This window comes from Oryctolagus cuniculus, chromosome 12 (assembly GCF_964237555.1).
Source record: "Oryctolagus cuniculus chromosome 12, mOryCun1.1, whole genome shotgun sequence".
In the NCBI taxonomy this organism is placed as follows: Eukaryota; Metazoa; Chordata; class Mammalia; order Lagomorpha; family Leporidae; genus Oryctolagus; species Oryctolagus cuniculus.
This window is the reverse complement of record NC_091443.1, coordinates 115430446-115502040: the sequence shown is the minus strand read 5'-3', so window position 1 is coordinate 115502040 and position 71595 is coordinate 115430446. Positions and strand designations below refer to the sequence as shown.

Genomic DNA, 71595 nt, shown 5'->3' with positions numbered 1-71595 from the left:
TGATTCAGAGAGTAGGAGTGAATACTATGTATAATGACAGTAGCTCCATCACTGGGCACTTTTATAATTTGAATACAGTATATCATGACTACTGGGGACTAAGAAAATATAACCAAATAAGAATACATAAATAAAATTAGTTTTATTGAGATGTTAAATCCATTATTTTACTGTTCTCCCTGCTTTTCACTTCAATGTTCCATTTCTAACGTGCCAAAGTATAAACACTATATTTGTTAATTTTTGGAATTATCTAGAACAAATGGTTGTTTTTTTAACTTTTATTTAATAAATATAAATTTCCAAAGTGCAGCTTATGGATTACAATGGCTTCCCCCCCCCAATAACTTCTCTCCCACCCACAACCCTCCCATCTCCTGTTCCCTATCTCATTCCATTTACATCAAGATTCATTTTCAATTCTCTTTATATACAGAAGATCAGTTTAGTATATATTAAGTAAAGATTTCAACAGTTTGCACCCACATAGAAAGAGAAGTGAAAAATACTGTTTAAGTACCAGTTATAGCATTAAATCACAATGTACAGCACATTAAGGACAGAGATCCTACATGAGGAGTAAGTGCACAGTGACTCCTGCTGTTGACTTAACAATTTGACACTCTTGTTTATGGTGTCAGTAATCACCCTAGGCTCTTGTCATGAGTTGCCAAGGCTATGGAGGCCTTTTGAGTTTGCTGGCTCTGATCTTATTTAGACAAGGTTGTTGTCAAAGTGGAAGATCTCTCCTCCCTTCAGAGAAAGGTACCTTCTTCTTTGATGACCTGTTCTTTCCACTGGGATATCACTTGCACGGATCTTTCATTTAGGTTTTTTTTTTTTCCAGAGTGACTTGGCTCTCCATACCTAAAATACTCTCATGGGCTCTTCAGCCAGATCCAAATGCCTTAAGGGCTGATTCTGAGGCCAGAGTGCTGTTTAGGACATCCACCATTCTATGAGTCTGCTGTGTATCCTGCTTCCCATGTTGGATCATTCTCTCCCTTTTTTATTCTATCAGTTAGTATTAACAGACACTACTCTTCTTTACTTGATCCCTTTGACTCTTAGTCCTATCATTATGATCAGTTGTGAACTGAAATTGATCACTTGGACTAGTGAGATGGCATTGGTACATGCCACCTTGATGGGATTGAATTGGAATCCCCTGGCACATTTTTAACTCTACCATTTGGAGCAAGTCAGCTTGAGCATGTCCCAAATTGTACATCTCCTCCCTCTCTCATTCCCACTCTTATATTTAACAGATCATTTTTCAGTTAAATTTCAATACCTTAAAATAATTGTGTGTGAATTACAGAGATCAATCAATAGATTTAAGTAGAACAAAAAAATACTAAAAGGGATAAATTATAAGTTGTTCCTCGACAGTCAGGAAAAGGGCTGATCAAGTCACTGTTTCTCAAAGTGTCCATTTCACTTCAACAGGCTTCCTTTTAGGTGCTCAGTTAGTTGTCACCGATCAGGGAGAACATATGATGTTTGTCCCTTTGGAACTGGCTTATTTCATTCAGCATGATGTGTTCCAGATTCCTCCATTTCGTTGCAAATGACCAGATTTCATTGTTTTGACTGCTGTATAGTATTCTATAGAGTACATGTCCCATAATTTCTTTATCTAGTCTACTGTTGATGGGCATTTGTGTTGGTTCCAGGTCTTAGCTATTGTGAATTGAGCTGCAATAAACATTAAGATGCAGACCGCTTTTTTGTTTCCCAATTTAATTTCCTTTGGGTAAATTCCCAGGAGTGGGATGGCTGAGTTGTATGGTAGGGTTATATTCAGGTTTCTGAGGAATCTCCAGACTGACTTCCATAGTGGCTTTCCCAGTTTGCATTCCCTGCAACAATGGGTTAGTGGCCCTTTTCCCCCACATCCTTGCCAGCATCTGTTGTTGGTAGATTTCTGAATGTTTGCCATTCTAATTGGGGTGAGGTGAAACCTCATTGTGGTTTTGATTTGCATTTCCCTGATTGCTAATGATCCTGAATATTTTTTCATGTGCCTGTTGGCCATTTGGATTTCCTCTTTTGAAAAATATCTATTGAGGTCCTTGGCTCATCTCTTAAGTGGGTTGTTTGTTTTGTTGTTGTGGAGTTTCTTGATCTCTTTGTAGATTCTGGTTATTAATCCTTTATCTGTTGCATAGTTTGCAAATATTTTTTCCCATTCTGTCGGTTGCCTCTTCACTTTCCTGACTGTTTCTTCATTTCCATATATAGCTAAGAAGTCCGATCTATGAATTGTTAACTCAACTTTCTATCAACTCAGAACACCCTGGAGCTGAAACACAACTTCAATTTGTTTTTGGCCCTATTTCTATGAGTTTTTTGACTATTTTTTTCATGCTATTAGGGAACAGTAAAAAAAATCTTTCACTACAAATATATCTCATAGTTAAGGGAGTTAGAATTCAAGTCAATAAGTACTTCTTAAATATAAGATTCAGTAATGTATTAAGTATAAACATAGTTATTCATAAAGCAATAGTTACATGTAACTGTATATCATGTGTAACTAGTTTAAAATCTCATTAATTATTCAAAACAGGGGCTGGCATTGTGGCATAGAATGTAAGGCTGATGCCTGCTATGCTGGCATCCCTCATGGGTGCTGGTTCAACTCCTGGCTGCTCCACTTCTGATCCAGTTGCTCTCTAATTGCCTGGGAAAGTAGCAGAGGATGGCTCAAGTGATTGGTCCCCTGCACTCATGTGGGAGACCCAGAAGCATCTGGTTCCTGGCTTCAGTCCAACCCAGCCCTGGCTGTTGCAGCCATCTGGGAGAGTGAACCAGAAGATGGAAGACTTTCTATCTCTCATTCTTTCTCTCTCTCTGTGTAACTCAGACTTTCAAATAAATAAATTTTAAAAAATCTTCACAACAATCCAGTGAGGTATAAATATTTGTCACCAATCAACAGGTGAATAAGATGAATTACAAAACCTCTAAGTGATAGTGGTAAACTTGAACCTAAAGCCATTCAACTCCAAAGACTGCCTCTTCAGACACTATACTACATTTTCATATTCATTTGACTTTATAATCTATATGTGATTTCAGGTATAAAGTTTTAAAAAGATTTATTTATTTGAAAAGCAGAGATACAAAGAAGAGATAAAAAGACAGATAGAGATCTTCCATCCCCAAATGGCTGCAATGGCTGGAGCTGTGCCAGGCCAAAGCCTGGAAACTAAAGCTTCTTCTGGTTCTCCCATATGGGTGTAGGGGCCCAAGTACTTGGGCCATCTTCCACTGCTTTCCCAGGCACATTAGCAGGGAGCCAGATGGAAAGTGGAGCAGCCTGGACTCAAAACAGATTCAATATGGGATGCCAACACTGCAGGCAGATTTTGCCACAGCAAACCCTGACCCCCAGGTATAATTTTTTAAATCATGATTTTTACAATAGCACTACGTTCACATGATTAAAAAGTCAATAGCGGGCGAAGAAGAATCCTAAACTGAGAACAATAAGCATACCCAGTACTTAGATCATGATTTCAAGCATTAAACAAAACTAAGATTCCTTAGAGAAAATGCATATTTGAAGGACTAAGGCAAGCAATGTTTAAAATAAGCCTGCAATATCTCATTATACCAGAAAATAAGAAAATAATCAAATGACAATGGGGAGATTCAGAGGAACAAAGAGGCTTCTACTGGCTAACCTTGGGAACAATAGGGCATTAAAATAATGTGAAATCACTAGGTTCATACTGATACAGTTTTTTTAAAAGGAGAGAAGGAAAAGTTTTTCCCATAGCATAACACCAACTAATTAACAAAGAAACATTAAAACTAGAAAACAACATTTGGCTTGTATCATTTCATAGATTTAGTCAAAAAGCATCAGTATATAATGGTACTTCAAAAGTTTGTCAAAAACAGAAATAAAAGACAAGTTTATTTTCTGTGCAAAAATTTTGAAGCTTATGATGTTATTCATGATGTACATTTTCCACAAATATTTTGCAGGACATTCATATATATTTACAGAGAGAGAGGGGAGGGAAGGATGAAAGGGATTAGAGACAGTGGGAGGATGCTAAAAAACAAATATGGCAAGATGTTAACTTGGGCCATCTACTGCTTTCCCAGGCCATAGCAGAGATCTGGATTGGAAGTGGAGCAGCCAGGACTTGAACCTGCACCCATATGGGATACCTGCACTGCAGGCGGCAGTTTTACCCCCTATGCCACAGTGGTAGCCCCAAAAATTGCCATTTGTGAAAACATATGGAACTGGAAATGATTATGTTAAGTGAAATAAGTCAGACACAGAAAGACAAATACAACGTTAGATCAATTTTAATATAATCTAGAGAAGGGGTATGGTATGGAGTTATAGAGGAAATAGATGGACCATGTGTTGATAATTATGGAAACTGTTACATAATATAATGAAAAGATTTTAAACAGTCAATTATACATTTTTAAAATAAAAAATCTTACCCTCACTCTTACCATTTTCATATTTCCTACAAACTCATCCCAACAGGTAACTGTTTTATTAGTTGCTTTCTAGTTTCTTTACAAAAACATATGGAAATACAAATATATATTTTTATTTCTCCACTCTTCTTCCAAAAGGTAACAAACCAAACACATTGATGTCACTTTGTTTCCCCCCTCCCCACTTTCATGTATTCTGGACATCTCTCCATACCATTTATACAGGTCTATTTTGTGTGTGTGTGTGTGTGAGAGAGAGAGAGAAAGAGAGAGAGAGAGAGAGAGAGAGAGAGAGAGAGAGAGAAAGCTCATAATTTATTCAACCAGTCCCTTACCACTGGAATTTTATTTTGAATCTTGTATTCCTCCAACAATACTACAATAAATACCTTGTATAATTCTATTATTTTTGACCTGTGCAGATTTTGCTCTAGGGCAGATTACCAGAGGGGATTTGATGAATCAAAGATATGCTTGGCAGATTTTACTAGATTTTTTACCCTTTCTCCCACTGATATATGAGAGTGCTTATTTCCTCACAGCCTTGACAACATAATATATTATTGAACTTTTGTGTGGGTTTTTATCCATCTGATAGATGAAATATTTTGTCTCAGTATTTTTTCATTTGCATTTTTTTCTATTCGTGGGCGATATAATTGCTATTTCCACTACCTTTCACACTAGAGGATCAGTATTATCTCCTAACTTATAAGTACCCACCTATGTCTTTGACTTACTTTCCTCCTTACCTCTCCAGAATTCTCTATCCCTTCAATACCTTTAATATCTCCCCTGCTCCATTTCCTTTCTTGCTAAGTTCAAGTATTTATCTTCATTTTTTGGGAAGATGTTACAATCCAACAACATGGTATAAAAGGCAAACCATGAAAAGCATGTTTTCATAATTTGGTTTTTTTTTGTTGTTATAATTTGAATATGAACACTGCCCACCCTTAGAATAGACCACCATCCTCACCTTCTTAGGAATTCCTTCAGCCACATTCAAGGCATACAGAAGCATACGTGGATACATTCCTTTCCGTAGATAGATTCAAGTGGCAACATACTGCTCAGTTAAGGTAATGCCAGCTGCTGTAGTAACTTAACCCAAAGTCTCAGTAGTTTCACACAATGAAAGTTTATTTATGCACTCGCATGGCCGTCTGATGGTCAATGGGCAGATTTCCCTGTGGACTTAAGGGGCACGAGTCTGCCATAGTCTAGCATCTCAGCATCACATTCACCAGGGTGGCTGCAGGAGGAATGGAAGGAAAAGATGAAACTGTAACTTAATGACCTGGCCCAAAGTCACCAGATCACTCAGCAAATATGCCCTTGGATATAACAGTCTTTTTAGATGTAAGAAAGGCTGGGAAATTTAGTAGCTGGCTGTGTACTTAAAATATGGAAGCATGACATAAATCTTTGGAGCTATTTGCCTCCTAAATGTATATTCTTTACACTGCTTTACTCCGTGGTGTGTTTTTTTTTATTTTATCTTTGAGATGTTTCCAATAATTCATATAGGGCTGATCCATTTTAAAACCTTCTTCAATGGGGCTGGTGTTGTGGCATAGCGGATTTAAGCTGCCACTTGCAACACCAGCATACCACATGACTGTCAGTTTGAATCCTAGTTGCTCTGCTTCCAATCCAGCTCCCTGCTAATGTGCCTGAGAAGACAGCAGAGGATGGTCCAAGTGCTTGGGCACCTGCACCCACGTGAGAGACTTGTATGAAGTTCCTGGGTTCTGGCTTCAGTCTGGCCCAGCACTGGCCATTGTGGCTATTTGGGGAGTGAACCACCAGATGGAAGATCTCTCTCTCTCTCTCTCTCTCTCTCTCTCTAACTCTACCTTTCAAATCAATAAAATAAATCTGTAAAAAATGCTTTTTAACAGCTGCATAATACAGGCATTTCTAGCTGAACTAGACTTTCACCTACTCTACAAGATTGCAATACATACAGATAATTTTGCTAGAGACAGTTCTGAAGTACTTCATTTTCTGATGGTCCAAGTCCTTGGCCCCTGCAATCATGTGGGAGACCCAGAAGTTCCTGGCTCCGGCTGTTGCAGCCATCTGGGAAATGAACCAGCAGATGGAAGACTCTCTCTCTCTGCCCCTCCTTCCACTGTGTAACTCTGACTTTCAGATAAGTAAATAAATCTGTAAAATGTTTTTATCTTTCATTGAAAAGATGTTCTATTTATTATCCCTGGTAGGCAATAACTCAGGATGAATGTAGAATTTCTTATGTATATGTTAATACTCTGAATGTACACTATATAGTGCTAAGCACTTTGTCAGTGGACATTACAGAAATAAAGCTGCCTACCGTTGATTTTATATCAGGCTTTTATTAACACATACTTTAAGGGGCTGGCGCTATGGCGCAGTAGATTAATCCTCTGCCTGTGGCACCGGCATCCCACATGGGCTCTGGTTGTAGTCCTGGCTGCTCCTCTTCTGATCGAGCTCTCTGCTATGGCCTGGGAAAGCAGTAGAAGATGGCCCAAGTGCTTGGGCCCCTGCACCCATGTGGGAGACATGGAAGAAGCTCCTGGCTCCTGGCTTCGGATCAGTGCAGCTCCAGCCAATGCGGCCACTGGGGAGTGAACCAATGGAAGGAAGACCTTTCTCTCTGTCTCTCCTTCTCACTGTCTGTAACTCTACCTCTCAAATAAATAAAATCTTAAAAACAAAACAAAACATGTTTTAAAATATTTCTGGGTCATGCATTTTGCATTGTAATTAAAACACCATTTGGATGCCTGTATCTCAGATCCGAGTTCCTTGAGTTCAAGTCCCAGTTTCATTTTTAATACAGTATCCTGCTGACATACATCCTCACAGGCAGCAGATAGTGAATGAAGTACTTGGGTTCCTGCCACCAACATGGCAGAACCAGATTGGGCTCAGACTCCTGGCTTTGGCCTCAGCCAGCTCACAGGCATTTCAAGATTGTAGCAGATGAATGATGTATCTCTCTGTCACTGTTTCTCTGTGTATCTTTGTGTTTCCAATACATAACTAAATAACAGTGTTTAAAATATATTATATTAGGAATTAAAATTTTCTATATGTGCCCAGAAATTAAGTTCTAATTAGAAAGGGAAAAATTTAAGATGTATTTCTTTTTTTCCTTTTTTTTATTTAATAAATGTGAATTTACAAAGTGCAACTTTTGTATTGTTGTGCCCCCCCAACCTCCCTCCCTCCCGCGGCCCTCCCCTCTCCTACTCCCTCTCCCATCCCATCCTTCATCGAGTTTCATTTTCAATTACCTTCATATACTGAAGATCAACTTAGTATACACTAAGCAAGGATTTCAACAGGCTGCACTCACACAACCACACAAGGTATAGGGCATTGTTCGACTAGTAGTGTTGTTTTTAAATTTCATAGTAAAACACATTAAGGACAGAGATCCTACATGGGGAGCCTGTACCCAGTGACTCCCGTTGTTGATTTAACAATTGACACTCTTATTTATGACATCAGCAATTACCCGAGACTCCTGCCATGAGCTGTCCAGGCTATGGAAGCCCCTTGAGTTCACCAACTCTGAACTTGTTTAGTCAAGGCCATATCACAGTGGAGGTTCCTTCCTCCCTTCAGAGAAAGGCGCCTCCCTCCTTGATGGCCCGTTCCTTCTGCTGGGGTCTTGTTCACCAGGAACTTTCATTTAGATTGCTTTTTGCCACCATGTCATGGCTTTCCATGGCTGTGAGACTCTCATGGACCTTTTAGCCAGATCCAAATGTCCCAAGGGTTGATTCTGAGGCAGGAGTGCTGTTTTGGGCATTTGCCATTCTATGAGTCTGCTGTGTGTCCTGCTTCCCCCGCAGGATCATTCTCTCCCTTTTAATTCTGTCCTTCATTATTTGCTTACACTGGTCTTATTTGTGAAATCTCTTTGACACTTACCCTATCTTTTTGATTGGTTGTGTATTTATACTTATCACTTTACCAAGTGCACTGGCATTGGTACCTGCCTCCTTGGTAAGATTGAGCTGAAATCCCCTGGCACATTTCTAGTTCTATCATTGGAGGTAAGTCCGAGTGAGCATGTGCCGACCTATATATCTCCTCCCTCTCTTATTCCCACTCCTATGTTTAACAGAGATCACTTTTCTGTTAATTTTTAACACCTAAGAATGATTGTGCATTGATTATGGAGTTCAACCAGTGGTCTTATGTAGAACAAACAGAGCAACAACAACAACAACAACAAAAATACTAAAAGGAATAAAATAGTAAGTTGTTCCTCAACAGTCTAGACAAGGGCTGATCATGTCATTGTCTCTCATAGTGTCCATTTCACTTCAATGGGTATCATTTTAGATGCTCGTTTAGTTGCCATCGATCAGGGAGGACATATGATATTTGTCCCTTTTGGACTGGCTTATTTCACTCAGTATGATGTTTTCCAGCTTCCTCCATTTTGTTGTAAATGCCCGGATTTCATTGTTTTTTACTGCTATATAGTGTTCCATAGAGTACATATCCCATAGTTTCTTTATCCAGTCATCCGTTGATGGACATTTAGGTTGATTCCATGTCTTAGCTATTGTGAATTGAGCTGCAACAAATATTGAAGTGCAAATGGCTCTTTTTTTCTCCCCTTTAATTTCATCTGGGTATATTCCAAGGAGTGGGATGGCTGGGTCCTGTGGTAATGCTATATTTAGGTTTCTGAGGACTCTCCAAACTGTCTTCCATAGTGGCTTTACCAGTTTACATTCCCACCAACAGTGGATTAGTGTCCCTTTTTCCCTGCATCCTCACCAGCATCTGTTGTTGATTGATTTATGTAAGCCAATCTAACTGGAGTGAGGTGAAACCTCATTGTGGTTTTGATCTGCATTTCCCTGATGGCTAGGGATCCTGAGCATTTTTCATGTGTCTGTTGGCCATTTGGATTTCCTCTTTTGAAAAATGTCTGTTAAGGCCGGCGCCGTGGCTCACTAGGCTAATCCTCTGCCTTGCAGCATCGGCACACTGGGTTCTAGTCCCGGTCAGGGCACCGGATTCTGTCCCGGTTGCCCCTCTTCCAGGCCAGCTCTCTGCTGTGGCCAGGGAGTGCAGTGAAGGATGGCCCAAGTGCTTGGGCTCTGCACCCCATGGGAGACCAGGATAAGCACCTGGCTCCTGCCATCAGATCAGTGCGGTGCGCTGGCCACAGTGTGCCGGCCATGGTGGCCATTGGAGGGTGAACCAACGGCAAAAGGAAGACCTTTCTCTCTGTCTCTCTCTCTCTCTCACTGTCCACTCTGCCTGTCCAAAAAAAAAAAAAAAAAAAAAAAAAAAAGAAAAGAAAAAAAAAGAAAAATGTCTGTTAAGGTCCTTGGCCCATTTTTTTATTGGGTTGTTTGTTTTGATTCTGTGGTATTTTTTGATCATTTTATAGATTCTAGTTGTTAATCCTTTATCTGTTGTGTAGTTTGCGAATAACATCTCCCATTCTGTTGGTTGCCTCTTCAATTTCCTGACAGTTTCCTTTGCTGTAAGGAAACTCTTCAATTTGAGGTAATCCCATTTATTTATTTTATCTTTGATTACCCGTGCCTCTGGGGTCTTCTCCAGGAATTCTTCACCTGTTCCAATATCTTGCAGGGTTTCCCCTATGCTCTCAATTAGTTTCATGGTGTCGTGGCGCATCTCTAGTTCTTTGATCCATGTTGAGTGGATTTTTGAGTAAGGTGTAAGGTAGGGGTCTTGCTTCATACTTCAACATGTGGACATCCAGTTTTCCCAGCACCATTTGTTGAAGAGGCTGTCCTTGTTCCAGGGGTTGGTTTTAGCTCCTTTGTCGAATATGAGTTGGTTATAGATATTTGGATTGATCTCTGGTGTTTCTATTCTGTTCCATTGGTCTATCCATCTGTTTTTGTACCAGTACCAGGCTGTTTTGATTATAACTGCCCTGCAATATGTCTTGAAGTCTGGAATTGTGATGCCTCTGGCCTTGTTTTTATTGTAAAGGATTGCTTTAGCTATTCTGGGTCTCCTGTTTCTCCATATGAATTTCAGCATCATTTTTTCTAGGTCTTTGAAGAATGACTTTGGTATTTTGATTGGTATTTTATTGAACTTGTAAATTGCTTTTGGGAGAATGGACATTTTGATGATATTGATTCTTCCAATCCATGAGCATGGCAGGTTTTTCCATTTTTTGTGTCAGCTTCTATTTCTTTTTTAGTGTTTTGTAATTTTCATCATAGAGGTCTTTGACATCCTTGGTTAAATTTATTCCAAGGTACTTTATTGTTTTTGTGGCTATCGTGAATGGGATTGATCTTAGAATTTCTTGCTTGGCCCTGGCATTATCTGTGTATACAAAGGCTGTTGATTTCTGAGTGTTGACTTTGTATGCTGCTACTTTACCAAACTCTTCTATGAGTTCCAATAGTCTCTTATAGGAGTTTATCGGGTCCCCTATATATAGTATCATGTCATCTGCAAATAGGGATAGTTTCACTTCCTCCTTCCCCATTTGTATCCCTTTAATTTCTTTTTCTTGCCTGATGGCCCTGGCTAACACTTCTAGGACTATATTGAATAGCAATGGTGAGAGTGGGCATCCCTGTCTGGTGCCAGTTTTCAATGGAAATGCCTCCAACTTTTCCCCATTCAATATGATGCTGGCCATTGGTTTATCATAGACTGCCTTCATTGTGTTGAGGAATGTTCCTTCTAACCCTAATTTGCTTAGGGTTTTCATCATGAAAGGGTGTTGTATTTTGTCAAATGCTTTCTCTGCATCTATTGAGATAATCATATGATTTTTGTTTCTCAATTTATTAATGTGATGTATTACATTGATTGACTTTCAAATATTGAACCATCCCTGCATACCAGGGATAAATCCCACTTGGTCTGGGTGAATGATCTTTTTGATGTGCAGTTGGATTCAGTTTGCCAGAATTTTGTTGAGTATTTTTGCATCTATGTTCATCAGGGAGATAGGTCTGTAGTTTTCTTTCTCTGTTGTGTCTTTTCCGAGCTTACGAATTAAGGTGATATTGGCTTCGTAGAAAGAATTTGGGAGGATTCCCTCCCTTCCAATTGTTTTGAATAACTTGAGAAGAATGGGGGTTAGTTGTTCTCTAAATGTCTGGTAAAATTTGGCATGAAGCCATCCAGTCCTGGGCTCTTCTTTTTTGGTAGTGCATTTATTACTGATTCAATTTCTTCCATGGTTATGGGTCTGTTTAGATTTTCTATATCTTCACGGCTCAGTTTAGGAAGGTTGTATGTGTCCAGGAATCTATTCATTTCTTCCAGGTTCCCCAATTTGTTAGCACACATCTCTTTGTAGTGGTTTCTGATGATTTTTTTTATTTCTGTTGTGTCTGTTGTTGCATTTCCATTACTATCTTTGATTTTACAGATTTGGGTCTTCTCTCTCCTTTTTTTGGTTAGTTGGGCCAATGGTGTGTCGATTTTGTTTATTTTTTCAAAGAACCAGCTCCTGGTTTTGTTGATCTTTTGTATTGTTTTTTTTTTTTTTTGGTTTCGATTCTGTTTATTTCTTCTCTAATCTTTAGTATTTCTTTTACCCTGCTGGATTTGGGCTTGATTTGCTGTTGTTTTTCTAAATCCTTGAGGTGCATGGAGATTTCATTTGTTTGGTTCCTTTCCAGCTTCTTGATGTAGGCACCAATTACTATAAACTTTCCTCTTAGCACTGTTTTTTCTGTGTCCCACAGGTTTTGATAGGTTGTGTTATCATTTTCATTTGTTTCTAGAAATCTTTTGATTTCTCTTTTAATTTCTTCGATGACCCACTGTTCATTTAGGATCATGTTGTCCATTCTCCATATGTTTGCATATGGTGTAGAAATTCTTGGGTTGTTGATTTCAAGTTTCACTGCACTATGGTCTGAGAAGCTGCATGGTATAGTTTCAATTTTTTTGAATTTGTTGAGGCTCCCTTTATGTCCTAGCATATGGTCAATCCTAGAGAACATTCCATGTACTGGGGAGAAATATGTGAACTCTGTGGGTGTGGGGTGGAAGGTTCTGAAGATATCTATTAGGTCTATTTGGTCCATAGCGTCAATTAACTCTGTTGTTTCCTTGTTGAATTTCTGACTGGTTGATCTGCCCATTGGTGAGAGTGGGGTGTTGAAGTCCCCTGTTACTATTGTATTTGAATCTATATCTCCCTTTAAATCCTTTAGTAATTCTTTCAGGTAGCCAGGCACCCTGTAATTAGGTGCGTATACATTTATAATAGTAATGTCTTCTTGTTGGGTAGATCCTTTAATCATTATATAGTGCCCTTCTCTGTCTCTTTTAATAGTTTTTATGTGAAAGTCTATTTTATCTGATATTAGGCTGGCCACACCAGCTCTTTTTTGATTTCTGTTAGCTTGGAGTCTCTTTTTCCATCCTTTCACTTTCAGTCTGCGTGCATCTTTGCTGATAAGGTGTGTCTCCTGAAGGCAGCGTATAGATGGATTCTCTTTCTTGATCCAAACAGTTAGTCTCTGTCTCTTGGTAGTAGAATTAAGACCATTCACATTCAGTGTGATTATTGTTAAGTACTGTCTTTTCTCATTCATGTTTCCTTAAACAAGCTGTTTATGTATTTTGAACTTTGTTTGTAGGTTACTCTACATTCACTTTTTTTGTAGTGAAGTTTTTGTTTTTGTATTTCTGTGTGCAGCACATCTTTGAGCAAGTGTTGTAGGGTTGGAAGCATGGATACAAATTCTTTCAGTTTCTGTTTGTCTTGGAAGATCTTTATTTCCCTTTCATTCATAAATGATAGCTTTGCAGGGTAGAGTATTCTAGGTTGGCATTGTTTGTCTTTTAAAACTTGAAATATATCATGCCATTATCTCCTTGCCTGTAGTGTTTGCAATGAGAAGTCTGGGGTGAGTCTGATTAACTTACCCCTGTATGTGATTTGTCATTTTTCTCTGGCACATTTTAGGATTTGTTCTTTGTGTGTCACTGAGCTGAGTGTTGCCACAATGTGTCGTGGTGAATTTCTCTTCTGGTCTACCCTGTACGGAGTCCTGGCTACCTGTTGAATTTGCCTGTTGTTATCCAGCTGCCTTCGTTTGAAGTTTTCTAGTCTTTCTTTCTTTCTTTCTTTCTTTCTTTCTTTCTTTCTTTCTTTCTTTCTTGACAGGCAGAGTGGACAGTGAGAGAGAGAGACAGAGAGAAAGGTCTTCCTTTTGCCGTTGGTTCACCCTCCAATGGCCACCACAGCCGGCACGCTGTGGCCGGCGCACCATGCTGATCCGATGGCAGGAGCTAGGTGCTTCTCCTGGTCTCCTATGGGATGCAGGGCCCAAGCACTTGGGCCATCCTCCACTGCACTCCCTGGCCACAGCAGAGAGCTGGCCTGGAAGAGGGGCAACTGGGACAGAATCTGATGCCCCAACCAGGACTAGAACCCAGTGTGCCGGTGCTGCAAGGTGGAGGATTAGCCTAGTGAGCTGCGGTGCTGGCTCCTGATATTATTTCATTGAAAACACCTTCCAATCCAATCTCTCTTTCCACCCCCTCAGGGACTCCTATTATCCAAACATTACACCATTTGATTGAATCTTGTAGGTCTCTGACCATATTTTTTAATTTTTTAATTTCTTCTTCCTGTGTTTGACTGACTGTATTATTTCTGGAAGTTTGTCTTTGCATTCTGATATTCGGTCTTCTATTTCATCTGTTCGATTTCTGAGGGATTCCATGGTGTTTTTTATATGGTCAATTGAGTTTTTCATTTCCAGTATTTCATTCTGGCTTCTCTTTAGGATCTCTAATCCTCGGGCTTGTTTTTCGTTCAGCTCTCGACACTGTTTCTCATTATTTCTAAGTAATCTGATTATTAATTTTCGGAATTCTTTTTCTGACATGCTTTCAATTTCTTCTTCTTCAGCCTCTGTTATGGTTCGTTTAGCCTACTCCATTGGCGAGTTTATATGTTCTTCCATATTCTTATTGTGGGTTTTTTTTTTTTTTGGCATTCCATTTTTTGGCAGCCCTCCCTCACTGCCCGCCCCTGCATGAGGAGTGTCGTGTGGCTCCACTCCACCTTTGGGCTTCACCTCCGAAGGTTAATGTGGAGGCAGAGGCAGCTCTCCTTTAAGCCCGAATGTAAACAAACAAGATGGCTGCTTCCTGCCCACTGCAGCTCCGATTTGGGGGAGGGTAGAGGCAGAAAGGGTTCCTAGCTTGTTTAGTCCCTCAATTAGTCCCCCTGAACCACACACTCTTTCCACAGGCGCTACTCACTCTGTTCGTTTTCTATTTCCTCCCCCACTCAGTCGTGCGTGTCTCAGTGTCCGTCCCAGGGTGGGTTGGGGGAGAGGCAGCGGCTGCTGTTGCAGAGGTGCTGGGTGAGTGCCCTGTCTCACCTCGGCTTCCAGCGCTGGTGCATACACACTCCTGCTGGTGTCCTGTGCTTCAGGTGTCTGTGTCCTCCTCGCAGGTCCACCCTGTCTCCCAAGTTTCGGAAGAGCTTCCCTTTCCCTGAAACTACAAATTCTCACCCCTCTTTGAACCTTCCCTTCCTGGACCATCGGTGTGCTCCCTCCCCATTCCGCCATCTTCAACCCGGTACTATGAGAGAGATGTATTTCCAAACTACATTTGTGCCGTGAAACAACAAAACTAGAAAATCATAATCTTTGTTTCAACTGTGTAAAATATAGCATAATACAAATGGTCCAGATGGTAATAGAATAATTAATTAACAGTTTGTCACCTGTTACAAACCACAACTGAAGTCTCTATGTGTGTGTATACTAGATGGGATTCCTGGTTCCTGGCTTTGGAGTGGCCCAGAACCTGCCATTGTGGTCATCTCAGGAGTGAAACAAATGGATGATCTCTTTCTCTGTCTCTTCCTCTGCCTTTCTCTGTTACTTTGCCTTTCAGATAATTAAATAAATCTTTAAAAATAAATCCATGAGCATATTAATATATTTTAAAATATGTATCATTAAAAATTTCACTTAATAAATACTTCTCAGGCTAAATGATACAAAACAAAATGAAATTCTACCTAAAAAAAGATTCTGTAATCCAACTGGAAAAAATTGTATCAATTATGGTACTGGGAATGAGCTAAGGTGCAGATTATTTTAAGTGCTGGTGATTCCCTACAGTTTTATATCTTCACTAGAATACACAGGAGATATGTTAGCAATGTGTGGTTTAACTTTCCCCTGTAGGAAGGGGAAAATATCAAAATAATTTGTAATAACAGGCCCACTTTTTTATAGCTAACAGATACTTGGTACATACTAATTAGTAGTTATATCATAGCTAAGAATAGAACCTTCTGACATGAAATCATCGAGCATTCTCAATTCACATTCTTCTATAGTTTCTGTCTTAATCAGTTCTCAAGCCCAAATCATTGACTGTAAGTTGATCATTGTGAGCTTCATATTTTACATTTCTATTTATCCAAATAGTAAACCAAGATATCATGAATAAAAGTTGTATAATTAAGATAGGAAGGAATAATTTAAAAACCAATGTCCATGACTTTAGTATAAAATAAAATGGAACCTTTGTATAAGTCATTTAATTTACTGTGTCTATAATTAAAGTACTTTGAATAAAATTAAATAATACTAGCACATCAGCAGATAACTTAAAGCTAAAGCTATTATAATAGATCAAGGAAGTTATTAGAATGGTATTTTCAAAGTCAGGACAATTCCTTTATTATTGCAAGATAATTACCATATGCCTTCAATCTTCCTTTAAATCTCAATTATCTCCTGTACCAACCTCTGTGAATAAGAATTATCCCAAACTTTTACCTGAAGTTTAAAAAATAATCTTGAAATTTAGATGATTCTAAGAAGGAAGAAAATATTTCTATTGTTTCATGAATTTCTAATAGTTCCAATATATCAAAAAGATATGCTAGGGCAGAGAAAAAATGCATTATTACCTGTCTCTTAAGTTAGACATGTTCTATCCTTTACGGGTGAACAATTATGGAATAAAATGTTAAGGGATATGTACAAAATGCAATGCAAGAGCTGACCAGATCAGAAACCTTGCAGTTTAATGTCAATTTTGCTAGATAAGGGAAAAAAATTCAGTCATTCCAGGTTATCTTACTCCAACTAAAAATACTGTGGAGGCTGGTGCCATGGCTCACTAGGCTAATCCTCCGCCTGTGGCACCGGTACTCCAGGTGCTAGTCCTGGTTGGGGTGCCAGTTCTGTCCTGGTGGCTCCTCTTGTAGTCCAGCTCTCTGCTGTGGCCTGGAAAGGCAGTGGAGGATGGCCCAAGTGCTTGGGCCCTGCTCCCACATGGGAGACCAGGAAGAAGCACCTGGCTCCTGGCTTCAGTTTGGCTCATTTGGTAGCAGCCATTTGGGGGCTGAACCAATGGAAGGAAGACCTTTCTCTCTGTCTCTCTCTCACTGTCTAACTCTGCCTGTCAAAAAAAAAATACTGTGGTGGAAAGAGACTATATAGATTTTAAAATTATTTTTGATCAAATCATTTTGCATTGCCAATTTTTATCTAGTGTACAACTGGATTTTCATATAACGTATTTCAGTAATTGCTCTATAAATAAATTTTATTTAATATTTGTATATAGTGAGGCTGACACTATGCCATAATGGCTTAAAGTGCCACCTGACATGTTGGCATCCCATATAGCTGCCTGTTTGTGTTCTATCTGTTCCAATTCCAATCCAACTCCCTACTAACGTGCCTGGAAATGATGCCCCAAGTGCTTCAGCCCCTTCCTCCCATATAGGAGACCCAGGACAAACTCATGGCTCCTTGCTTCAGCCTGCCTGAACCCTGACCATTGTAGTAATTTGGGGATTGAACCACTGAATGGGAGATCTCTCTTCTGTCTGTCTCTGTCTCTCCTCTCTCTGCAAGTCTGCTTTTCCAATCAACATTTTTTTAAAAGGTGTATATAGTGTCACAATATTTTACATCATTTATTCTTGTGTAGCTTCTTTCATAGGCAGATGCCAATAGTTCCATAAGAGTCCACAGAAATGACTAACACAAAATATGCCAACAAACTGGAAAATCTGGAAGAAATGGATAGCTGTCTGGAAACATACCATCTACCCAAACTGAGACATAAAGACATAGAAAAGCTAAGCAGACCAAAAACCAAGATGAAGACTGAATCAGTAATAAAAACCCTCCCAACAAGAAAAGCCCAGCACCAAATGACTTCACTGTTCAATTCTACCAGACTTCTAAAGAATTAATTGTATTCTGCTCAAACTATTCAAAACAACTGAAAGGGAGGGAATCCTCCCCAACTCCTATGAGGCCAGAATCATCTTAATTTCAAGTAACTCAACAACAAAACAAAGAAACCAGTTAATAAATGTGCAAAGGACTTGAATAGGCTTTTTTTTTAAAGATAAAATTCAAATGGCCAACAAATACATGAAAAAATGCTCAGAATCACTAGCCATCATGGAAACGTGAATTAAAAACCAGAATGAAGTTTCCCCTCATCCCAGCTAGAATAGCAACCACATAGAAATCAACAAAACATAAATGCTGGTTAGGATGTTGGGAAAATGTTCCCTAATATACAATTTTTGGGAACATAAACTAGTATGGACATTGTGGAAGACACTATGGAGATTCCTCAGAATCTGAAAATAGATCTACTATATGACTAGCAATCCCACTTATGGGAATTTATCCAAATGAAATGAAATCAGCATATGGAAAAATTTATGTGTACCCAAAAGTTTATTTCGGCTCAATTCACAATAGCTTAGTTATGGAATCAACCAATGCTGGATAAACAAAGTATTGTATATATACATAATGGAATACTAATCAGCAATAAAAAAGGAATGAAATCTTACTTTTATGAAAGATTTGGAACAGGTTTTTAACACTTTTATTTTTAAAGATTTATTTATTTGCTCTTTTTTTAAAGATTTATTTTATTTACTTGAAAGACAGAGTCACAGAGAAAAATAGAGACAGAGGTTGTACATCTGCTGGTTCACTCTCCAGATGGCCACAATGGCTAGAGCTGTGCCGATCCAAAGCCAGGAGCCAGGAGCTTCTTCCAGATCTCCCATGTGGGTACAGGGGCCCAAGCACTTGGGCCATCTTCTATTGCTTTCCCAGGCAATAGCACAGAGCTGGATTGGAAGAGGAGCAGCCAGGACTACAATGGGCACCTATATGGGATGCTGGCACTTCAGGCCAGGACTTTAACCCACTGTGCTACAGTGCCGGCCCCAGGATTTATTTATTTATGAGACAGAAAGAGCTACAGAGAGAAAGAAGAGACACACAGAGATCTTCCATCTATTGTTTCACTTCCCAGATGGCTACATATCTGAGACTGGGACAGGCTGAAGCTAGCATCCAAAAGATTCTTATGGGTCTCCCACAGGGGTAGCAGGGGCCCAGAGACATGGACCATTTTCCATTATTTTGGAAATATATTTTAAAAATAATTACATAATATTTATTTTAAATAAGTTCACACAATGCCTAGATATAAAATGCATTGTATTCTTCTGTCAGATTATAACTTCCTCACACACACAAACAGCACCTTGCTTATAGCATGGGATTAAGGTAATCACAAGATCTCTGGCATGATTTGCCCACCTTCAGTCTCCAACCTTCAATGCCACTGCAGAGAACTCTTTCTTAAAAGGTAAATCTTATCCAGTCACATACTTCTTTACAATTCCATCAATAGCATTTAGATTAAAATACAAATTCCTGAGTTTGGCATACTAGATCCTCTAATATCTTACTCTTTCTAATCTATCTCCTATTTTCATAGAACTATGTGGCTTGAGCTATGCTGAACCGTATGTACATGGATTGTGTACTTCATTCTGCTGTCCTGAGGTGTGGGACTATATGGCCCACTTTGCACAGTGTGTCCATCTTTTTCTTAGTGAATTGCACTTCATTCTTAAAGACCAGTCTAGACATTACTTTCTTCTAAGAAGCCTTTCCTGACCGGAGACTAGTTAGGGTGACTCTTTTGTACTCTAAGAGCAAAAAGATGTTTGAGTACTTATCATAAGATACCATCAGTTTTGAAGCCTCCAAGAGGATTATTTTCTTGCTCAGTGGCCTCAGCAGATGGCATATGGCAGTAATTAAGGCATGTTAAATAAATCATATAAAGAATCGAGATATCAAGGATTAGAACTGCAAATACACAATAAAACACTTTCAACTAAACCTTACATGGTAGACTATGAAAAATATCTGAAAGGAAATAAGCTACAGAACTATCTAAATGTTTATGTAAATTATCTTTAAGTTTTTGTTTTTTATTCTTAAGCATAGTTTCCGTAGGTAAAAACAAACATAAGGTGATTTTTTTGAAAATTAATTAAAGATGAAACAAGAGAATAACTACAAATTTTAGTAAATAGAATACAGCGCTTTGATAAAACAGAGGCCATAGAAATTAATGTACAATGCAATCATATTTATGCACATAACATGAAGCAAATTACTTAAATTCACTACTTCTCAGTTAGATGCTATTCTTCTAATCCTAACTTCTATGAAAGTAGCAAACAAGTAGGAAACTAGTTAGAATAGTAAAATATTACAAATATCTACACACATACTATTATGAACTATGATCTTGAGCAAGAAATATTGCTGCCAATTTTGAAAGCATTTCAGATAATGCTTAATTTCCAGAATTAAGTACTATTAAATAGAAAGAGAAAATAAAACATCTATAAGGAGCACAACTATGTGATTCTACCTGAAAATGATCTCATTATAGTTGGATATCTATAAATTTCAAATGGTGAAAATACTAGAAAGGGGATTATAAAAAAGAACACCTCTGGATCTCCAGAGCACTTTTCAATGAGGTGCAGAGTTGAGTAGACATAGTAAATAAGGTTAATGCCCAAATTTCACTTTAATAGGTTATTTTCCAAGCAGAAAGGGATTCTGTAAACAGTTAAAAGTGAACACACACACACACACACACAAACCTGTTTATAAATTCTATGTAGGGTTGTCATATGGCTAACCCACTGTAGGGGACTATGTAGAACCTGAGATCCGTTGTTGGAGGATGTCCAAACATCAGTCAGTATAGGTCACATCATCTATTTAAACCAATTCTCTGGAGATAAATGTGTTGAAAATAGTGTCTCATCTTTGATAGTGCAGTCCTCTATGAGGACTTTCTTTGTCTATCTCTCCTGAGAACAAATCTCTAAATCTTCTGTTAGAATGAAGAATCAGCAATCATGTTGTTGAATAAGGTTGTTGAAAGGAATAAGAGTTTATGCTCCTTAAATCCAAGCACTCACCACAGCCCTCACAAATTTGGATCAAACATTCTAAATTAATTATAGAATTCTGTTTAGCTGTTCCTCCCAACATCCAAAACTATTAATACCTCCTGACTTCTGTTTGTTTCTTTCCTCTTCTCTCTGCTCCAGCACAATATGGCTTCTTAAATGTCCTAATGCTAATCTCTACAGGTATAGGGCAGGTAGCTAGAGGAAATGCACTTATTTATCCCAATTCATTTAACCTAAGGGTATAGTATTTTTATTTTTATGTTTTACAATTGTTATAACTTAAAATATTAATTATATATTTAGTAGTGTTCTACCAAAGCTAATGACATTAAATACAGACTTCTGTTAGAAATTTCCCATTTCTTCTTCCAGCATCAGTAAAATGGTGTCAGGCTTCAAAGATGGAGGCTGGGTAAAGAAGAGGAAAGAAAACAGAACAAAGAAAGAAAACAGAGTCTTTGAATAATTTGTTCCATATTTATTTATTCTTTCAAAAATATACCTACATCTTATGCTTCCAAATATGTATATTTGGCACGACTTGTTATGATATAATGATTTTTCTATCCATTGCTGGAATCTTTATAATTAAATATGCCATTTAAGAAAACTTGCAAAAAGTATTTTTCTTTTCTTTAGGTTTAAAGATTTATTTATTTGAAAGGCAGAGTTACAGAAGGAGAAGAAGGAGAAGGAAAAGAGAGAGAGAGCATGCTCCCATCTGCTGATTCACTTCCTAGATGACTGTAACACCCAAGGCTGGGCCAGGCTTAAGCTAAGAGCCAGGAACTTCTGGGTGCCACATGGGTGGCAGGGTCTCATGAACTTGGGTCATCTTCTGCTACTTTCTAGATGCATTGTCAGGGATCTGGATCAGAAGTGGGGCAGCTGAGGCACAAACCAGCATCCATATAGGATGATGGCATTGCAGGTGGTGACTTAACTAGCTATACCAAATGCCAGATCCTCAATTTTATTTTTAAAAAATAGTTAAATATCCCATTGGTTCTAATGTATGGTAATATTAAGTAGGAACAGCAAAGAATACCTAATGATTTCCAGAATTTACAAGGCTGAGAAAATTTTGATTGATGTAATTAAAAGTTTTTCTATGAGACTTCCAAGAAAACATGAGAAAAACTCCATTTTATTACACACTAATTTTTCCATATTAGGTATGACACTTTCCTGAATTTGATAAATAATGAAATACTTTCTCTGAGATTTTGAGTACGGAAATTAAAACAAATATTATTTCATCATTAAATGTCTTCAATTTAAAAAAGCTGTAATAGTATATAATTATTATCACTTAGTTTGCCAAATAATTAAATCAAAGTGATAAAAGTGTAAATATCTTCAATATTGAATATAACTTATGTATGAGCTCTGAAAGAAATCCTATTTTTTTCAATTTAAAAATATCCTAATATACTATAATTCATTGGGAAATTATTCTGTTGAGTATTCTTACCTAATACTGCCTTAAATGGTAATCCTATGGTCACTGTAAAAAACAAACCATTATCATTATTGATAGAACACAGAAAAAGCCTTTAAAATATCATCACTTAAAACATTATAAGAGCTAAAATATGATATAACATCTTATCTTAAAACCCAATTGAATTAATACGATTCAAAATTTTCAAATATTCAGATATTTCATACTGCCAAGTAAATAACCAAATTAATTGGCATGTTTATGTGGTGCTGGCATCACAGGCAGTGGTTGAACATGTTGAGCCACAATGTCAGCTCCAAACTGCAAATAATTTTCTTTATATTGAACCCTGGAAATGATTAAGAATCTGTTAGTTCTCACTCTGTCTCTCCTTCTCTCTGTCAGCCTCCTTTCAACTAAATAAATCTCTAAGGAAAATGAGATCAGTGCTGTGGTACTGGTGTGGTGAGCTACTACCTCTAAGTCTCAGCTACTCCACTTCTATTCCAGCTCCCTGCTAATGTGCCTGGGGAAGCAGTGGAAAATGACTTAAATACTTTTGCTCCTATCACCCCATGGGTGACCCAGATCATTGAGTTTCTGGCTCCTGCTTTCAGTCTGGCTCAACCTAACTGTTGCAGCCATTTGAGGATGGATGGATGATGGATGATCAGTTTTTCTCTCTCCCTTCCTCCCTTCCCATCATTCTGCTATTCAAATAGATAGAATAACTTTTTATTTTTAATTTTATTAGAGAGAGAGAGAGAGAGAGAGAGAGAGACTCCATCTACTGGTTCATTACCCAAATAGATTCAATGGACAGAGCTGGGCCTGTCTGAAGCTAGGAGCCAGCAGCTTCTTCTGTGCACAGGGGACCAAGTACATTATTTATAGAAATAAACTAGGCAATAAGCTTTAAAATGCAAACTGACATTAAGAAGTCTAATATGAAATTTATATGTTCATGAAAATACTCTAAATTTTCTTACCATTAACTTTATACTCAATAAAATATTTTGACCTCATATTAAAAATAAATGTATAAATGTTATTATTTTTTGTTTTGTTTTGTTTTCTTTTTTAACTTTTATTTGATGAATATAAATTTCCAAAGTACAGAATATGGATGACAATGGCTTCCCCCCCATAACGTCCCTCCAAACCGCAACCCTCCCCTTATCCAATCCCTCTCCCCTTCCATTCACATCAAGATTCATTTTCGATTCTCTTTATATACAGAAGATCAGTTTAGCATACATTAAGTAAAGATTTCAACAGTTTGCTCCCACACAGAAACATAAAGTGAAAAATACTGTTTGAGTACTAGTTATAGCATTAAATCTCAATGTACAGCACACTAAGGACAAAGATCCTACATGAGGAGTAAGTGCACAGTGACTCCTGTTGTTGACTTAACAAATTGACACTCTTGTTTATGGCATCAGTAATCACCCTAGGCTCTTGTCATGAGCTGCCAAGGCTATGGAAGCCCCCTGAGTTCACTGACTCTGATCATATTTAGACAAGGCCATGGTCAAAGTGGAAGTTCTCTCCTCCCTTCAGAGAAAGGTACCTCCTTCTTTGAAGGCCTGTTATTTCCACTGGGATCTCACTCACGGAGATCTTTCATTTAGGTTTTTTTTTCCCCCAGAGTGTCTTAGCTTTCCATGCCTGAAATACTCTCATAGGCATTTCAGCCGGATCCGCATGCCTTAAGGGCTGATTCTGAGGCCAGAGTGCTGTTAGGACATTTGCCATTCTATGGGTCTGCTGTGTATCTCACTTCCCATGTTGGACCATTCTCTCCCTTTTTGATTCTATCAGCTAGTATTTGCAGACACTATTCTTGTTTATGTGATCCCTTTGGTTCTTAGTCCTATCATTATGATCAATTGTGAACAGAAATTGATCAGTGGGACTAGTGAGATGGCATTGGTACATGCCACCTCGATGGGATTGAATTCGAATCCCCTGGTATGTTTCTAACTCTACTGTTTGAGGTAAGTCAGCTTGAGCATGTCCCGAATTGCACATCTCTTTCCTCTCTTATTCCCACTCTTATATTTAACAGCGATCACTTTTCAGTTAAGTTTCAGCACTTAAGAAGAATTGTGTATTGCTGTATTATAAGATCCCTCTAATTCTAAATGCCTGTGACTCTTAAATCATTAGCATTTATTGACTTCTTTTCACCTAAGAAAGCATCATAATTTACACTTACTTGACTTTTATGTATCAATATATGCTTTTGCAAGAGTCATATAATGTATGTAGGGTATATACCTTGCTTCCAGTAAAGTTGCCATGCTCAGTCCTGTAAGCTGTGAACAAGACAGTTTCAGTTCTTCAGCATTACACACAACTGTAAATTCCAGCAGCGTAACAGAAGTATTATCAGTATATACAAAGGAAGATAGAGATTTACAAAATTTTTAGAAAGGCATTAGTATAGTAAATAAATATATTTCTTTCTAAAGTTATAACATTTGAATATTTAGAGCAGGAAAACTAAACAAGTCCTTGCCAATAATAACCTATATTGGGGCCTATATAGAACTCATTTTCCATCTTATGATACTAAAAGAATTGGGGTTATAAGGAAAAAATGAAGTCACACATGCAGAAATTTTAACCAAAACAGAATATAGATAGTGTATTTGTGTCATCTATAATCAAACACATAAGAACATACTATATTCCAGTAAATGATTTCTGAATATTTTTAAGTTTTATTGATGAGGGAATTTCCTTTTCATTGTACAGCAGTTATTCCCCTTTCCATAAAAGTGAAAATGATATTTCTCTTTCTTTTAAGATTTATTCTATTTATTTGAAAGACAGGGACACAGAGAGAGGTAGAGACAGAGAGAGAGGTCTTCCATCCGTTGGCTCACTCCCCAGATGACCACAATGGCCAGAGCTGTGCCAATCCAAAGCCAGGAGACAGGAGCCTCCTACGGGTCTCCCATGTGGGTACAGGGGCCTAAGGACTTGGACCATCCTCCACTGCCATCTCAGGCCACAGCAGAGAGCTGGATCAGAAGAAGAGAAGCTGGGACTAGAACCTATGCCTATATGGGATGTCGGCGCTCCAGGCCAGGGTGTCAACCCATTGAGCCACAGCGCCAACCCTCCAAAATGATGTTTCTTTAAATTAAAAGAAATGGATGAAGTAATTCTGTAAAATATGTGAATTTTAATTGACCCATCAGAATTTATTGATATACAGACACACAGAAAATAAGTGCTTTTACATCTTATCATACAGATCATGATAGTACAGCACCTGATATACTGTGCAGAAGATTCTACAGTTACTTACAGTCCCAGTAACTTTACATATGGAATAATCTGCTTGTTTAGAGAATTTCCCAGAATCTTTTACCTACACAGCATTTAACATTAGCTTCTTGAACCCCTCCACTTTTCGTCTTACTTACTCTGAGTCCCAATCAATACAGGAAAATGGCTGTGGAATCACTCTTTTGCTGAGTAATGGGAAGATGAAGAAATTAATGAGGAAAGAGAATTGTACAGCAAAGACCAAGACAAACCACAGGAGGTCAGGAAAGTCATCTGACCAAGTGAACTACATGCTCTGTCTTTTAATGCTTTTCTTTTCTTGCTTAAAAAGAGATCAGGGCTATTGCTATCTTTGATAACTAAGGAGAAGATAACCACAATGCTCAAGAAAAGTGAGTCAATAAGACACCAGAGCTAAGAAAAAATCCCAGAAAATAAAAAATAGAAAAAATCACCATGCACTCCCTTCACAGTTCCTGAAATAACAATGAAATAGAGCAAATATAAAATTAGAATATAAGGCCGGCACTGCGGCTCAATAGGCTAATTCTCCACCTGTGGTGCCAGCACACGGGGATCTAGTCCCGGTCCAGGAGCTGGATTTCTGTCCTGCTTGCACCTCTTCCAGTCCAGTTCTCTGCTGTGGCCCGGGAGTGCAGTGGAGGATCACCCAAGCCCTTGGGCCCTGCACCTGCATGGGAGACCAGGAGAAGCACCTGGCTCCTGGCTTCGGATCAGTGTGGTGCGCCGGCCGCAGTGCGCTGGCTGCGGCGGCTGTTGGAGGGTGAACCAACGGCAAAAAGGAAGTCCTTTCTGTCTGTCTCTCTCTCTCTCACAATGTCCACTCTGCCTGTAAAACAAACAAAAACAAACAAAAAATTAGAATATAAAAAAACCTCATGGCAGTGTAAGGAATTTTAACCTTTTTTTTTCCGTTTTTAAAATATAACATTTATTGCTTTAGATGGTTTGATACAGAACAGCTTTCTTTTCATTCTGAATCTGGAAGTTCTATACAACTGAATACAAAGAGGAACAAAAAGTACCAAAACCAAACTTGTGATTCTCTGTTCATGTGGCATAAACCAGTTTTGTACATAACGTGTAGCAGCAGTTTTTTAAGTTCCCTTTAGAAAAATATGAATTCTACACATTTATTATTGTTTCCTGTTTAATGCATGGGCTGAAATCAATAGGATCAACTTCCTTCTTGAAGAGAGAGGGGAGAGGAAAGAGACGAACGTCTGACGAATCTTTCTGAACGGGCAACCGAGCTGCGTGCGAGACCACCCTGGGGGCTTCGCTCTCACAGCCAGACGCTTCCTCCTGTAGTGATTGACTCTCAGCATCGTGTCCATTAATCAGAGAGAAAAAACAAAAAACAAACAAACAAAAAAAAAACAAAAAAAAACTTGCACCTCAAAAAACTTTTCAGAAGATCCATATATATACACACACATATATATATATATATATTTTTTTTGTAAAAGCCTTGAGAGAAGGAGAGAGAGAATAATCAAACAAAATGTATGGAAACAAATTAGCTGGACATGCAAAGCAAGCTACGATTCACCCAGAGTTTAAACAAATCACAAACTTCACAGTTTAATACTCGGGGAGGGGACGAGAACAACGAACAAGTAATACATCTCTCAACCTCACTAATAAAATGTGGCAAGACCTTACTACGGGGGCGGGGGCACAGATCAAGGCTAAATAAAGCTTTAACTCCATAGCGATTACTGCGGCGGCAGCCCCGGCCCCGCGGCTTGCTGGGAGCGATTCCTGCTACATCTCACCGCAGCCTGGTTAGTCACGGCTCCTCCCCACAGCACTGCGGGTCTGGCGTGGAGAGTCGGAGAGAGAGACAGAACACAAGGAACCCCAAATAACAACGAAAAGAAAAACTGTAGTAACAATAGAGAGAGACCACAAGGGCTGCGGGAACTGGTTTCACATAAACAGACCAAGGGGCCAGCGGCTGTCACCTGCACTTGCCTCCACGGAAAATGGAAGCCCGTTCGGGAACTGGCTCGTGCCTCCACGTTACAGGTCAAAGCCAGCTCTGCCTCCCTTGTTAGCCTTCTGCACGCCCCGACTATGCTTTCCATCCTCTAAGTGTCTCCACCTCCCTCAGGGCCCCTGCCACCAGACCAACCCGTGAGCAAGGGGGAGAGGGACACGCGTGCTTTCACGTGCATGGACACAAGCACAGGAGGGGCGCCTGGAACCAGGAGGGGCTGGAGGGGGCGGGCGGGAGGCAGCATATATATATAACATAAGTGATTAAAAATATCTAAACAGAGAAGACAGTTAATTTTTTTAGAAATCAGAAGAGAGAAACACTATTTAAAAATTACTGTGGCAACACACAAAAGGGATGGAAAATTGTTACCTCAACTAGCATAGTGACACTGAGAGTATAAAAGGGGGAAATACGACCTACAGAGAAAAGGTGGGTCAGTTTTATTTATTTATTTTTTATTTTTTTGACAGGCAGAGTGGACAGTGAGAGAGAGAGACAGAGAGAAACGTCTTCCTTTGCCGTTGGTCCACCCTCCAATGGCTGCCGAAGCCAGCGCGCTGCAGCTGGCGCACCGTGCTGATCCGAAGGCAGGAGCCAGGAGCTTATCCTGGTCTCCCATGGGGTGCAGGGCCCAAGCACTTGGGCCATCCTCCACTGCACTCCTGGGCCACAGCAGAGAGCTGGCCTGGAAGAGGGGCAACTGGGACAGAATCCGGCGCCCCGACTGGGACTAGAACCCAGTGTGCCGGCACCGCAAGGTGGCGGATTAGCCTATTGAGCCATGGCGCCTGCCAAGGGTCAGTTTTAACAGTTGAAAAAAAGAGATCATAAAGAACAGGAATGAAATTAACTGAAACGATGAGTAGAGAAAAGTTTGGGAGAAAAAAGCATGGTTTGTTGAGATATATTAATGAAAGAATTACACATAAGCTCCAGCAAACAATAGGACATGGATAATTAAAACCAGAGTTATATCCAAACTCAGAGCAAGCAAAAACATTCCACTTTCATACGTTCATGCTTAAAATCCCCATAAATGCTACATCATTATCATTCAAGGTTTCATGACATTTCAATACAAATTAACATATTTGCAGTCTAAGATGTGTACTTCTCCTATATTTCTGACATTAGGATGTGCTAGCAAATGGTGGCATGCCATCATTGAAAGGCTTTTGATTTTTTGTATTTGAAACAATAATGGTATATTTTACTATGATGACATCATGAAATCAATAAAACTGCTATCCCTGAAGCATACTAATCTTTTAGTTTAAAAATATTTGCACTTTTCAGTTAATGCCAATTCTGATATTTCTTTTAACCAAGACAAAGGAAGATGATCAGCTACCACAAGAACATGACAAACAAAATCTACCTTTTGAAATCCTAAATAGAATGAAAGCAAGCATCATCATATTATTTTATAACATTAAACCCAGTAAAAAAAGGTCAGAATAATGACAACATAACAGAGATTTATGATTATATTCTAAATGCTGGAATGGCATCTTTGATAAGTAGTAATTACATGAAAATATTTCTACCTCTTAGGCAAAAAACTGAAAAAAAAAACACTGAAATGCTGTGGTTCACACTGAAACTATCAAATCATTTTAGTCTGGAAGGCTACTACAGTGACTGATTTGCTTACAATTTCCCATTGTTAGAGGAACACATTTCAAACTAGAATGAAAAGTCAAATATCAGCATACATACATACATGCAGACACACACACACACACACACACACACAATGTATATTTGGGGGAAGGCTTCAGGCTTTCTGAAAATTCATTATCTAATAGTGCTTTAAAAATTCTTAGATTTTTTTAATTTAAAACCAACATTCCTGGTTTTAAGCGGTGTTAATAGCCTAAAAATATGTTCCTGATCCAAGCTCAAAATAATAACAGAAATAGATAGGAAAATAATACAAACAATAAAAAGCAGAAAAAGGGTAATAGTTTAAGATGAAATAAAAAATGTAGTACAGGAAAGATGGTGGAATAGGAAGGGAGCACACTGATAGTCCGGGTAGAGACAGTTTAATAAAAGTGGAGATACTGCAGATTCAAGGAAGAGTAGGGGAAGAAACAGCAGAAGAAACTCTTCCGGAACGTGTGATTCACAGTGGACCTGCATGGAGAGCGTGGGAGCCCACAGTTCGGGACACCAGTGGCAGACTCAACAGACCAGCGCTGGAATGCGAGGTGAGCCGAACCTCAATAACCCGAGACACTGGCAGGCAAGCCGGGAGAGGAGACTAGAGGGAACGACCCCTGGGGGGGAAAAGTTCACCAGGCTAACTGGAAGAGAGAGAGAGAGAAAAAAAAAAAGGTGACTGGTACGGACACAGGTTTCTCTCTCTCTGCTCACCTCTCAAGGGCGAGTAAGACAAAGAGCAGGCGCCATCTTGGACTTACGTCATAAGCAGAGCGACCTCAGGTCTGCATCGGCCCTGAGCCTAGCAGAAAAACCTGACTCTGGGTGGGGCGAATTAACAGGAGATTAGGACCTAGTAAATTTGTGGTGCTACTGAACTGAGACTATGAAAAAAGAGACGGTGGGGGAGAGAACTCACAGAATTCACGTGAGTACTCTCCAGAGATGCTACAATTCCGTAACTTTGGCAACCCAGTGGGAGACTGAAGGAGAATCTGAGCCCACCCTGAGGGCAGAACAGATTCCCTGTGTGGTCCTCGGGAAAGAGCTTCCAATCTCTGGCTCCTGTGGGTATATCATTAGCCTGCTAACTACCTCCAACTTTGTTCAGCTGTGCGGAATTACTTCCCTTTTGAATCAAAAAAAGAAAGAGAGAGAGAGAGAGATATACTATGCCTAACCTGGGAGTATCACCTTTGGCACACCAAACAGAGCTCTCAGGCCACAAACATCTCAAGCCTCTAAGGCTCCATCAAAAAGAGACAGTCCACTTAATCTAGAGTCTTAGTATAACAAGAAAAAGCACCACAGTGAAGAAACCAAATATCTCCAATATGCCAAATAACAAACGCAAAAACCGAGGTAATAAAAACAAGGAAGTCACCATGACGCCCCCAAATGAAAAAGACACCCCAATTCAAGATTATGAAGATGATGAGATAGAAGAAATGCAAGAAGCAGATCTCAAAAAATTGATAAGAACATTAAGAAGTTCTCAAAAACAAATTCTTGAACTACAGAAATCCTTAATGGACAAGATAGAAAATCTCTCTCATGAAAATGAAATATTAAGGAGGAATCAAAATGAAATGAAACAACTAGTACAACAGGAAACTGTGATAGTGACTGAAGTGAAGAATTCAATAGATCAAATGAAAAACACAATGAGAGCCTTACAAACAGAATGGGTGAAGCAGAAGAGAGAATATCGGACTTAGAAGAGAGAACAGGAAAGGATACAGTCAGACCAAGGAAAAGAAGAGGAAATTAGGAATCTAAAACATATTGTCGGGAATCTTCAGGATACTATTAAAAAAACCAACATTCGGGTTCTAGGAGTTCCTGAAGGCATGGAGAGGGAGAAAGGATTAGAAGGCCTTTTTAGTGAGATATTAGCAGAAAATTTCCCAGGTTTGGAGAAGGACAGAGAAATCCTGGTAGAGTATGCTCACAGAACCCCTAATAAACATGACCAAAAGAGATCCTCACCATGACACATTGTAATTAAACTCTCCACAGTGAAACATAAAGAAAAGATCCTAAAATGTGCAAGAGAGAAACATCAGATTACTCTCAGAGGATCTCCAATCAGACTCACAGCAGACTTCTCATCAGAAACACTACAGGCTAGGAGGGAATGGCAAGACATAGCACAGGTGCTAAGAGAGAAAAATTGCCAGCCCAGAATATTATATCCTGCTAAGCTCTCATTTGTGAATGAAGGTGAAATAAAGACCTTTCATAGCAAATGGAAATTGAAAGAGTTTGCCGCCACTCATCCAGCCCTGCAAAAGATACTTAAAGATGTGCTACACTCAGAAACACAGAAACACGGCCATCAATATGAAAGAAGCTAAAGGAAGAAAAACCACCAGTAAAAGAGAATGGGAAGCTCAAAGCATCTACTAGAAAATATCTCCGGGAAAATGGCAGGGCAAAGTCACTATGTATCAATAATCACATTAAACATTAATGGTCTTAACTCTTCAGTTAAAAAACACCAATTGGCTGATAGGCTCAAGGAACACAACCCAACTATTTGTTGCCTACAAGAAACACATCTCTCTAACAAAGATGCATGCAGACTGAAAGTGAAAGGTTGGAAAAAGATATTCCATGCCAACAGAAACCAAAAAAAAGCAGGTGTAGCCATATTAATATCAGACAAAATAAACTTTAATACAAAAACTGTTAAGAGAGACAAAGAGGGACACTATATAATGATTAAGGGTTCAATTCAACAGGAAAATGTAACTATTATAAATGCATATGGACCTAATTACAGGACTCCGGTCTATTTAAAAGATATGTTAAGGGACTTAAAGGGAGAGTTAGATTCCAACACAATAGTACTGGGGGACTTCAATACTCCACTCTCAGAAATAGATCATCCGGACAGAAGATCAACAAGGAAACAGCAGATTTAATTGACACTATTGCCCAAATGGATCTAACAGATATCTACAGAACTTTCAATCCTACATCTAAAGATTTTACATTCTTCTCAGCAGTGCATGGAACCTTCTCTAGGATTGATCACATACGAGGCCATAAAGCAAGTCTCAGCAAATTTAAAAGAATTAGATTCATGCCATGCAGCTTCTCAGACCATAAAGGAATGAAGCTGGAAATTAGCAACTCAGAAAACCCCAGGGAGTATGCAAACACATGGAGACTGAACAACATGCTCCTGAATGAACACTGGGTCATTCAAGAAATCAAAAGAGAAATCAAAAACCTTCTGGAAGTAAATGAGGATAACAACACAACATATCAAAACTTATGGGATACAGCAAAAGCAGTATTGAGAGGCAAGTTTATAGCAATAGGTGCCTATATCAAGAAATTGGAAAGGTACCAAATAAATGAGCTTTCAGCGCATCTCAAGGACCTAGAAAAACTGCAGCAAACCAAACCCAAATCTAGTAGAAGAAGAGAAATAATTAAAATCAGAGAAGAAATTAACATGATTGAATCCAAAAAAAAACATTACAAAAAATCAGCCAAACGAGGAGCTGGTTTTTTGAAAAAATAAACAAAATTGACACCCCATTGGCCCAACTAACTAAAAAAAGAAAAGACCCAAATCAATAAAATCAGAGATGAAAAAGGAAACGTAACAACAGACACCACAGAAATAAAAAGAATCATCAGAAATTACTACAAGGACTTGTATGCCAGCAAACAGGGAAACCTATCAGAAATGGATAGATTCCTGGACACATGCAATCTACCAAAATTGAACCATGAAGACATAGAAAACCTAAATAGACCCGTAACTGAAACAGAAATTGAAACAGTAATAAAGTCCCTCCCAACAAAGAAAAGCCCAGGACCAGATGGATTCACTGCTGAATTCTACCAGACATTTAAAGAAGAACTAATCCCATTTCTGCTCAAACTATTCAGAACAATCAAAAAAGAGGGAATCCTCCCAAATTCTTTCTATGAAGCCAGCATCACCTTAATCCCTAAGCCAGAGAAAGATGCAGCACTGAAAGAAAATTATAGACCAATATCCCTGATGAACATAGACGCAAAAATCCTCAATAAAATTCTCGCCAATAGAATACAACAACACATCAGGAAAATCATCCACCCAGACCAAGTGGGATTATTTATCTCTGGTATGCAGGGATGGTTCAACATTTCAAATCAATCAATGTGATTCACCACATTAACAGACTGCAGAAGAAAAACCATATGATTATCTCAATAGATGCAGAGAAAGCATTCGATAAAATTCAACACCCTTTCATAATGAAAACTCTAAGCAAATTGGTATAGAAGGAACATTCCTCAATATAATCAAAGCAATTTATGAAAAACCCACGGCCAGCATCCTATTGAATGGGGAAGAGTTGGAAGCATTTCCACTGAGATCTGGCACCAGACAGGGATGCCCACTCTCACCATTGCTATTTAACATAGTTGTGGAAGTTTTAGCCAGAGCCATCAGACAAGAAAAAGAAATTAAAGGAATACAAATTGAGAAGGAAGAAGTCAAACTATCCCTCTTTGCAGATGATATGATTCTTTACTTAGAGGATCCAAAGAACTCTACCAAGAGACTATGGGAACTCATAGAGGAGTTTGGCAAAGTGGCAGGATATAAAATCAATGCACAAAAATCAACAGCCTTTGTATACACAAGCAATGCCATGGCTGAGAAAGAACTGCTAAGATCAATCCCATTCACAATAGCTACAAAAACAATCAAATACCTTGGAATAAACTTAACCAAGGACGTTAAAGATCTCTACGATGAGAATTACAAAATCTTAAAGAAAGAAATAGAAGAGGATACCAAGAAATGGAAAAATATTCCATGCTCATGGATTGGAAGAATCAACATCATCAAAATGTCCATTCTCCCAAAAGCAATTTATAGATTCAATGCAATTCCAGTCAGGATACCAAAGACCTTCTTCTCAGATCTAGAAAAAATGATGCTGAAATTCATATGGAGGCACAAGAGACCTCGAATTGCTAAAGCAATCTTGTACAACAAAAACAAAGCCAGACGCATCACAATACCAGATTCAGGACATACTAAAGGGCAGTTGTAATCAAAACAGCATGGTTCTGGCACAGAAACAGATGGATAGACCAATGGAACAGAATAGAAACACCAGCAACCAACCCAAACTTCTACAACAAACTTACATTTGATCAAGGATCTAAAACCAATTCCTGGAGCAAGGACAGTCTATTCAATAAATGGTGCTGGGAAAATTGGATTTCCACGTGCAGAAGCATGAAGCAAGACCCCTACCTTTCACCTTACACAAAAATCCACTCAACATGGATTAAAGACCTAAATCTATGACCTGACACCATCAAGTTATTAGAGAACATTGGAGAAACCCTTCAAGATATTGGCACAGGCAAAGAGTTTCTAGAAAAGACCCGGGAGGCACAGGCAATCAAAGCCAAAATCAACTATTGGGATTGCATCAAATTGAGAAGTTTCTGTACTGCAAAAGAAACAGTCAGGAGAGTGAAGAGACAACCGACAGAATGGGAAAAAATATTTGCAAACTATGCAACAGATAAAGGGTTAATAACCAGAATCTACAAAGAGATCAAGAAACTCCACAACAACAAAACAAACAACCCACTTAAGGGATGGGCTAAGGACCTCAATAGACATTTTTCAAAAGAGGAAATCCAAATGGCCAACAGGCACATGAAAAAATGTTCAAGATCACTAGCAATCAGGGAAATGCAAATCAAAACCACAATGAGGTTTCACCTCACCCCGGTTAGAATGGCTCACATGCAGAAATCTACCAACAACAGATGCTGGCGAGGATGTGGGGAAAAAGGGACACTAACCCACTGTTGGTGGGAATGCAAACTGTCAAGCCACTATGGAAGTCAGTCTGGAGATTCCTCAGAAACCTGAAGATAACCCTACCGTTCGACCCAGCCATCCCACTCCTGGGAATTTACCCAAAGGAATTTAAATTGGCAAACAAAAAAGCGGTCTGCAGCCTAATGTTTATTGCAGCACAATTCACAATAGCCAAGACCTGGAACCAACCTAAATGCCCATCAACGGTAGACTGGATAAAGAAATTATGGGATATGTACTCTTTAGAATACTATACCGCAGTAAGAAACAACGAAATCCAGTCATTTGCAACAAATTGGAGGAATCTGGAACACATCATGCTGAGTGAAATAAGCCAGTCCCAAAGGGACAAATACCATATGTTCTCCCTGATCGGTGACAACTGACTGAACACCAAAAAGGAAACCTGTTGAAGTGAAATGGACACTATGAGAAACAGTGACTTGATCAGCATAGCCCTGACTGTTAATGAACAACTTAATACATTATCCCTCTCAGTATTTTTTGTCTGTTCTACTTAATATGACTGGTTTAATTCTGTAATTAATACACAGTTATTCTTATGTGTTGAAATTTAACTGAAATGTGATCCCTGTTAAACAGAAGAGTGGGAATAAGAGAGGGAAGAGATGTACAATTTGGGACATGCTCAAGCTGACTTGCCCCAAATGGTAGAGTTAGAAACATACCAGGGGACTCCAATTCAATCCCATCAAGGTGGCATGTGCCAATGCCATCTCACTATTCCAAGTGATCAATTTCATTTCACAATTGATCATAATGAAAGGACTAAGAGTTAAAGGGATCACATAAACAAGTCTAGTACCTGCTAATACTAACCAATAGAATAAATAAAGGGGAGAGTGATCCAACATGAGAAGCGAGATACACAGCAGACTCATAGAATGGCAGATGTCCTAAACAGCACTCTGGCCTCAGAATCAGCCCTAAAGGCATTCCGATCTGGCTGAAAAGTCCATGAGAGTATTTCAGGCATGGAAAGCCAAGACACTCTGGCAAAAAAAAAAAAAAACCTAAATGAAAGATCTCTGTGAGTGAGATCCCAGTGGAAAGAACAGGTCTTCAAAGAAGGAGGTACCTTTCTCTGAAGGGAGGAGAGAACCTCCACTTTGACTATGACCTTGTCTAAACAAGATAAGAGTCGGAGAACTCAAAGGGCTTCCATAGCTTTGGAAACTCATGACTGGAGCATAGGGAGATTACTGATGCCATAAACAGGAGTGTCAATTTGTAAAGTCAACAACAGGAGTCACTGTGCACTTACTCCTCATATAGGATCTCTGTCCTTAATGTGCTGTACACTGAGATTTAATGCTATAACGAGTACTCAAACAGTATATTTCACTTTGTGTTTCTATGGGGGTGCAAACTGTTGAAATCTTTACTTAATGTATACTAAACTGATCTTCTGTAAAATAAAAAAAAAGAAAAGAAATTAGGAATTCCCAACTTGTCTCTCACTGGGATTAAACATGACAATAGGTCTGATCTGATTTCATCATCATTTAAAAAATCATCTATTATTTTTCACTTTATGTTTCTGTGTGGGAGCAAACTGTTGAAATCTTTACTTAATGTATGCTAAACTGATCTGTATATAAAGAGAATCGAAAATGAATCTTGATGTGAATGGAAGGGGAGAGGGAGTGGGAAAGGGGAGGGTTGTGGGTGGGAGGGACGTTATGCGGGGGAAGCCATGGTAATCCATAAGCTGTACTTTGGAAATTTATATTCATTAAATAAAAAATAATAAAAAAACCCTTCCCCACCCAAAAAAAAGCAAAGAAGACACAAATAGGAAACAATTTTAAAGGACACAGACAGACTAGAAAATGCATACCCATACGAGAAATGAAACAAGGAAGGACTAATCTATGTAATATCTTCAAGTGTTATTTAAAAAAATATACAGTAGTACATAATTCCTATCAGTTTGTTTGACAAAGATTTTAAACGAAGTTTGAGAAAACATTGTATTTTCATCAAAATATATACAGGCATTTCTTTTTGGTGATTTTAGCTCCCACATATGAAGGAGAACCTGTGGTATCAGTCTTTCTGTGTATGTCCAGCATGTTTTTATTTTTGTTTTTGCTTTTTTGCTCAAGTTTACTTTGCTATTTTGGGTATTTTAATACATATTTTTGGATTGTTTTTCTACTTCTATAAAGAATGTCATTGGTATATTGACAGAGATTGCACGGAATGCATACTTAAGATGCTATAGATTCTTAATGACAATAAATCTTACAATCCATGAGCAAGAAATATCTTCACATTTTTATGTCCTTGATGATTTCTTTCATCAATATTTTATAAATTTTATTGTAGAGATCTTTCATTTCTTTGGTTAAATTTATTCCTAAATATTGGATTGTGTTTGTGATATTGTGAATGGGATTTCAAACCTGATGTCTCTTTCAGTGAGATCATTGTTGGTACATAAAAATCCTACTGTTTTGGTTTGCTCCCTTTGTAACTGTGATTTCACTGAACTGATTTATAAATTCTAACAGCTTTTTGCTGTAGTGCTTGGTTTTCATCCAGGTACAACATCATGAAATTTGCAAATGTTAATTTTAAAAGTTTATTTATTTGAAAGGCAATTACAGAGAGGGCAAGGCATAGAAAGAGAAATATTCCATCTATTTGTTCACTCCCCAAATGGCTGCAACAACCAGGCCTGGGTCAGTCTGAAGCCAGGAGCTAGAGATTTATCCAAGTCTCCCACATGGGTGCAGGGGCCCAAGCACTTGGTCCGTCCTCTGCTGCTTTCCCAGGTGCATCAGTAGAGAGGTGGATCATGAGTGGAGTATCCAAGAATCCAACTGGTGACCATATGGGATGCTCATGCTGCAGGCGGTGGCTTTACCCACGATGCCACAGAGCTGGCCCCAAATATGGCGATTTTGAATTACTACTTTCCAATTTTAATTACCTTATTTATTTTCCCTCCAAAATGTTCTTGCTAGTACTTCCAACAATATACTGAATAAGACTGGTGAAAAATGGACATTTTTCTCTTATTCCATATTTGAAAAGAAGTGATTTCTGCTTTATATTTTTCAGTATAAAAGTAGCTGTTGGTCTGTCTCATAAAGGCTTTATAATTTTGAGATGTGTTCTTTTTATTCTAATTTGTAGAGGTTTTTTTTATTATAGAGATATTCGATTTTATCAACTGCTTTCTGTGTCTGTTAAAATGCTCACATGATTTTTCCCTCATTCTGTTGATGTGATTTATAAGGTTTTTTATTTCCAAATGTTGAATCACCCTTGCATCTTTAGATGAAATCAAACTTACTGTTATGTATAATCACTGGTGTAGCTTTGGATTTGGTTTACTAATGTTTTGTTGAAAACTTCTGCATTTATGTTCATTAAGCATACTGGTCTGTAGTTTTATTTTTTGTGCTGTGTCTTTGGTATTGGTATTGGTAATGCCAGCTTTCTGAAAAGTATTTTATAGTTTTCTTTTTAAAAAATATTTATTTACTTGAAAGGAAGTTACACAGAGGTAGGGGAGGGGTAAGAGAAATAGCAAAAGCAAGAGTGAGCAAGAAAGAGTCTTTCATCCATTGGTTTACTTCCCAAATGACTGCAATGGCCAGGGCTGAGCCAATCCTAAGACAGGAGCCAGGAGCTTCTTCTGGGTTTTCCTCATGGGTGCAGGGGTCCAAGGACTTGGGTCATCTTTTACTGCTTTCCAAAGCCATTAGCAGAGAGCTGGATCTGAAGTGGAGCTGCCAGGCTTCAAATTTTCAAAGTAGCACCCACGTGGGATGCTGGCATTCAGGCCAGGGCTTTACCTGCTTCTGCCACAGTGCTGGCCCCTTACAGTTTTGTATACTCTAAAATATTTTGCAATAATTTGAAGAGTATTTGAGTTATTCCTTTTTAAATGTTTTATAGAATTTAGGGTTTTCTTTGTTGGGAAACTTTTATTAATTACTACTTCAGTAGTATTTCTTCCTATGGCCTATTTATATTTTCTATATCTTCCTTGTTTAATCTTAATATGTTACACATATTCAGGAATTTACTTGAGGCTTTTAATTTGTTAACACACAGTTCATAGCAGCTTTTTATGACCCATCATATTCTGTAGTATCAACTGTAACATCTACTTTTCTTCTCAAATTTTATTTATTGAGGTTTTTTTCTTCTTTCTTTTGTTACTCTGGATAAAGGCTTTTCTATTTTGTTTATCTTCTTAAAGAACCAGCTATTTGTTTTATATCTCTAATATTCTTTTAGTTTCAATTTCATTTATGACTGTTCTTATATTTATTTTTTCTTGTGCCCTGCTAATTTTTGCCTATGGCTTGTTTTTCTTTTTCTGTGTTTTGTTTTAAAGATTTATATATTTTTTTGAAAGTCAGAGTTTTTTGGTTTTTTTTTTTGAAAGTCAGAGAGAAGAGGCAGAGAGAGAGGTCTTCCATTCACTGGTTCACTCCCCAATTGGCCATAACGACCAGTGCTGTGCCGATCTGACGCCAGGAGCTTCTTCCAGGTCTCCCACACAGGTGCAGGTTCCCAAGGACTTGGGCCATATTCCACTGCTTTCCCAGGCCATAGCAAAGAGCTGGATAGAGGCCGGCACCATGGCTCACTTGGCTCATCCTCCACCTGTGGCGCTGGCACCTCAGGTTCTAGTCCTGGTTGGGGCACCGGGTACTAGTCCCAGTTGCTCCTCTTCTAGTCCATCTCTCTGCTGTGGCCCGGGAGGGTAATGGAGAATGACCCAAGTGCTTGGGTCCCTGCACCCACATGGGAGACTGGGAGGAAGCATCTGGCTCCTGGCTTCAGATTGGCACAGTGCCAGTTGTGGCAGCCAATAGGGGAGTGAACCAACAGAAGGAAGACCCTTCTGTCTCTCTCTTTCACTGTCTATAACTGTCTCTATCTCTCTCTCTCTCTCTTACTGTCTAACTCTGCCTGTCCAAAAAGAAAAAAAAAAAAAAAAGAAGAAGAAGAGCTGGATAGAAAGTGGAGCAGCCGGGTCTCCAACCGGTGCCCATATGGGATGCCAGCACTTCAGGCCAGGGTGTTAAACCACTGCACCACAGTGCTGGCCACTTTTTCTGGGTTTTTGAGATGCAGCATTAGACCATTTATTTAAGATCTTTCAAATTTAAATGTAAGCACTTGTCATTATAAAATTTCCTCTTAATACTGCTTTTGCTGTGTTCTATGCTTTGATATGTTGTGTTTTCATATTCATTTGTTTTAAGAAATTTTCTGACCTCTTTTTAATTTTTTAAAATGATGCATTGGTCATCATGTTGTTTAATTTTCATGTACCTGTGAACTTTCCAGTGCCCTTTTTTATTATTATTGATGTCTAGTTAGATTGATTTCAGTCTGAGAAGGTAGGCGCATGGTATGATTTCAATCTTTTGAAGTTTTTGAGACTTGATTTCTTCATTAGTAATCAGTGTCAGCATTGTCTACATGTGCCACAGGTTTCCGTTCTTCAGCCTTTTGTGGATGTTACAGTATGACTTTGAAGTGGCATGAGCTTCCATAGGTTCTTAGTCCCTAGAGTTGTCAGCCATACTGGGGTTTGTGATGTCCGTATCCACATTTCTGGTCATGCTACCCTTTTCTACCAGGCAAATATGAATATTTCTGGAGTTTGTGGCAGCAAAATTTATGGCCTTTTTACTATACTATGTGGATAAGACATTCCCCAGATCCTGATATGTTAGCCTGACTAATACCCAGAAATTTAGCATCATGAGTTCAAGTCCCAAGCTGGGAAATGTTAAGGAGACATTCCCTGAGTCCTACAGGGTGAATACAGTTTATGCTGAGGGTTGTGTATCAGCAGGTCTCGGTCTGGAGCACTGGAATGCTTATAGGCTCCATTCCCTAGGGTCTAGGTGTATTTACATGACTCTCTGAAATACAGTACACAGAGTGACAGCCCTGGAGATACGGGATACAGTGGGGTCCTTATCCAGGTCTCTCAGGTTGACTGCCAATTATTCCAGGGTTGAATTCCAGCCTGAAGCATACAAAGATAGGATTGTATCACTCCCACAGATGAGTGTTATTCCAGGGTTTATAACACAAGCAGCAGCAATCCTAGAGCTTCAGATATTGGAGAGAACTTTCCTTTGTGCCTACAAGGCATGCAAAAATGATGCACTGTCCTGCCTTCCAGCACCATGTGCTTAGAGTTTCAGAAGAGGCCTCTTTAGTTCTGGTACTCTGGAATTCTGTATGAGATGCTACTGGTTCTCACGGCCATATGAGGCCGTGAGAATTTCTCTATATTGTACAGAGCAAGCAAGTAGAGCTCCAGAGCTCCTGCAGTTGCAGAATTCACAAGGGCTGTCTCTACCATGGAAAATGCCCATGCTGTTTCTGGGGAATTCTGGTAGCAAAGGGGCTGCTTGCTTCATCCAAGGCAGGTGGAGTACAGTAGCTTCTTAAAAGTAGCTTGGGTCTGGCACTTTAGGGACAGACGAAGGCAATGTGGGTTTTGTCTTGGAAGCAAGGAAGTTGCTCAAAACTCAATCATCCCCCACAAATCTGCTTTCACTTGTAGGAAGCCTCCAAAGGAGACACTGTATTGAATATTTTCCCATTTTGTATTAAAATTAGTATCTTGGCTGGGAAAGAAGGTTTTAAAACATAGTCTTATGTTTATATAATGAGGTAAATAAATTTTTTACTAACCACTTTTTACACAAACTTAAAGTTATCATTAAATTCTAGAATTAATTCCAAAGACTGAAATGACTACCTCCAATGAGATAGCTACAGCCTTATAGCTAATGTGTGCTCTTCCCCTCCCCCTTTTTGTTCAACAAACAGACCCACCAATCATCATTTCACTAGCTGAAAGGCACTAAATAATTTTCTTCATAGTACCACAGGGACCTAATATCTCCAAGTCAAACAGATAATTGGTTCTTGATTTTGACACCAAGAAATGAATCAGTAAGTTATCAGAGGATGACTTCATAATTGCAGAAGGGTTTTAACTTGCTTGCCTTTTTGGGAAATGAAATTATATTTTCCAATAGACATATCTATCACAGTACCTGACAGAGATGATCAATACATCATCATAAATAAAACCAGCAAGCATACCATAGTGATTATTTGCACTTTTAATGCATTTGTTAATCTTTATTGAATAGATTTATTGTCATACAATGAAGATAACTGGGTAAAAGCTCTGTCAATCATATGGAAAAACATAAAGGTCACTTTTTATAAGTAAAACTTTCAAGTTTGCACTTAAAAAGCAAACTAAACAAAAAGCACACTGGCAAGGTGGTTTTCACAGAATGACACACTATATTCAAAACTGAGAAAATGAAACAATATTGATGCCCCATTCTTAAAAATTAGTCAGATTTTTCCCAAAAAAATAAGGTAGACACTCCTAGTGCTGAGTTCTGCTGAAACTTTAAAATATATATTAAAATAAAAATACCAAAAGTAGACAGCTCCACATAAAATGAGAACACATTTCCCTAACAAAATTCAGAAAGAGTCCTGATTTCCCCACCACTGAAATCCTGTAAGTTTCATTGGGCTAATGATGCTCACTGCCCTACTCTGTTATTAGTGGTCAACAAATGTAGATTCTGAATCTACTTTTTTTCTATCCAATTAAAGAACTACATTGGTGATGAGGCAGAAAATGAACAAATTAAATGCAAATACTTTAATTTTCAGAAATTTTGATTTTTTTCATTATTTTACCTCTCCCCAAATTGAAAGAAATATTTTTGAAATGTTTCTAATAAATTAGTATAGAAAAATTATGTTTGGTACATTAACAGAAGCTATCCATTTTCTCAAAGTATAGGAATTTCAATTATTTTATTATTTAGTTTGTGGTCATTTGTATTATCACAATTGCCATAAAAATGATAACTTCAAAATTAAGCCTACAACTAGAGATAAATAACTATATTTCTATGAATTGTCCATGAGGCAGATGTTATCCAAACATCTCTTATAGATTTCCATTATTCATTATTCCTGAAAAATCACTTCAGAGACAAAACAATTATTTGTTTCAAATTTGTGACAACATCTTAATACTTCTGATAACTATAATCAATAGCAGGTAGTAAGACTTGTTTTCCGATGTGTTATATTAATGTATTTAAGTAATTAATAATGTATTTTAAGATAATTCTATTAATGTGTAAGTTTAGTGAAGAAATCTTAATAACACCAGAGATTGCTTAAAAGTGAAAAAATATTATAATTTGAATGAAAATGGCTGATATTGAAGGTTCCCTTCCAAAAGAGAAATTCTATAAATCAATAAACTTAAAATTTGCTTTTATTACTAGGCATTTATCTTCATAAAAATATAACATTTAATTTATATCTAATAGTATAGTTCATTTGTATATTATAAGTACTACAGGATTTTTCTTAGCTTATTCTTAAAAAAAAAAAAAAAAACTACAAGATAACACTTTGGCTCTCCTGAACTGAAAATAATGAAAATGTTGTTCACTATGAACTGCTTAAAAAAAGTACATAGGCTGGCGCCATGACTTACTTGGCTGATCCTCTGCCTGCAGTGCCAGTACCCTGGGTTCTAGTCCCGGTTGGGGCCCCAAGTTCTATTCCCAGTTGCTCCTCTTCCAGTCCAGCTCTCTGCTGCTGCCCAGGAAGGCAGGAGGATGGCCCAAGTGCTTGGGCCCTGCACCCGCATGGGAGACCAGGAGGAAGCACCTGGCTCCTGGCTTTGGATCAGCGCAGCATGCCAGCCATAGCAGCCATTTGGGGGGTGAACCAATGGATGGAAGACCTTTCTCTCTGTCTCTCGAGGTCTAACTCTGCCTGTCAAAAACAAATATAAACATACGACCTTGGGAACATTTTTTGAGGCACAAAATCCCTGACATGGCAACAGAAGTACATAAGGACATTCAACACACACGGGTCCTTTCTAGCATGTCACATGACAACTTGTAAGATTTTCTTGGTAATACTCAGGCAATATGCATGTTCGTGATTCAGAAAATCAGATGAGGTTGCAAGCAATGAAAATAATAGGTGATCCTAGTAGGAAGAAAAGCTTGAAGTCCTTTCCTTCTTTCCTTGAAAGCCCTAAGAAAGGGTGCCTTCTTCCACATGAGGGGCAGAAGCACTAAATCTCAAAACTAGGTGGTGGGAGGAGACCTGGAAATTTAGGGACCTCCTGCAAGCCTGCATGCTCTCTATTAAACATGGTTTATCCCCTCTGAAACTCATGGGCACAGTTAATCCAGTGATGAGAAATTCAGCAGTGAGAACAGGTGAGGCCCTGCAGGAAGTGATCAGGATAAATCCATTCATGTGTTCATGGATTAACGCCTTATCCCTAGGGGACCGCAACATAGACCACTTTGGATTGGCCCCCTCTGCACCCCTTCTGTCTGTCCGCTGGTCTCTGTGCCACCCCAGGACTCTACCAGCAAGAAGATCATCACCGGATGCTGCCCCTAGACCCTGCACCAAAACCATGAGGTCAATAATACCGCTTCCTTCTCACACACCGAGCCTGTGCTGCTGCACGATTAGCAACAAGAAAACTGACCCAGACCCCTACGCCGAGAGGCCTGCTTGAGATCTGCTGCCTCACTCAAGGAAATCGGGTCATACAGGAAGTTCAAGTTCTTCCTCACCACACAGAGATTGGAAAGCTGATGCCCCAGGGTTCAAAGAAGCTGCAGGCGGGGACTGCACACCACCCCGTGGTCCTGACGGCCACCCCACTGCATACCGGAGTCCTAGCATCCTCCTGAGGGCTCCTGCGGTGTGGGAAACACAAACAGTAGCACTGGCTGAGCCGCCTGGAGCCCCTCTCAGGAGATATACCTTGTTCAATGACTGTACTTTGTGTAGTTCTTCTTGTCAGTGTATACACTTTAGAAATTGATTACAGCAGAAAACACATACGAACATGTTTCTTTATGCCTTACTGTGGAAAGTTTGACTACAATGTGTCATGGTGAAGATCCTTTCAGGTCATGTTTCTTATGTGTTCTATGTGCTTCCTGTACTTGGCATCCTTTTCTTTCTCCAAATTGGGGGAGTTTTCTGTGATTATTTCACAAAAATAGGCCTTCTATTCCATTCTCTCTTTCTACATCTTCAGGTACTCTTAAGACCTGTAAGCTGGGTTATTTGACAGTTTTTTAAAAAGATTTATTTATTTATTTGAAAGTCTCAATTACAGAGAGAGGAGAGGCAGAGAGAGAGAGAGAGAGAGAGAGAGAGAGAGAGAGACAGATCTTCCATCTGATGGTTCACTCCCCAATTGGCCACAACAGCTGGAGCTGTACCAATCCGAAGCCAGGAGCCAGGAGCTTCTTCCAGGTCTCCCACATGGTGCAGGGGCCCAAGGACTTGGGCCATCTTCTACTGCTATCCCAGGCCATAGCAGAGAGCTGAATCAGAAGAGGAGCAGCCAAGCCCTCAAGTTGCACAAAGATGTCATTGATTCCTTGTGGAGCCTCCAAGTAACAGATCCGTCAGTTGAAGTGCCTTTAACTCTCCTGTGGCTCTCACTGCCCACAAGGTCAGGAACAATATCCATGAAAGAACTCCAACACACCATTGCATTTGAGAGTTTATGGTATGGTCACTTACATGCTCCATAGAGTACAATTGACAAATTTCTCAATTTCTATTCATGGAAAACTTGAAGCAAGTTTACTCATCAGTAAAATGTGTGAACCACTGAGAGTAGTTCTGAGTTAAAAAACTGGGGAGACATTTATCTTTGAGTCCTTTCCCCCTAAAGATAAGAATAGACCCTAGTATGTGTACAGTTTATGTGTGTGTGTGTGTCTTTTTGTGTTTTTACTATTTATAAGTATTTCCCATATTTCACACATTTGCAATATGGCAATATTTCTACAATATCAAGGGTTACATTTATTTTAAAAATATTTTGTCAGTCTACATTGTAAAAGAAAAGTGAACTCTAAATCAATTTTTTGACTTTCTCCTGTTGTTTTTCCCGATGAACTGTCCGGTAATTTTGAATTTACAAGAAAGTAATACATGCATAAGCACTTTGCTTAAGCAGAAATATCATAGAAAATAAGTGTGTGCTACATTTGAGTTTCCTTTTCAGAAAAATTTCTTCCTTAAAACAATCTCATGAAAAATCCCTTGCCAAAGTGTCACTATTTGTATGGGCCCTGAAAAAAAATCACATATGACTCCTCTGCTTTCTTTTTCCATCCTTTATCTCTATTTTTATTTTTCAATAATATGATTGTGTAGGTAATGAAAAATTTATCTTCATGCCTAAGTATCTATGTAAAACTTACCTACACAAGTCTTGTGTTTGCCCATAACCTCTATCCATAAACTCCTACAATATAAAGCATATCCTAATGTGAATTCATATTCAAAATCCAATATTCTAACTTGCTGTGTTATACATGCTTGTTCTGGGGCTGGCACAGTAGTGTAGCAGGTAAAGCCACTGTCTGCAGTGCCAGCATTCCATATGGGCACCGGTTTGAGTCCCAGCTGCTCCACTTTTGATCCAGCTCTTTGTTATGGCTTGGTGTGGTGGAATGAGAGGGCCATGCCAAGGTGGCCACTGGCAAGGGAGCATCAGTTACTCAGGAATGGCTTTGAAACCCACCTGGCAACAGGCTGTGATTGAATGGCTTTGGAAACTGCCTGGCAACAGGCTGTGACTGGATGGCTTTGGAAGCTGCTGGCAGGCTGTGATTGGATGGCTTTGGAAACTGCCTGGCAGGCTGTGATTGGATGGGGCATAGACTGCCCCTTGACCATATTGGCTTGTCTTGGCTATATAAGAGGTAGTTTCAACTGAAATAAACAAGTCTGCCGGCTGCTCACCTCAAGCCTGCTTTCACTGGACTCCCGGGGTCTGTGTAGTGACTCCGCGCCTCTTGCCCCCACCACGCTGTTCCTCTCAGAAATGAATCCACTGCAACATTGTTGAGAAATCAACAGCAACAGGCACCCACATCTGCCAGTGGTTCGGATCCTGTCCAGAGAACCCCCAGGCTCAGCCACGGAGGCCCTGGGCAGCTGCACTGAGTCCCGAGGCTGCCTGGGAAGGGAGAGGAGAGAGCCAGCTGGCCCAAGGACAGAAACAGGAAAGAGGGAATCTGGAGCTGCAGTAGGGAGAGGGAGGGGCCTGGCCCTGAGATCCCAGGGGTGCCCTCCAGTGTGGGTCTGGTGCAGTGGGGCAGATGTGGTCCTGAGGCAGGCAGAGTGGCAGGTACCTACCTTGGCTGACGCTCCTCAGGGACCACTGAGAGGGATTCTGAAAGACAGCTCGGGAGCCTCCCGGAGTTTTGTCTGCCCAGGAAGACTGAGGAAGGCCCACCTATGGGCTGTGGTTGGGGTGGGGGAGGGCTGGGGGTAGCTGTGACTGCCACTGTGTGGGGGGGCACATAGACATCCTCCCCACATTGGGTGGGCTCAGAAATCCTCACGGGATGGAGGGCGTTGGCACCCACACAGAATCGGGGGTGCTGGCACACTCACGGATTGGAGGCCGCTGGCAACTTCACGGGTCAGGGGGCACGGGCACCCTCACAGGTCGGGGGGCACGGACATTCTCACAGTGTTGGGGGCCCAGGCACACTCACAGGGTCGGGGTGCTGGCATCTTCTCTGGTCGGTGGGCGCTGGCACTCTCACGGGTCGAGGGGCCCAGGCAACCTCAAGAGGTCGGGGGTGCAGCCACCCTCATGGGGTTGGGAGGCGCTGGCACCCTCACGGGGTTGGGAGGCGCTGGCACCCTCACGGGTTGATGTCTACTGCAGCCCCCCGCACGGGGTCGGGGTCCGCAACCATGCTCACGGCTCGGTGGCCTGGACATCCTCACTGGTCGGGGGGCTCAGGCACACTCATGGGGTTGGGGGGCGCAGACTTCCTCACAGGTCGGGGGGCGCAGGCCCCCTCACGGTCCGGGAGGCACAGAAATCCTCACAGGGTCTGGGGGCTCCGGCACATGCACGGAGTCAGGGGGCGCAGGCACCCTCACTGGTTGGGGGCGCAGACATCCGCGCGGATCTGGGAACGCAGGCACACGCAAGAGACCTGGGTGCTGCTCCTCCGCACGCGGAGGAGCCGCACCGGACCGGGCGCTTGTTGTTCCCTTTTTTTTTTTACAAGTCCTTTCTATAGTAAAGTAAGAATAAGTAAACAGCAAACTCCCAAAGCAAGAATGAGTAGAGAGAAATGAGAAAGAACGAAGTAACGAACTTCCCCGCGAACTCTCCAACGCACTCTCCAACCAACCCACACCACCATGCCGTCTCTCTCCTCCTATATAGTCCTCTCCACCAATCCCAACTCGACTGCCCACACGCCGAGCACGCCGCTCTCCTCCAATCAGGAGCAGCTCCTGCAGCTTGTCAAGTTGGTGAGAGGCAGCTGGGTAGAAGCTGCCTACCTCTCTCCCAGCGCCATATTGTGGGAGAGCAGATGCATAGAATAAATCTTAATTCCAGTAACAGTATAGTCCGAATTGCTCCCCACAGATCCCCCTTTCTTTTTATTTTTTGGCGTTGATACGCGCCTGTGTAAAGTTCAGTGTGATCTTCATGCTATTGACTCTTGTTTGTCGTGCTACTTCAGAGTTTGTTGAAAAATGTCCCGTATTCCAAAGATCCCAGGGATTGGTTATTCATTGTTTTCTTCCTCAAATGGAGTTTTCTTCTTCTAGATCTTCTGCTGGCAGGTTTATCAACCGAATTCTTCTCTCAGGGGTCCATATTGGTTGTGCCGCACCCTGTGGAAAAAAACAAACGGCGCCTCGTACTCTTCTGAGTAAGGGGAACGGGCCTTTCCATTGGTTGTCCTGTAAATCCTTCCACATTACCCACTGTATTGATTCCTTATCAACTGATTGAGTATGCATTTCTGCAGGTGTTTTACCGTTCTTTTTCTTGTTCAAAAAATTAATTGTATAAAGAGCTAGGGCCAAGACATCCTTGTTGGATGTGGCCATTTCCCCTATTCCCCCTTTTTGTTTAATAATTAAATTTTTTAAATATAAGTGAGCGCGTTCTACCACAGCTTGCCCCTGTGGATTGTATGGAATACCGGTAATATGGGAGATTCCGAATTCTTTCAAAAATGCAGCAAAACGCTTTGATGTATACGCTGGGCCGTTATCCGTTTTGATCACATGAGGAACTCCCCAGGCTGCAAAAGCCTGCAAGCAGTGTTGGATTACTTGTTGTACTCCTTCTTTATTCATGGCTGTGGCCATAATTACACCTGAGTATGTATCTACAGTGACGTGAACACAGCTTTGTCGCCCAAAAGAGGGGATATGTGTAACGTCCATCTGCCAGATATGTCCTGGTTTAAGGCCACGGGGATTGGCTCCCGCAGGAATCTTTGGAACTATGGTAACAACGCACTTTTCACAGGATCTAATGATATCTTCTGCTTGCTTGCGGGGAATATTAAATTTAAAACTTAAAGTGTGGGTGTTAACATGCCATTTAGAGTGATATTCTTTAGCTTGTTCCAAAGCGGTGCATGCAAGCAAGAATCTTGAATAGTGATCTGCCATCATGTTTCCTCGAGTAAGTGGGCCAGGTAAATTAGAATGAGCTCTTATGTGGCCTATGTAAATAGCATGCTCTCTTTGATTTAATAACCCCTGAATTTCACTTAGATAAGAATAGACTGAGGAGGATTTAAGAATAAGGCACTGTGTAGCGAGCATCTGAACTGCATTCACCACATATGCACTATCAGACAAAATATTCATGGGTGCACTCTCTCTGCGTAATACTGTTGCGATAATGGCTAATTCTGCATGTTGTGGAGAAGGGGATGCTGTTAAAACGAAATATCGTTGATTGTTAAATATAGCTGCTCCTGTTCCGCCTTTAGCTCCATCCGTAAATACGGTAACTGCCCCTTGAATTGGATCCCTTCGCACCTTCTGCACCCGTTTTATTGAAACCTGTGTGCAGAAGTTAACAAATGGATGGCGAGGGTAGTGATTGTCAATCTCTATTTGTAGAATGAGAACTATGTATGCCCATTGCCAGCATTCCCTTGTAAAGGCTTCTACTGCCTCTTGAGCAAAGGGAACTACACATCGCTTTGGAGTCTTCCCCGCCATTTCTGTCGCCTTTTTTATTGCTGTTAATATTAAATCGGCCACCGCAATGCCTTGGGTGTATAGTACACGCGGTGCATGTGAATGTGGGTATACAAACAACAAGGGTCCTCCTTGCCAAATGACTGCGAAGGGATACAGCTGTTCCATAAAAATTAATATTTCTAGGGCTTGTTGTGGATCACATCTTTCCATCTGCATTGCTTTAATTTGTTTTTCAATTTTCTGTAACGCCAAGCGGGCTTCTATTGTCAGTCTACGAGGGGAATCAAGCTGGGCATCTCCTTCTAAAATATTGAATAATGGCATCATATCTTCGGTAGTTAATTTACAATAGGGCCTCAACCAATTTAAATTGCCACATAATTTTTGGAAGTCATTAAGGGTCTGTAACCCATCTATTGCAATTTCAAATTCTAATGGGGTTACCTTTTCAGAAGTTACTTTAAGTCCTAAGTATTGTACTACTTCCCCTTTTTGTATCTTCTCTGGCGCTACTTGTAACCCAACTTTTTCCAAATATAATAGCAGCAGCTTATATGCTTCCATTAGGTGACTTTCACTTTCAGCCGTTATTAACAAGTCATCCATGTAGTGTAAAATTTGTACTTTTGGGCACTGTTGTCGAACCGGCTCTACTGCCTGGTCAACATATAGCTGGCATATGGCAGGACTGTTAGTCATTCCTTGGGGAAGCACCTTCCATTCATATCTTTTGTCGGGACCTTGATGATTAATGGAAGGTACGGTGAAAGCAAACCTCTGAGTGTCTTGTTCATGTAGAGGTATGCTAAAAAAGCAGTCCTTCAGATCGAGTACTATTAGTGGCCAATGCTTTGGGATCATAGTAGGAACCGGGAGTCCGGGTTGCAATGCCCCCATGGGTTGCATCTGCTGATTAACAGCCCGTAAATCATGCAACAACCGGTATTTCCCTGATTTTTTCTTTATCACGAATATTGGCGTATTCCATGGGGAGGTTGATGGTTGCAAATGGCCTGCCTCTAATTGTTGTGATACTATATCATTTACCGCAGCCAACTTTTCCTGGGTAAGGGGCCACTGTGGTATCCACTTTGGCTTGTTGTCCAGCCATGACAATGGCAGCGGCTGCATCTCAGTGGCCCCCACGAAAAACCCGTGTCCTGTCTTTTAAAATCGCCTATGGGCTGGGCTAGGTCCCTTCTGCCTTCTCTGGAGCCTAATCCTCTCTCCTGATATCCCTTTTTATACATAATACGCCGTCCTGTAGAACTCTCCAATTGATCCTCATTTGTTAACGTCAGTCCCAATTGTTCTAAAATGTCTCTTCCCCATAATGTGATGGGGAGTGCACTAACATAAGGTTGCACATTTCCCTTGTTCCCTTCTTGATCCTGCCAATGAAGCACCTGAGCACTCCTTGATGGTGTCATGGCCGCACCTAGGCCTACTAAAGTATTATCTCCTGGCTGAAGGGGCCATGACTTCGGCCAATCATTTTCCGAAATTATACTTACATCCGCACCTGTGTCTAGCAGGCCCTGAATTGACTTTCCTCTAATGGTTAAGGTCCACAGAGGTCGATCTGCTAGAGATAGGGACAAGGCTGCAAATTTCTCCCCTTGGGGTCCATTAACATCCTGCGCTCCAATCATGATCAGTATTTGAGCCACAGGTTCTTCTGGTTTGATTTGAATAATACCCTTTGTAGATTGTATTAGCACTTTTAACTTATCACAAGGTAATTGAATGACTCCGGTGATGACCATTAGGCCTCTCAAAGCATTTGTTTCTTTTCCTACGATTATTCCAAGTCCGTTATGCTCCGCTGAAATTGTTTCTGCCCTCACCTCTATTGCTTGTGGCCCCATTTGAGGTGTCAGTACCGAATATTCGGTGGCTCGTAACTCTGCGCGGTAAATATTTGGTTTTGGGACCGTGGCACCCACCGATTGTTTTGGCCCCGGGGTGCAGGGGCCCACATTCCGTTTTTTTGCTGTTGACCATATACACCTGATCTTCTTATGGGGCCCGGCTCATTTGGCATCCTCTGGGGATTGCCTGCGCTGTTTATTTTAAAGTAACATTCACTGACCCAATGATTTCCTCTTCTACAGCGTGGGCAAAGGCCTGGTCTTCTCGAGTTCTCTATGCCCTGCCGATCTCGGGCTGGAAATCTGGCCCTACATTCCCTCATTAGATGCCCTTCTCGACCACATCTAAAGCATATACGTCCCCTCATGTTCTGTCTAAATTGTCGGGTTACTGCTACTGCAGCATGTGATCCAGAAACTACATCATCCATGACATCCCTACAGATTTTCAAAAAGGTAGGGATGTCCTTATGCTGCCATGGTCTAAGAGCTTCCCGACATGTTTTATTGGCCTGTTCATACGCCAATCTTTTGACTAAGGGCATTGCTTCTTCCACGGTTTCGAAAATGTTTCCTGCTGCTTCCATTAATCGGTTCACGAAATCAGCGTAAGGTTCGGTAGGGCCCTGTACTATCTTAGTTAGGCTGTGTCTTACTTCTCCTTTTCTGGGTATCACCTTCCAGGCTCTTCTTGCTATCTCTCTCACCTGTAAGAGGACAGCTGTTGGTAATCGGGCCTGCTCATCGGGACAGGCAAATCGCCCTTCTCCATTTAACATTTCCTCATCCCATGCTTGATTCCCTGTTTGATAGTTCTGCTTTGAATATTCTCGCGCAAATTCTTTATAGGCAGCTAGCCACAAGAGGAAGTCACCCCCGCCTAACACCGCCTTTACTAAGTTTCTCCAATCCTCAGGTATTAGGCCTTGCTGCCCGATGTTATCAAGGATTGCCTGAGTGTAACTTGCATGGGGCCCATACAATTGTACTGATTGCTGCAACTCTTTAAGTAATTTATGGTCAAGAGGCGTCCATCCCCTGTTTCCCTGTGGATCCTGAATTACAGGAAACACCTGGCCTGGTTCCTGGTACTGCTCCCAAGCAGGTTTTCTATAAACAGCTCCCCTTTGCTTGTTTTCGGTTCTTGGCCTTTCTAGCTCCTCCTGCATACCTACTCCCTCCATCACTCCTTCTTCCTCCCACTCTTCTTCAATCTCATGGGGAAAAAAGGGGCTTTTCTTTACAGGAGGAAACTTTGGTAGTACCAATGGGCGATACCGGGGTGGTGATTCATCCTTTATGGTTGAATTTGCCAGCCTTGTATGGCCAGGCATCTCTCTCGGGGGCGAGGTTCCCTCCTCAGCTTCCTTCTCCCCCCCATAAGCTTCCTGGCTCTCTAAATCCTTCTTTGATTTTCTTCTCACTTGTTCGTTACAATAGTTGCTCGCCTGGCTGTCCTGCCATAATTCTTCCTGCATTTCACTCCCCTCATTAAGCAACAACTCGATCCCTTCCGTGGGGTTCTGAAGCACCTGATCAACGAGTTGCCACAGCTTCAGCACTTCTATCGGTTCCCCAGCCTCGCGCATTTTCCGTCCCACCTGCCTCCACTGCTGTGGAAACCAGGGGGACGTCTCTACGATTGCTCTTACGAATGCATGAATTTTCCTCCCCCCTCGTTTCCCTTGCTTAGAGGAAAAGCTGCGACGAGGTGGGGAGTAGGAAGAGAGAGAGAGAGAAACCATATTTAGCCCATAGATGATCTTTAGGGAGAAACAGAGGATGGTGCCCAGGAGGAGGAAGAGGTAGCCAGTGGGCAAAGAGTAGCCAAAGAACTCCATTGTCTGTACCGTCTGTGACATGTTGGAGCAGTGAGCGTAATGGAAGACTGAGTCTCCCAGACGTTCCCAGTTAATACCTCCTTCCTAGCTTCTAATTTTCTTCCCCCGCGGCTTTTTTCCTAGGTTCTGACTAGCTTTTCACCGGCACTCTTTCCGTCCGGCCTTCCCCTAGGCTCTTTGCTAGTCTCTCTCTCCAGTAATTTCCCACTTCTTCCCGGTCTTTCCCTCCTAGGTTTCCTATCCGAGTCACGGCACCACTTGCTGCTCCTCCGCACGCGGAGGAGCCGCACCGGACCGGGCGCTTGTTGTTCCCTTTTTTTTTTTACAAGTCCTTTCTATAGTAAAGTAAGAATAAGTAAACAGCAAACTCCCAAAGCAAGAATGAGTAGAGAGAAATGAGAAAGAACGAAGTAACGAACTTCCCCGCGAACTCTCCAACGCACTCTCCAACCAACCCACACCACCATGCCGTCTCTCTCCTCCTATATAGTCCTCTCCACCAATCCCAACTCGACTGCCCACACACCGAGCACGCCGCTCTCCTCCAATCAGGAGCAGCTCCTGCAGCTTGTCAAGTTGGTGAGAGGCAGCTGGGTAGAAGCTGCCTACCTCTCTCCCAGCGCCATATTGTGGGAGAGCAGATGCATAGAATAAATCTTAATTCCAGTAACAGTATAGTCCGAATTGCTCCCCACACCTGGGGGCACAGACTTCCTCACGGATCGGGGGGGTGCAGCCACCATGACGGGGTCGGGAGGTGCTGGCATCCTCACGGGGTCTGGGTCCGTAGCCATGCTCACGGTTCGGGAGCGCAAACATCCTCACGGATAGGGGGGCGCAGGCACACTCATGGGGTTGGGCGGTGCAGGCACACACACGGGTCGGGGGGCACAGACAACCTCACGGGATGGGGTCTGCAACCATCCACACGGGTCGGGGGGCGCAGGCACACGGATGGGTCGGGGGCACAGACTTCCTCACGGGTCGGGGGGCGCAGGCACACGCACAGGGTCGGGGGGGCGCGGGCTACTCACCGTGACCGGAAGGCCCCGCGGCAGCTGTGGCAGGGTCCTGCTCAGCCCTGGAGGGAAGCGTGGGAGAGGCTGAGGCCCCGGAGCTGCTCTGAGGGGAAAGGGGGCCCGTGGGGGCGCGGGAGGAGGAGCCGCCGAGACCTGGGCGCGCCCGACTGGATCCAGCTGGGCGGGGACAGACGCGCTTTCGGGATCAGCGTGGGGCCCCTCGAGGAAGGGCTGGGTGTGAGAGGGGCAGTGTATGGAGGACGTGAAAGGGACCCCCGAGGGGATTTCTGAAACGAGAACGTCTGGGGCACATCTGGGAGGAGTCAGAAAGGGCTCGTGAACTGATGCAGTGTCCCCTGCTCTGCGCTCCGCCCACCTCCTGAGCCCTGGGTTCCGAAGGCCCCGGTTCGGGGGCGCCTGTGGAGAAAGGGGGTCCAGGGCGCGGGCCGGAGAGCGGCCTCTGGGGTCCGCAGACTAACTAGAGAAAGCTGCGCGCGCACCCAAGGGAAATCGCCCCGCCCCCAGAGTGGGCGGTGACAGCTGCACGCGCAGCTCCCATTTTGACGCCTCGGACCACGCCCTTCTTTGTTTCATCTTTCTCACTGACCAATGGGCTTGAAGTGTGGCGACCACGCCCACCCAGCCCCGCCTAGTTCTGCCCTGAACGGGCGTCTCCTGGCTCAGTCACACATCTGCGCGGTAGCTGCTGGGAGCAATTCGCATTGGTTGCCGGGATCGTGGTGATGTGGCCCCCCCTCCCCCCGACCCCTCCCCGCCCCGCGATGTCGGAGGAAACTCGACAGAGCAAACTGGCTGCGGCCAAGAAAAAGGTAAAACATCGGGTCGCGCCCCCCGGCCCAGCCCACTGCCCGTCTGATTGTCGGTCCGTGGCGGGGTCTGTGCGGCTCCTCAGACACTCGGGTCGAGCCCGAGCGCCCCTTGGCTTCCCCCACCCAAGTCCTCTCAGCCAGCACCACCCCCTCAGCACCCAGCCCCCGCCCTGGCTTGTCGCCCCTGGGTGACTTTGGGCCATTGGCTCCTGGGGCTCCTCGGCCCAGCCTCAGACCTCACCTCCGGCCTCCCGAAGCCGGACCTCCTTGGGGTCTGTGGGCTCAGTCTCCAAGGACTCGGGTCCCTACCCTGTGCCCCACCTCCCCCTGCGCAGAGCGTGGGTAGGGCAGAGTGGGATGTAGTGAGGTCAAATCCCCCTGGGGACTGGCATTACCTCCAGCTCGGGCTTTGATCTCCCGGCCCAGTCCCCTAAGTCCTCACCCCCTTTCGGCTTCCGCCTGCAAGGGGACTGGGGACTTGGGGACCCCCTTCCTCAGCTCGGACACTGACAGTGAGATGTGTCCCGTTCCCGGGGAGCTGGAAGTGTGGGCAGTGTTTCTGGGTGACCGCGGGAAAACTGGTTTGGTTTTCCCCCAGGTTTCTACTCTCCAGAGACTTTGGGGGGTGTGCGAGTTCTCAGGCTCCCATTCAATTTCCCTGACCCTGGGAGCAGAGTGCCCCACACTCAGGCTCTCTGGAGTGACAGCTGTGTGACCGTCTGTGAAACAGACCTTGGGAGACTAAACTTTATAGCCTGAACCCTCCCCAGGGGAGTTTTTGAAGCTGGGTGAGGGCACTGCCACAGAGGAGCGAGGGAGCAGCTTGGTGAGGCCATCCTGTGGCTTGGGACGGAACCTGTCAAGACATCATAATGGGCCCTTGGCTGGAATAATGCCTGGGTTCTACTCTTTCTCCTCGGTGTCCAGGGTTCCTCGGGGTGCCCCTCGAAGTTCTGTGAGGTTCTGATATGGAAGAAAGGACCCAATGTCTTGTTTCCAAACCACACAAAGTACAATTCCTGACCCCATAATGTTTAACCTTCTACCTCTACCTCTGGTTTTGCTCCCAGCAGCTGCTGATTCTTGGCAGAACCCCAGAAGTGAGAGTTGGAAGCTGATTTTAAATTCCATCATTCCCTTTTATTGAAGCCATGTTGTCAGTTCTTCAGAGGTTAACTGATCATTCCAGCCCCTTGAAGGGTTGTCAGTGGCATGAAGTCAGTGGTGGACATGAGAGTTCTTGTGAACACTGTGAAGTAGGATGTGACCGCAGGGGCTTAGGGCATTCCAGAGAATCAACTGCTTTTCCTTTCCACAGTTAAGAGAGTATCAGCGGAAGAACAGGCCTGGTGGTCCTGCAGGAGGAAAAAAGAAGAAAAACCTTAAAAACGGCAGTAGCCCTGAGACAACCACTTCTCGGGGTTGTCACTCAACTGAGGATGTGAGTCTTGGCTGGCCAGGCTGCTGGGGGCTCGGGGGCTAAGGGGCAATGGGGGGTGGGGGGTTGGGGATCCAGAGGACAGTGGAAGATGGTGGAAGGGAGTGTTAGCTACTGGTCAAGGATTCTGGGTTTGAATGCTCCCTTTCCCTCTGCTAGGGATATGATGTAAGGCAAACTGTTCAAGCTTTCTGGGCCTCTCTCTCCACATCTGTGAAACAGATAGGGCTGATGTTTTACTCACAAAGTTTGAGAGTTTTTGCTGTTCTCATATTAATCCAGAATACAGGGTCTTGTAACATTCATAGTCGCTGGTATTTGCGACTTCCTCATCCCTGGCCTCAGGAAAAGCCAGGTCAGCGAGAGCAGCCTGGCCATCAGGCTGTCCCCTTAGGAAGCCCCAGGCACTGGGATTCGGCCTTGGCTCTGGGTGACCTCAGAAAAGTCACAGCCTCCCCTGAGCTTCAGTTTCAGGCTGTCAGATATTATTGGATTGGAACAGTGTCTTCTAATTGTTGAGCTGTAGCCTCCCTTGTTCAAGAGAACCCTTCTGCAGAAGTCTGGTTTTAACATGGAGAGTGGGGGTCGTGTCTGGGGGAGGGTCTGAGAGCCGCGCTGGTCAGTGACTGCGCTTCATGTGACTCTGGGGCCTGGGGACTTTTCCCTCTGTCTGGTGAGGCAGCAATGGCCAGTCTGAGAGGATGGCCTGGGGGGCCACGGTGTGGATCTCTGCTCTTCCTCAGCCTCCGTTTCCTGACTCCACCTCTTCCTTCCCCGACATCCTCGCCTCTCTCTAAGCCACGTCTCTGTGTCTTCCCCTGCCCTTGTTTTCCCCTTTTCACCGCCTCTAGATGCAGGCCATACTGAAGGTGCTGGTGTCTGACCTTAACCGTTCCGATGGGGTAGCGCTGCCCCATAGGACAAGTGGAAGGGGAGGCAGTGCCGAGACCCCCTCTCTGGCTTGCTGCCTCGCAGGTGTGCATGTCCCTGAGGCTTGTCTCGTTTGGGGGAGCCTCTGCCCCTGGCTTGTTTTATGTTGCTGCCATTAACCCTCGGCCTGCTTATGTCTGCTTCCTCCCCTGCTTGGTTAATTGCATTTTTTCCCTTCCCTCGTGTCTTTTATCATCTTGGAGAGGGTAAGGCACACCTCAAAGATTCGGTAATTTGGGAATAACTTTCAGAGCAGGTCTGTGGGGTTTTGGGCTTTGAATGCCCGGTGCGGTCAGACCAGGAGATATTTGAAAAAATACAAACTCTGTTACATTTTGCCCTCTGGGCAAGTAGACCAGATGGAAGTGAGTGATTTTTCAACTTGATGAATTCCATTTTGGTTTGAGAGTGAGAAGGTAGAATTAAGAGAAAATGAATTGGCTTTATAATCGCAAGGATGGAGGTCAGCTTTTCAGAGGAACTAACCAGCAAGGATGTGAGGCTACCCAGACAGACCAGTGCTAGGACACTCTGCCTGCCCCTCATCTCTTTGACAAATCAGATGGGACGCTCAACCGTATTCACTGGGCCCGTGGACGGCAAAGGCATTGGCTGCACAGTGGTGGAAGTAGAAGAACAAGACAGGAGACACCGTGGGGGTGACAGAGTCCTCTGAGAGGGGCAGGGGAAAGGCGGCAATAGGCCAGCTGCGTGGCTAGGTGAGGGAGGTGGGTTCCGAATGGACTTGCAGCTTGAGGAGGTGGCATTTGAGGCCAGTGTGAAGATTAAAAGTGGGTAATATTCATCCACGTGGTGAGTGGGGGAGGCAGAGGGAGCAAAGAGGTCATAGGCAGCATTGTGAGGTCATAGAACACCTTTCAGGGCTGCAGGGAGCCTGGGTTGGGGGAGGGGCAGGGCACAGGCACATGGGGCTAGGTAGGCCATAACCTGCAGATGATGTTGGCACTTCCTGTCTAACTGCTCCAGGGCCTTCAGCCAAGCCAGTGTAGCAGGGCTGATCCAGAGATGGGCCTGGGGAAAGGGACAGGTGGCTGGTCAACCATCATGGCTGCTCCCACCCAGTTAGGTCTGGCCAGGGGCCGTGACTCACTCTATGGCCTCAGAGGAGACACCAAGTGGCATAGTCTGGGCAGGGCCCAGGCACGGAGAAGTCCTGACAGCTGTGTATATGACTTCTAGGAGCTCAGTGTACTTGAGCCATCACCGTGTCTCCCTAGGTTGGCATGAGCAGGAAGCTGGAGTTAGAGCTGGAGCTAGGCATCAGGCTCGGGCACTCTGAAGCGAGGTGTAGCCTTCTCATCTGGTATCCCGACACCTAGGCTAAGCTCCCACCTTAAGACTTAGAATTGTGAATTGATTGTTCACAAAATAATCACGATACATAGATTCAATTTTTATTTACTTATTTATGTATTTGAAAAGCAGAGTTACAGAGGAGAGAGAGAGAGAGAGAGAGAGAGAGAGAAGTGTTCCATCTGCTGTCCACTCTCCAAAGGGCTGCGCCGGCCGGAGCTAGGCTGATCGGAAGCCAGGAGCCTGGAGCTTCCTCCAGGTCTCCCACATGGGTTCAGGGGCCCAAGGACCTGGGCCGCCATCTGCTCCCTTCACAGTCTATAGCAGAGAGCTGGATCAGAAGAGGAGCAGCCGAGACTTGAACTGGTGCCCATATGGGATGCTGGCACTGCAGGCGGTGGCTTTACCTGCTAAACTACAGCACTGGCCACGGTACCTATATTTAAAATTGCTCAGAGGAGCTGGTGTTGTGGCACAGTGGGTTGAGCTACTTCCTATGATACTGGCATCCATATGAGTGCTTGAGTCCCAGCTGCTCCATTTCTGTTCCACTTCCCCGCTAATGTGCCTGAGAAATCAGCACAAGGTAGCCCAAGTGCTTGGGCCCCTGCACCCATGTGGGAGATCTGATTGGTGTTTCTGACTCTTGGGCTTTGGCTTGGCCTGGCCCAGTCTGGCCCATGGTGCCCGTTTGAGGAGTGAACCAATGGATGGAAGATTCTCTCTGAGTTCCCTTTCTCTCTGTCACTCTGCCTTTCCAATAAATAAAATAAACCTAACAAGTCAAGGAAACTGCTCAGAGAAGTGCTCTCCTCACTCCCCTGTTGTTTCTGTGTCTAAAATAGAGCTCAGTGGGAACTAAGATGCTAAGAGGGACCTGGGTCCATGGCTGGGAGTGCAGCCTCTCTAAAGTCTCATGCCTGGCCCGCTGCTCTTACCTGATAGATGCAGTCACAGACATTGTCAAGGCAACAGTGGGTTCTGAGGACAACAATCGCTGTGGGCGGTGGGTTCCAGGCCATGGTCACGGTAAAACTGCAGACTCAGCACGCCTCATCCTCATCTGTAGGCTTTGCAGCCTGGACTCTAAGGAGGCAGCCGATTGGGGTTTTCAGAGGCCAGGGCTGAAGGGTCCAGAGAGCAGCCAGCAACTGCCTGCCTCCACTCAGCTCCTCTGGCTACTGTCACTTGTTCAGCCATCTTGGCTGTGTGAGGCCATCTGGCCTGCTGACATGAGGTGGTCTCTAGAGCCAGATGCTTGGACCGAGAGTTAGGCCTGAGCCTGGGAAGAAGCTGGATGGGGCTGGCCGAGGGAGGGGGTCCCGCTGCGGGAGAAGGAGGAGAGGCTTCTCCATGGCTCCAAGTGCTAGATCCCCACATTGTTCCCTAGCAGTTTTTCTGGCAATGAGGCGCCATGACCTCCATGTGCCAAGTCAAAGAGCAGATGTCTTACCTGTGATTTCCTGGCTTCTTTTGGTAGAGTAGGTGTTTCTGGAGCTGCGGGATTGGGCTGAGAGGTATGCCCATGAGGCGGCTGTGGTTGATTTTATCTCCAGAAAGCAGGGAGGGGCTTCTTGGGCAACATTTCTCCTTGGAAAGGCCTGAATCAGAGAAATGCAGCTGATGGTTGAGGCAGAGAGGAGGGCAGGGAGAAAGGGCGGAGAGCAGGAGAGGGCAGCGGCAGAGAGCTACCTGGAGGGAGCCCCATCACCACCAGCAGCCTCGGCCCAGCAGGGGCCTAGAGTTAGGGTCACTGTGCGGCAGAGACTGGCTTTCTAGAAGAACACTGCCGTGTTCCCTGATGTTGGTGCCCGTTCCTTCTGCCTGCTGTGGCTGCCGGAGGTCAGAGCCCTTGCAGAGGTCCAGGGAGAACCAGGGCCTCGTGTCCACGGAGGTCGTAGCCCCCCCTTCCTTTGAGCTTTGGCCACCTGAAAAGATGCCACGTGTCCCCAAGCCTGGGCAAGCCATTCCCACAACCCCTGTGGTTCCCAGCATGTGTGACTGTCACTCTGACTGCTACAACATCTTCCTACCTGCCCTGCGCCCTTGTGTCCATGGCAGCGAGGCACCTCCTCTCCTGCATGGCCCCCTAACCCCCTGCTCTGTTCCCTGACAGGCGCCCAAAGACCGCGCTGCTCCTGCACCACCCTCTGCTGATGCCACCGTGTTACCTGGAGGTGTAGCGTCCCCTGGCGCTAGTCTAACTAGCATGGCACCAACTCAGGTTTGTGCCTCTGTCCTTGTGCCTGCTACCCCCGTATGCTTGCACCATCTCCCTTCCCAGAGGACTGCGCCTGCTGTGCCTTCTCTTCTCCTTTCTTCCCGCAGCTTGGTTCCCAATGCCAAGCACCCTTCCCGGCACTGGGGTGGGGGAGGCCAAGGCGGGGCTTTCTCTTGAGCTTGTGGCAGTGGCAGGTTGCTGGAAGGAGCTGGGCCCCTGCCACCCCTGGGTGGTTCTTACTGGAAATCAGGTGATCACTGTTTCTTTCTTCTCCCTCAGATCCATGATGCTGACTATGGCCCTGTCCTCATAGATGAGACCAAGTGAGTGTCTTCCTGTGCGGGCAGCAGTCCCTAAGCCATGGGAGTGAGGGCAGGCCACGGCCCAAGGACCTCTTTTGCATCAAGCCCCTGCACCCCTAACCTCTGTGTGTCTGTCCCTAGGACATTGTCCTCCACGGAGAGCCTGCGTCAACTTGCTCAGCAGCTCAATGGTCTTGTCTCCGAGGTACCCCAGACACTGGGACTCAGGAAGGGAGGAGAGAGAGGAAAGGACAGAAATGGAGGCTGGGATTCCTGAGAGATGGGGAGATCCTGGAATAGACTGACCTGCTGGGCCGTGTTGGGCAGGCTGGGTGATGGCTTCTTCTTGGAAGCCATACAGATGAAGGACATGGCCATGAGAATGGTGACAATGTATCTCAGCGCAGGAAGCATAGGGAGAGCATCACTAGGGAAGGGAGGGGGATGGTGATGAGACCCAGGAGAAGCTGGCATAGAGGGTGATGAGAGGAAGAGGCCCAGCTGGGCAGAGGAGTTGCCAGGTGGGGGTGGCGGGGGGAGAAGTAGCCTGAGGGTAGGCATAGAGGGTGATGAGAGGAAGAGGCCCAGCTGGGCAGAGGAGTTGCCAGGTGTGGGGGGGGGAGGTAGTCTGAGGGTAGGCATAGAAGGTGATGAGAGGAAGAGGCCAAGCTGGGCAGAGGAGTTGCCAGGTGGAGGTGGGGTAGAGAAGTAGTCCAAGGGTAGGGACTTGGCGGTAGAGGACGTAGCGTCTCCATGGGAGCTCTTGTCTGTTCTAGTCAACGTCCTACATCGGTGGAGAGGGCCTCACATCTTCCTACATGAAGGATCTGGAGGTGAGTGGCTCTGCAGGGCCAGCCCCCCCCTTCTCCCACAGCGGGGGCTGAGTGCCCCACTGCCAGCTGAGATAGCCCATGCCCCCCCACCAGCCCTAATGACTGCTCTCTCTACCTCTCCCCCAACCCTCCTGCAACTCCTCCTCTCTGCATGCGCCTCAGAGCCGGTACCAAGAGCTGGCAGTAGCCCTGGACTCCAGCTATCTAACAAACAAACAGCTCAGTAACACCATAGAGGAATTGGTAAGAGCCCAGTGGGGTCCCCTGATTCCATGCTGCCCACCCTGGGCTTCCGCTTCCCCATGGGCTCTGAAGAAAGGGGCTGGGGGCCCCCTGGTGCCGAGGGAGAGTGGGGTGCTGGGTGGGCCAGGTCTCAGCTGGAGGGACCCCAGAGCATGGAGCATGCAGCATGGCTCTCGTCCTGTCACTGCCCTCTCCGCCTCCTCTCTTCTCCAGACACCCCTGCTTGCACCCTGGCCACACTGGCCCTGGGATTGTGGCCTCTCGTTCAGCGCTGGCCACGAGCCTCATGTCCCTGCCCTGACTCAGGCCCTGACTTGAGCTTTGAGTTTGGACAAGCGCCTCTCCACCCTGGGCTTGAGTTTCCCAAGGAGGTTGAAATGGCAGTTGTCAAAGGTCTCTTTTAGCTCTAAGAATCCAAGATTTCCAGGCTCCCTGGGACGTCAACCTTAGGGAGAGAAGGGATCTTACCTGTGCTTTTCATTCCTGTATCCCCGCTGTTAAGAGCAGCCCCAACCCCTATGTAACATGTGCTGAGCCGTCGAACGATGCGCACACCCCTGTAAATCCAAACCTAGTGGAAGGCCCGTCTTTTCTCACATTCCGTTTCTGGAGGCTCACCTTACTGTCCCCTAAGAAGAATCCCGATTCAGACGCGGTTCCACAGCTGTGAGCAAAAACCAGCAAAGACCCACATGCTCTTTCCTTGGGAGCCTCGGGACAGGTCCTGTGCCCATAGGGTCTGAGAACGTGCCCATCCCGCCCTGGCCCCCTGCCCACCCCCTCTTGCTCTGGGAGTGGAGTAGAGGGGACATCCTTAGTCACCTTCCCTTCTTTGACTCTCCCCACAGAAACAACAGAACCAAGAAACTATGGAGCAAGCGGAAAAAGTAATGTGATTTCTGTGTCTGCTCATGGCACGGCTGCTGGGTCTGCACCCCACCCCCTCCCCATCCAGGGTCCCTGAGAACTGATGTAGCTTTTCTGTGTTTGCAGCACACCAAGGAGTTGACCAAAGAGCGAGATGCTCTGAAACTGCTGTTATACAAGAACAAGTAAGACGGGGAAGGTGGCGGGAGGAGTTTGGGGGACCTTAGTACAGGTGACGAGGGGAGGGGTGCCAGGGAGCATGAGGAGGAAGTGGCTGTACAGGCTGGGACGTGTGCAGAGCCAAGCTCTGGTCCCAGCTGTGCCACCAGCTCATGCGATGGCCTCAGGCAGCTTAGGTCCTCTCTCTGGCCTGCCACGGGAGTGACCTGATTGTTGGGGACCCCTCCAACACCAAGGTTCTTGGCAGGTGCAGCAAGAAGGTGGGTTGGTCACCAAAGTGGTCCACTCTGTTTGCTCATTCCTCTCACCACAGCAAAAACAATGAGGACCTGAAGCAGCAGAACTCTGAGCTCCAAGAGAGGCTTCGAGTCCTCGTGACCGAAAAGAAGACCCTGCAGCTGGGCACGGAGGAGCTGCAGAAGAAGCTGGAAATGTCTGAGCTGCTGCTGCAACAAGTAAGAGGCTGCAGCCCACGAAGCCCCAGCCCTAGCCCGCGGGGGCCACCATCCCCAGGGACTGTCAGGGAGGCCCCCAGCCAAGAGATGGAAATTCTGAATCCTTATTCTGGTCCTGCCCTAGAATCCTCCAGAAATTGCTAGAATTCTGCAGAGAGAGTCCCTGCCTGGACCTACACAATCAGAATCTCAGTGATACAGCTTTTCAAAAATGTGTATTTAAGCATCTCGGTTTCCGTTGGAAAGGCAGAGGCAGGCAGACAGAGATGGAGGGAGATCTGCCATCCACTAGTTCATTTTCCAAATGCCTTCAACAGCCAGGGCTGAAGCCAGGAGATTGAAACTCAATCCAGACCTCCTGTGTGGGTGTCGGGATCCCAGGAGGCCGTCCCCTGCTGCTTCCTAAGTTGCACAGTACAGCAAGTGCACCTGCTGAGGCCTGCAGCCAGAGGTGGCTGCGTGTTTGGGTTTTGGGGGCAGCGTCGGTGCAGAGGGAGGCAGTGGCCCCTGCTCATGGCTCTTTTCCCTGTGCTCTGGGCAGCTCTGCACGCTGAGGGAGGAGAAGGAGTGCAGCCTGAGTCAGGTGCGGGAGCTGGAGACCACCGTGGTCGAGCTCAAGAGCCAGATGGGTAAGCAGGGGCAGAGGTGGCCTGGGAGCCGGATGGGTGTCGGGTGCCCCGGCGAGGGGTGTTGTGGCAGAGGGAAGCAGGTCTGTGCCGGTGGATGGCAAGTCTTGTTATCTCTTTGAGCATAGGTGACCTCATCTGTAAATAGGGGTGGCGTACCCACTGTCCACCATGCACGGTCAAGCACTCTGTGTCCTGGCTTGGAAGGGTAATGACCATCTGAATATGGAAAGTTGTTAGCCAAAAAGCCAGCACCGGGGTGGGGGCAAGAAGTTGGCCTGAGGAGCTAAGGACCAAGACAGGAGCTTTTTGAAAACCCAGAGGCCAGGGCCCCTGATGGCTGCTTCCTTTCTCAGCTGAGCCTCCCACCCCAGAGTCCCCAGCTTCCCCCACGGGGCCGTCGGAGGCAGAACAGCAGCTGCAGGTGCAGGCTGAGCAGCTGCAGAAGGAGCTGGAGAGCCTGGCGGAACAGCTGCAGGCCCAGGTGCAGGACAACGCAGGCCTGAGTCGCCTGAACCAGCAGCAGGAACAGCGGCTGCTGCAGCTGGAGCGGGAGGTGGAGCTGTGGGGCAGCCAGGCCGAGGAGCGCAAGCAGAGCGACCGCGTGACCATCAGCCGCGTGCTCCTGCAGAACCGGGAGCTCAAGGAGCAGCTGGCCGAGCTGCAGGATGGCTTCGTGAGACTGGTGCGTTCGGCCTCCCTGGGCAAGGCCTCTGGCACAAAACACTTCCCTCTGGGCCTTCACTCCCCCGCCACCAAAGGGGACGGTGATGACCTAGGCAGGTGCCCTGTGAGCCAGGACCCTGCTCAAATGTCTGTCGGAGGAGAGGGGCTGAGCTTCCAGCCCTCCAGGCACTATGGGAGGCGGACACCTGGTGCTGGGATCCGGATGCAGCCGCTTTGGGTGGCAACGGATTGCTTCTCTCTGTGCAGAGCAATGACAACATGCGGCTCACCCTCTCGCTGCAGTCAGAGCAGCACATCAAGAACGAGCTGGCCAGGGAACTCGGCCAGCTGCAGGAGAAGCTGGGGGAGCTGAAGGAAATGGTAATGCTCAGCCTGACTGTGAAGGACTGGGCCATGGGTACAAGTCTCTGGGGGGGGCAGTGCTAGGCCCAAGAGGGAGGCCGCTCCAGTCTGGAGTGACAGGTGACCTCCATATCGACTGTCCTGCCTCTCTTAGGGCTGGTAGCCCCGGGATCCTCCCAGGCCTGGACATCATTGTCCCACGAGAGGCGTTTCACCCACCTTAGCTACCCTTTGCTAAGCCTCAGATTCCTGACAAAGGAACTTAGCATTTTTCCTTACACAGGTGTTGAGGATGAGCTGAGATTGTGCATGTAAAGTATTAGGCACAAGTGTTCCCCTAAAGATGATGCCTTCCCTCTCGTGTGTGGCCTCAAGTTAAAGTGATGGGAAAGAAGGGGATGAGGTGTGAGGCTGGGTGCAGGAGACGCAGGGCTCTGCGCCACTCCCCTGCAACCAGTGGAATCAGTTAGCAAGCCACCACCTGCCCTCATGCTCCCCCCACCCGCCTTGGTCTTCCGCAGATGGAGCTGAAGAGCCAGAAGCCTCAGGGTCTGCACCAACAGCGCGACCAGTGCCTGTTCCACCTGCAGCAGCACGTGGCCGCCTACAAACAGCTGCACTCTGAGAAGAAGGCACTACACAAGCAGCACCCTACTGTGCAGCAGCTCAGGAAGCAGCCACAGGAGATGCAGAACCCCCGGGAGTGCCCAGACTTGGGCACCAACCACTGCATCCCCTTCTACTGGGCTGACGAGCATGACGAAATTATCGTCTAAACACCAGATGCCGTCAGCCCGGAGAGCCCCAACCCCATCCTTGCCACTCCACCCCTGCTAGCCACCCTATCCCCTGCCGTTCCTTCCCAGTTCCCTTCCCTCCTTAGCCAGAACCCCTGATGGGGAGAGAAAGGCCTCTTTAGGCTGCCTCTCTGGAGGACCCCGGGGGCTCCTGGGGCCTCCTCATTTCCAGCTCCATCTTTAGAGGCCGTGACCAACACAGGCAGCATTCGTGTGGCCCCCAGAACAGCCAAGAACAGGGGATGCTCAACCACTTGGGCAAGTCAGCCAGGCAGTTTTCATCGCCCCTCTTGGGGCTAAGTGTCAGCCTGGCCGGCATAATCTGGCCAGGAACATCACATGGGGGCATCAGAAGGGCATGGACATGAGGGCATCAGGCGAGGAGGGCATCTGATTGAGGGTCATTGCTGGGCGGGGGCACCCAGGCAAGGGCATCGCTGGGCAGGGGTCACTTCCGGGGCAGGGGCATCATCATGGGCAAGGGTCACTTCCAGGCCAGGGGCATCATGGGTAAGGGTCACTTCTGGGCCAGGGCATCATGGGTAAGGGTATATGGGCAAGGAGGGCACAATAGGATGAGGGTCCTCTCTGGGCTCCCGGTCCCGAATTGCAGGGTGGCCTGGGCAAGCTGAGGCTAATGGGAGGCCGGGTGCTTACCACAGGTGGCGCTCATGGTAGGCCAGGCGTGGTCCAGCTCTTCACTCCATGCCTGTGCCCCCAGGCAGGCCAGCTGGGAGGCACGGTCAACAGCCCTCAAAGGGTCGGCTGGGGCAGGCGATGCAGGGGCGCCTGTCCCCTTACTAAGAGAGGCACACCAGCCAGGCAGGGCCGAGGCAGGCTAGGCAGGCATTCAGGGGACTCCCTTTTCTTTGGAGGCACTTTGGGCAGGGCAGTAGGCAGCATTCTGTCAGGCCCTAGGACAGTTGGGGCTAACTCTAGGCCTGATGAGGGGAAGAGGCTGCCTCCAGTGGGCCTCCCCACCCCCACCCCCACGTACATATTGTACTTGTGTATATTTTGTATATGCTGGGGGTAGGGCCTCCCCTGTATCATAGCTGAGGCTGGAGCTCGCAAATGAGGAGGAGGTCATAATAATTATTTGGGGCTGGGAAACTTATTTATTGACAGTCTATGGCCCAGGAAAGAGGCGGAGATAGGGTTGTGGCACCATGGTGATGTGGCTCCTGTTATTATCTTGAAATAAAGAGATAGAGCCATACTGCTTGGCCCATGTGTAGCAGCTTTGTCACAGGGCCCAGGGTTTACTTTGCTGCGGGTGGGCACTGCACAGGGCAGCAGGGCCTGCCAGCAGTGGGAAGCCTCTGTGCTGTGCTGAGCGTTCAGTGGGGTGAAGAGGCCTCTTCCAGGCTGGTCTCCTTACACTGCAACCCCAGGGGCACTGCCACGTGTGTGTGTGTGTGTGTGTGTGTGTGTATTTATGAGTATTTATAGATATTTATAGAACAGGGCAGGAGTAGGACCGCAGAGGGGCACAAATTTTCACCAAGGTCATGCCTGGAGGTGTGAGCTCACCAGACAACAGAAAGTCACAGATGAAGGGGAGGCTTAGGGGCTGAGGGGCCACTGTCAAGTCACAGAACAGCTCTCTGGACAGACTGGCAAAGGGAGGTCTCCGAGGAAGAGAAAGGATCTGGTTAGATGTCAAAGGGGGGTCTGGGGCTCTCAGGATGGGACGGCCTTGCCTGACCCAATCGGCTGGCAGTGGGAGAGAAAGCAGAGAGAACAGCAGAGAGAGAGGAGGGAGACAGGTGGTAAGGCAAGAGCAGCCAGGCCATGGCACTGGTGGGCAGGGCGGAGGTGGGAAGCAGCAGCAGGTGGGCATGTGGGTGAGCTTTCTGGAAAAGGCCATGGACAGGAAGGGGAAGGAAGATGGGAGGAGGAGCTGGAGTAGATGATCAGAGTTTCCGGGGAGTCGAGGTGGAGGCTGGAGAGGGCCTCCCCTGCCACTCATGCCACCTCTCACTCACCTCCCAGGCAGCAGTGCCACAGTCCTGACACTGCCTGGCCCTCTCGGGCTTCCCTCCTCACTGATGGCCCCGCCTTTGGACCCACTGGCCAGGGCCAGCACTAGCCTGGGAGGCTCACGTGGCAGCCAGCAGGCCTGATGGAGAAAGACAGGAGGAAGAACCCTGCTTGAACCAGGAGCTCGCAGCTAAAACAGATGGCTGGAGGGGGTGCCGGAGGCCCCTCGGGTACTCAAAAATCCCAGGAGTCCTCTGAGGGGACCCTGAGGAGGCAGGGCAGGCAGGGGGCCACAGACTCATAAATCTAAGAGGGAGCCTCGGCTGGTCTGGGGGCTGCAGGTCGTGGAGGCGAGTTTGGGCCCTCCCTGCTGGGGAAAAGCAGAAGAGGGAGAGTCAGAGGCCAGCAAAGAGTGGTAGGTGGGGCCCTAGGCCAACTCTGCGGCCCGGCCGGGCGGAACTCAGAATAGCTGACCTGCCCTGGCTACAGGGCTTCATCTGGGGCTGAGGACCCTGCCTTCAGCCAGTAGCAGGTGTGACAATGCCCAGATGGGAGGCAGGAGGCTGTGTGTCCCCGCCTCACCTGGGCTGATGGGTGCAGAGGATTCTCAGGCTTTGAGGTCATCAAGCAACCGAAGGCTTCACCCCCAGCCACTCTCAACTGCACACCCAAGGGACGAGGTGACCCCCAGCCTTTCACCCTGGCCTGTGCTGGGGCTCCCAGGCTGGGGGGCTTAGTACTCCCTGCCCCCTGCCCCCAGCAGCACAACTCAGATTGGGGCAGGTGTGGCACGCCCAGGAGGAAGTTCAAAGACCTCTGGCTGTTCCACAACAACACCCCCCAAGTTCCCAGCCCCTACACCATCAACCACAAGCTCCCTGGCCTCTCTGCCAGTGGTGTGGATCCTGTCCCGAGAACCCCCAGGCTCAGCCACGGAGGCCCTGGGCAGCAACACTGAGTCCCGAGGCTGCCTGGGAAGGAAGAGGAGAGAGCCAGCTGGCCCAAGGACAGAAACAGGAAAGAGGGAGTCTGGAGCTGCAGGGAGAGGGAGGGGCCTGGCCCTGAGGTCACAGGGGCGCCCCCCAGTGTGGGGCTGGTGCAGTAGGGCAGATGCGGTCCTGAGGCAGGTAGAGTGGCAGGTGCCTACCTTGGCTGACTCTCCTCAGGGGGCACTGAGAGGGATTCTGAAAGACAGCTCGGGAGCCTCCTGGAGTTCTGTCTGCCCAGGAAGACTGAGGAAGGCCCAACTGTGGGCTGTGGTTGGGGTGGGGGAGGGCTGGGGGTAGCTGTGACTGCCACTGTGTGGGGGGGCATGTAGACAACCTCTCCCCATTGGGTGGGCTCAGAAATCCTCATGGGGGATGCAGGACATTGGCACCACAGGGGTTGGCGGGCACTGGCAACCTCATGGGTCGGGGGACAGAGGCACCCTCACAGGTCAGGGGGCATGGGCACCATCACAGGGTCGGTGGCCACAGCCACCCTGACCAGGTCAGGTGGCAGCCATCCTCACAGGGTCAGGGGCAGCAGCCACCCTCATGGGGTTGGTAGTTCAGGCACACTCATGGGGCTGGGGATGCTGGCACCCTCATGGCTCGGGGGGCACTGGCACCACATGTCGGGGCCCCTGCACCCTTAAGGGATCGTGTGGTATAATGAGAAGGCCATGCCAAGATGGCTGCTGGCAAGAAAGCATCAGTTACTCAGGAATTGCTTCAGAAACTCCCTGGGAAACCACCTGGCAATGGAGCCTGCCTGGCAACAGGCTGTGATTGGTCAGGGCATAAACCGCCCCTTGACTGGATTGGCTGCTTCGACTATATAAGCTGTTGTACCAACTGAAATAGACAAGTCTGCAGGCTGCTCGCCTCTCACCCACTTTCACCCAACTCCTGGGATCTGTGTGGTGACTCCGTGCCTCTTGCCCCCACCACGCTCCTCCTCTCAGAATGAATCCACAGCAACATCTGGCACCAATGTGACTGAGAGAGAGACAGTGTGTCGGACTCGGTGAGGTCCTCCCTTGATTTTGGCAAGTAGGCCCCTCGGTGTTTTGTGTGCTGTTCGGTTCTGTGAGGGTGAGCACAAAACCCCCTCCTACGCCCCTTTCCTTGTCCTTGTTCTCGGTCTAAGTGATCCCAGGTTAAGCACACATCGCCCAGAAGTGTACGCCGCTTCTCAGCTCCTCTTACTTTCAGTTCACCTGGTGAATTCACATAAGGGACTGATCATCCCAGAATTTGGAACCAAGTCATCTACCCTCCCTTGAGAGAGTTGACGCTCCGGAGACACCGTGTGAGCATATGGCCTTGACCTAACGAATCAAGGAAGTCTCCCACTAAGCACAGGACAAACGTACGACCTGATACACCACTGTCTGTCTGTCTAACGTAGGGAACCCCTGCATAATGCCATCAACCACTGAGGTGCTAGGAATTTGTTTTGTTATGGCAGCAGTGCTGTGCGTGTCTTTCCTTTGGCTAGAGTTGGCGTGCCGTTCTGCTCTTAAGCACTCAAACATGGGAAAGATACCCCCTCTCAGAAACCCACACAGATGACCAAACATAATGAATCTGTGAGTGATGAGAGCCTGTCACTCCAGGTCCCTGTCTCACAGACATCAGTTGA

General features: G+C 44.5%; 1 protein-coding gene and 1 long non-coding RNA gene across 6 annotated transcripts; one reads left to right on the top strand and one right to left on the bottom strand.

Moving 5' to 3' along the window:
- Window positions 1-17435: 17435 nt before the first annotated feature.
- LOC127488456 (uncharacterized) lies at window positions 17436-55584 on the bottom strand. Of its 3 annotated transcripts, none has more exons than XR_011381169.1 (5): window positions 54935-55584; window positions 46946-47162; window positions 24504-26373; window positions 22251-22283; window positions 17436-21184 (listed from the first exon to the last, which is right to left on the bottom strand). It is a non-coding gene; the product is annotated as an uncharacterized lncRNA (long non-coding RNA). The 3 variants fall into 3 exon arrangements; XR_011381170.1 differs by lacking the exon at window positions 54935-55584 and adding an exon at window positions 47342-47432; XR_007916149.2 differs by lacking the exon at window positions 54935-55584 and having other exon boundaries at window positions 46946-47327.
- An 8-nt stretch (window positions 55585-55592) lies between these two features.
- On the top strand, window positions 55593-68204 carry LOC127488924 (golgin subfamily A member 2-like). 3 transcript variants are annotated; one of them, XM_051839614.2, is made up of 14 exons: window positions 55593-55749; window positions 57068-57190; window positions 61548-61655; window positions 61932-61975; window positions 62096-62159; window positions 62731-62787; window positions 62950-63030; window positions 63879-63917; window positions 64024-64082; window positions 64391-64532; window positions 65074-65161; window positions 65515-65843; window positions 66092-66205; window positions 66709-68204. In XM_051839614.2, exons 1-14 carry the CDS (start codon window positions 55663-55665, stop codon window positions 66961-66963), a joined length of 1590 nt encoding a protein of 529 aa, XP_051695574.2. In that variant the 5' UTR covers window positions 55593-55662; the 3' UTR covers window positions 66964-68204. The 3 variants fall into 3 exon arrangements, with proteins under 3 accessions (XP_051695574.2, XP_069910909.1, XP_069910910.1); XM_070054808.1 differs by lacking the exon at window positions 55593-55749 and adding an exon at window positions 55766-56849; XM_070054809.1 differs by lacking the exons at window positions 55593-55749; window positions 57068-57190 and adding an exon at window positions 59971-61273.
- Window positions 68205-71595: the final 3391 nt, after the last annotated feature.

Bases quoted from the DNA above. Each gene is read 5' to 3' on its own strand.
- LOC127488924 (XM_051839614.2), top strand. From the start codon at position 55,663: ATGTGGCCCCCCCTCCCCCCGACCCCTCCCCGCCCCGCGATGTCGGAG. The intron at 63,918-64,023 runs GTAATGTGATTT...CTGTGTTTGCAG, and splicing joins CTATGGAGCAAGCGGAAAAA to CACACCAAGGAGTTGACCAA. The intron at 64,083-64,390 runs GTAAGACGGGGA...CTCTCACCACAG, and splicing joins CTGCTGTTATACAAGAACAA to CAAAAACAATGAGGACCTGA.